The sequence below is a fragment of the Callorhinus ursinus genome, unplaced genomic scaffold, assembly GCF_003265705.2.
Source record: "Callorhinus ursinus isolate GAN/ISIS: 27379988/994484 unplaced genomic scaffold, GSC_fseal_2.0 scaffold75, whole genome shotgun sequence".
NCBI classification, from domain to species: Eukaryota; Metazoa; Chordata; class Mammalia; order Carnivora; family Otariidae; genus Callorhinus; species Callorhinus ursinus.
In genome coordinates this window covers 3204390-3274152 of record NW_027397137.1, presented here as the reverse complement: position 1 = coordinate 3274152, position 69763 = coordinate 3204390, and the positions used below count along the sequence as shown (strand labels likewise).

The following is a 69763-nucleotide window of genomic DNA, read 5'->3' as shown; positions in this document are numbered from 1 at the left end:
TGCAGGACAGCCGCCCCCGCCCGCATGGGAACCGGGTGGTTTCTGGGGTTACAAGTGGCCCACGTGTGTCCTCTTAGTGTGGGAGTGGGGCCCGCTGCATCCGCCCCTGGTGAGGTCACACACGAGGTCCCGGGAGTCGGCAGAAGCAGAGATGCACGTGGGCAGCCCGTCTGCTGCTTTTAACGGAAGCCTCCGATTCGCTCTCTTTGGTTTTGAGGCTCACGATTCTCTCACCGACGTGTGTCTCATACTTGGTTTTGGGCGCTAATCGTAACCGTAGACATTCTTGCATTTATTTGGCCATTGTTTCCTCTCCGTGGAGAAGGTGCTGCTTCTCCTGGATTTTCTCACTCCTGGTGCCGCGGATGTGGGGGTTGCTCTTTGTAGTTTGATCATTGGGGTTTTCGTTCGCCAGCGACAAGGTGCGGGAGAGGAGCGACCGGAAAACGCAGAGCGCACCTTCTTCTGTCTTTCTTATTGTTAACTTTCCTCTGTTTTTTTTCCTGGCCCGTGAGATATTTTGTTTTTCGGTTCAGCGAGTGGCTCTGTGGTCCCGTTTGTATCTTACTGCTCTTCTTCACTAGAATTATTTTTCTGGGACAAAAGTAACTTGGTTTAATCCTTCACCGAAAGACGTTTTCCTCTCTTCCTTCGGGCAAGGCAGGGGGCCAGGCGTGGGGTTCCTGCAGCGGAAGGCTCTGCGGTTGGCTGTTCTGCAGACTATTAATGGTCCTGCATTGTGTGTGACCCTTGCAGGTGGTAGTGACCCTGGGTGACCCAAATGTGACCACTCCATCGAGCTCAGTGGGCCTGACCAACATCACCGTGACCCCTATCACCACCGCCGCTGGGACTCAGTTTACCAATCTCCAGCCGGTGGCTGTTGGGCACCTAACCACCCCGGAGCGCCAGCTGCAGCTGGACAACTCCATCCTGACCGTGACCTTTGACACCGTCAGCGGCTCCGCCATGTTGCACAACCGCCAGAACGACATCCAGATCCACCCCCAGCCCGAAGCCTCAAACCCGCAGTCCGTGGCCCACTTCATCAATCTGACCACGCTGGTCAACTCTATCACGCCCCTGGGGAACCAGCTCGGCGACCAGCACCCGCTCACATGGCGTGCGGTGCCGCAGACAGATGTCCTGCCACCCCCCCCGCCGCAGGCGCCCCCCCCGCCGCAGGTGCCCCCGCCGCAGGTGCAGGCCGAGCCCCAGCAGCAGATGTACAGCTACTGAGTCGCGCGACACAGAACTCAGATGGAGACCGACGCACGGGTGTTCTTTTTTATTTTTGAGATTCGTTTGCTGGATACCAAACCGAGAAAAAAAAAATCATTATGGCAATGTGAGGTTGACTTAGCTTTGCAGAACTCTGTCCAGATCCCCTGCCTGGCATCACAGTCTGTCGGTGTGCCTCGAGTGACCCCCGGCAGGTGGCCGCATGTGCCAGCCACGCAGCCCGTGCCCAGCAGAACTCACTCTGGGGGACACGGGCTCTGGGGAAGTGGGGCAAGCGGACACGGGCGGGTGATATGTCATGTCAGGAGGAACACAGTGGCTCGCCTGCCTCCTTCAGGGTGCAGTTACCGCAAGGGGGGTGCAGTGAGGACCCCCACGGGGCAGTGCGCCGCGAGGAAACTCTGATTTCTCGCTTCTGGGTGTTTTTGGTGAATGAGCAGTTAGACGTTAAAGTGACGTTTATTTTCTTTGAAATTTGGGTTGAGTCAAATTTGTTATACAACTTTGGGCCGAAGATGTGTGAGTGTGGCTGCGGACGACCCTCTGGGCGCATTCGTTCCGGGCGAGGGGTCCCTGAGGTCGCTGACTCGGGCCTCAGAGGCGTCTTTGTAACATAACATGGATCGATTTTTTGTATCTTTTTTTTTTTTTTACTTTATTTCAAGCCTGTGTTATGTATTCAAGACTGTGGTGGCCATGTTGTCTTTGATTTTTAACATGCTGAAGTCGTTTGCACTGTAGGAATGTTGGTCCGCGTGCAGCTCTGCGCGGCTTCTCGAGCGCAAGGGACACAGCACCGTGTGTGACAAGTCCCTTCCGGCGGCTCCTGCAGAGCTGCTCGGGATCCTCTGCCAGCCAAATATATTTATTACGGCTGAGGCTCAGCCAAACCCACCGAAGAACAGGGAAGAAATTCATGTTTTCTTTCTGTCTCAACTGAATTCCAAAGGTTGACGTGTTTTAAGACCAGTGTTCTAGAAAAATGTTGAACGAGCTTGGCTCTTCACAGCAGGAAAATAGAGGTTTTTCTGAAGTACAGACGTACTGCTGTTTCCTGCCAGGCAGCAATGAAAGCAGAAAAGGTTAGTTCACGAGGAGAAGCGTGAACAGCCTTTGTGGACAAACGTGCCGAGTAACAGCCACGTCTCCGTCCCTGGGACACGCGCTTTCACGCACGTGGGCACCTGTCAGAGGCGCTGGGCCAGGCTCACGCCCTCCTGCTGCTCAGCCAGGGACACGGGCTCAGTGTTTACCCTCCTGATACCTTGTAACACTGTCCACAATGACATCATAACATTTGCCTTATTCTGGCCTTGCTCACTCTTTGTCGGGCATCCTATATTCCTTGGGAGAGCCACGTGGAAGAAACAACAACAAGGAGTCAAGAAGTGGATACATAGGCCGGAGGAATCTTGTGTTGCCGGTGAGGCTAAGGATGATTTGTTCTGCAAAATGCAAGTTTCCCAGCACTTCACTTTATTCCAAGTAGCAAGATTCTGAGGCTAGGGCTAGAATTTGTTTCGTGCAATGCATGCCTTCAGAACTACGGAGATGCTCAAACATGCGGTACGTAAGAGGGTCTCCAGACACAGCTCAGTCACACTTCTGTCTCCTACCTGGCGGTTGAATTCATAGTGGGAGATTATTTGACTTTTTAATTTATGATAATTATTTTTATGTTATTTATGTATATAATTAACTGCTTTATACACAATAGTTTCATCAAATGAACTTGGGCTAGGAGTGATATATTTTCTAAAATATTGTCTTCATTCTCCAAATATAAATGGTCTGGGTACCCACGGGATCATCAAGAGCACCAAGGTTCCTAACATATTTTTTTAAAAAAATCACTGACAGTTTTTTTTTTTTTTTTGCTCTTAAAGCATAGAAAGGGTGAATGACCAAGTAAAAATACAAACACGATTAACCCTCTGTTAGCCTTTATCTCTTACTCCTCGTCCCCATGTAATAAAGGCCTTTTAAATCACAGTTTTATTTTTTTAAAGACATTGTTTTCGTGCCTGGAGTAAGGATGCATCAGATGTTTTTAAAGCACCTCGTGTAGGCTGTGTGGCCCTGGTACCCTCCCACTGTTCCTTCACACACGCCAGTGGAACGATCCCTCGTGTAACCATCAGTTAGAACTCTGAATAAAAATTGGATTCACTCCTGAGTTTTCTGTAGACACACTTGGTCTTAATAGGGTCACTATGGGAGGCAAAATAGGTCCCTGTCATCTTAAAACCATTGCTATGAATTTGCATACAAGGGACAGGGGAGCAAAAAAAAAAAAAAAGTGCCACTCGGCCAAGAGAGTCCCCAACTGTAGATTGCTCTGCGCATACATCCCTGTTTACTGATGGGAAGTGTTTAAATTTTCGACCGATCCCAGATGGACAGCTATGTTCATAGGAACGGCCACCAAGCTCTGTGAGTCCATGTTGGTTATTCTAAGAAATCTCGGGAACTTACTCATGACCTGTGGATTTGTAAAGTTGTATAGTTCCGTGTCACTTTCACGGTGTGAATCTCGCGGAGCTGGATCCCAGGCCACAGTGGCAAGGATGGGACTGGGTCTCCGGAGCGGCGCTCGCGGGGGACACGTGACCTGTGCCGGGCGCCACCTCACCGTGCCCGACAGGAGCCCGCCTTGGAGAATTCCGGGTGAGGGGGGCAGAGTCACGGACCTTACGCATTCTTTCCGGCCACAGCGTCCAAAGGCGTAGAGCTCGGGGCTTCTCAGCCCAAGACCTCATCGTCGGTGACGTCCCGTGGGATTTTGAAAGGCATTGAGACTGTTTTGACAAGTTGAGTGTGTTTCGTGTCCCATCAGTTTGTATAATGACAAATAAAAGGTGCAGTGACCTGTGTTTTTCACTTGCTGGCCGTCTGCCCAAACTGCCCGTCCCGTGTCGTCAACACACTAGGCGTCATTTGAGGACGGTTGTGGCTCCCCCTGCCAGTTGTGTCGTGATTGCTGCCCAGCCTGGAACCCCTACAGTCTTCGGGGCATTTGAAATGTTCCCAGACATACTGAGGTCTCAGAAGTTTCCACAGGGGGTTAAAAAAAGGCAATGAAGAGGGTGCATGTGGGCATTTTTTGCAAAGCTTAGATCAGGGGAGAATGGACAGGGAAAGTTGGAGCAGCCAGAGAGGGGAGAACCAAAAAGCAGGGCGTTTCTTCAGCCAGCGGCCCTGGAATGATCCCTTACATTATCAGACAAACATTTAATTATATGTTCCGATTTGTTAGGAGCGGTCATTGTAAAGTTATGAAACGCCCGAGGTGCCATCCGCTGTTTAGGGATTTGAGCTACGAGAGCCTGTCTTAGATCCATTAATCGTATTTTCAGGAGCTTCGTGGGGGAGCAGCTCTCATCTGCCCTCCGGCCCAGGAGGAGCCCCTTGCTGTGTGTGCCAGACCCTGTGGCTGTCTGTGCAGCCTTTCAGAACACTTCAAAGGAAGGAGGGGGATTGCTACTCAGACACCTGGGACTTCTCTGAAGTATGGATACCGAGAAGCGATTTGCTCCGCTAACTGCCGCATGGTGGGACCAAAACTAACAACAGCAATCTGTGAAGTCTTTCCACGCACACGGAAAACAAACCTCCCGTACGACGGGGAGACCTGAGTGCACCAACATTCAGGGGCCCTGGTTCTGGAACGATGTGGGGAACGAGCTTGTGTGATGGTGTGGCAGGTGCAGCAGGCAGAATAATCCAGCAGTGGCCTTAGGTGGCCCAGACAAAGAGCCGGCACCATGGTCCCTGGGCACAGACCACACCCGCAAGCCTGGCGCTGCACATCCTGCTGTTTTGAGCCGAGCAGCCTCCTCTTTCCCCACCAACAGGTTTGCCTGCCCACATCCGCTCCATACAGATGGATCACCTCAGGGCGAAGGGCCCCTTCGGTGGGAGATAGACCCACGCCGTGTCCTCACAGAGAGCCCAGCCCCGCACACTTCCTTGGGACGATGGAGGCTGTGCCTGCTGAGTACTGTCTGTCGCGCACGGGGTGCTCATCTCCTGCATGCCGCCGCATCACCACCTGCGGGACGGGCTGGAACTCGGCCAGAGCGCTGCCCCTTCGTTCCCCTCCTGAGTGCACGCCACGAAACGGAGCAGCCATGTGATGAGGGAAGGGGTGGGGACTGTCTCTAGATTAGCATGGCCGCACTAGGAGCTTATCCCACCTGTGCTGTGGGGGGTGCAGAGGGGCGATGCTGGCTGCATCCTTCGCTGAAGCAAGGTGCACCAGCTCCTCTCCACCCGGACGTCTCAGCATCAAGCTTGGTGCGTCTAACCCATGGGATTTATGACCCCAAAGCTGGCCTTCTCCGTTGCGCCCATGTAAGCCAACAGCCCCGTCATCCATCTCATCACCCAGAGCCAACCCGGACGTGTCCCTGTGTCCCACATTCACGTCTGAGTACTTAGGGACCCGTCAGGTTTCACCACATCCTTGACTGTCCCCAACTTTCAGCCGACAGCCCCTCCACCCCACTCCCGTCCCCAGGAGTCTGTTCTCCAAGCCACCTCGATGGCCCTCTAAGGGTGCCCTTCTATTGTGTCATCCATGCACAAGTCCAGTGTCCTCCAGTGGATTCTGAGTGCTCTCTGGACACAACCAGGTCTTTTCTGTGGCTCGAGGCTCCCTCCAGCCACTCCCCTCCTGGGGTCTCTGCACCTGGTTAATGCCTGCTTGTCCTTCAGATCCTGGCTCAAATGTCCCTTCCTCAGAGAAGCCTTCCTGAATCCTCCAGAAGCTAGCCTTTCCCACTCTGTGAGCAAACTGTATGTTTTCGGCACAGCACTCACCAGTTGGGGATGACGTTGACTGTTCACCAAGGAGCGTATTTGTCCCAATCCATGCTTCCCTGCTATTCAGTCAGCTCCAGAAGGAAGGGATTCTGCTGTTTTCTTCATCTTGATGTCGTTTTCCCGAGTCCACCCAGCACAGTGAAGGCAGATGCAAGCCAAGGTTACTAACACTTGGAGTGAATGGCTGTCCCTTGCCAGTGTAGTCTCACATTTGGTTTGTGTGGTTTCGTAGGACTTACTGTGGACTGAGTACTGTGCCTCATTCTTCCTACGCTCTGTATCCGTCACATACGATGTTCTCTTCATATAGTCTGTCTCATGGAGTACTCAGAAAACCCTGTTTGGTCAGAATGGGCTATTTCATGATGCAGTAACAAACAACCCTAAAATCTCAGCAGCTTGAAACAGCAAATATCCTTATTGCTAAAGCTATCTGACCCCTGAGTAACTTCCTTAGTCACTCAGCAAACAGCCCCCCACCACCCTGGCCTATGTGCCACTGGTTGTCCTGCCAAAGGGGGAAAAAAAAAAACTCTGGAGTCTTGAACATGCAATTCTCTGATCAGAGCACTCCTGCTTCTGGCCAAGGGGGACTAGGGACTGGGTTTACCCTCCTTTATTGAAACTAAAAAGCCAAGCAAAACACATGACACCTGGGAACTTGAGCCCTTGGCATCAGGAGTGAAGGACAGGGCTCCCCTGAGAGATCAAAAACCAGCAAGGCAAGGCCTGTGACTGCCCAGCTTTTAGCTGGAAGAATTTGCAGGCTGCAGCGAAAGGGAGCCCAGGCAGAGGACAGCCAGTCTCTGAACCAATGGGATGGACCTGGAGGTCCAAGAAGGCCAAAGCAGCTAGAGTTTCCTAGGCGGAGGGCCTGTACAGAGAGAAAAATACTCCAGAGATCAGCAGAGCATCCCCCTCACATCTTCAGCTGAGCGCTGTCAGGGCACGCATGTGAAGAAGGTAACTATTCCCACTGTGCCGAGTGAGAAGCCTCTAACTTGGGGCACTTGGGGCAGAGTTCTCAGAAACATTTTGTGTGAACGTCATAGGAAATCGCACTAAGCTCTGCCCTGGTCCCACCTAACAAAGCTTAAAAGCAAAACGCAGCTTAAAAACAAAATCAAACTGTTTCCAAGATCCTTAACTGACTCCCAGAACACAGCTGAAGTACTTTTTTTAAGCTTTTATTTATTTGAGAGAAAGAGAGGGAGAGGGAGCATGAGCAGGGGGAGGGGCAAGCAGATTCCCCACTGAGTGTGGAGCCCAACATGGGGCTTGATCCCGGGACCCCAAGACCATGACCTAAGCCAGAGTCAGATGCTTCATGGACTGAGCCACCTAGGCTCTCCTGAAGCATATTTTTATAGGAACATAAAAATATTCATCCCCCAGCCATGTAATATTCATGAGGGCAGCCGATCAAAAATTACCAGACCATGAAGAATCAGGAAAATAGGACCCATGATGAGGAGCAAAATTAACTAGTAAAACCCAGCTCAGAAATGATAGAATTACTAGACAGGGACATTAAAAGAGTAAATTTAACTGTTTTCCATATGTTCAAAAAGCTAGAGGGAGAATTACTCATGTTAGAGGCATGGAGAATGTGTTTTTAAAAACAGATCTGATTGAACTCCTAGAGGCAAAACTTCAGTGGTGACATGAAAAGTATGCCAGATGGTGTTAACGGAAGGTCAGACTCGGCAGAAGAAAGGATCAGTGAACTGACAGCAATAAAATCTATCCAAAATGAAATATGCAGAAAAGCCGCTTGGGGGAAAACTGAGCAAGCATCACTGAGCTGTGGGACAACTTCAAGCAGCCCAGTATATGGGATATTCGAGTCCCTGAAGAGTCCTCGGAGCGGGGATGGGAGAGACTGGAAAAATATCTGAAGAAACCATGACCTTAATTTTCCCAAATTGGAGGAAAACTATAAACCCACAGAATCGAGAAGCTCAATGAATCCCAAGCACAAGATCATGAAGAAAACCACGTAAAGGCATATGATAACAAAATTGCTTGAGGCCAGTGATAAGGAAAAAACCTCAGAGCCTCCGAGGAAAAAGACACATGACTCCAGGGAACAAAGACAATGTTGACCGACGACTCAGCAACATAGTGCCAACCAGAAGTGAGGCGAGCAGCATCCTTGAAGTATTGAAGGAAATACTCAACATAAATTCTATTATTTTAAGATTGATTGATTGATTTTAGAGAGAGAGCTAGACCATGAGCAAGGGGGGGTGGAGGCAGAGGAGGGGGAGAAGCAGACTCCCGTCTGAGCACGGAGCCCAACATGGGCCTCGATCTCACGACCCTGAGATCAGGACCTGAGCCAGAAAAACCAAGAGTTGGCTGCTTAACCGACAGAGCCACCCAGGCGCCCCCAGTCAACATAAATTTTATACCCAGCAAAAATATCTTCCAAAAAAAAAAAAAAGGTAGCTAAAGAAAGACTTTTCCAAATGCAGAGAGGATGGAAGAGTGAGGAAGAGTGAGACGCAGCAGACCAGCACTCCAGCAATCCTAGAGGAAGCCCTTTGGGCAGCGGGAAGACTCCAGTGGACAAAAGAGCTCCGTTACGGTAAGTGATCACATAATGGAAATGCAAAAAAATAAAGATATTTATGTGACACAATCATATAAGTCTAATGCCTAAAGTTTCAGTACATTTTTGAAGACCCTGGGGTACATCTCAGTGTTCAAATATATAAGCTGGTGAAGGATTTGGTTTAAAAAAATTCCTATTCCCTGGACTGCCTCCACCCATCCTGATCACTGCCTTCCAGCTTTCTAGCACCCTCCCCGTCAAAGGCTATTGGAGACTCCTCATGGATGAAATGAAAGATAGTGGAAGTTTCCCATAAAGACCATAGTAAAAAAAAAAATACCCATGTCTCATGTTCTTAGTCTCTTGGGATCCCAAGTAAAAATCTGTCTCTGCAGCAGGTTATCTTTTTGGTAGCCCGCACATGGATTTTTCTACTTTAGAAATAGCTGAAACGTGTGTACTAGATTTTTAGTTTTTACGTACATCTTGTAAGCGTCAATAAAAATATGTAACTGAATTGTATTTCAATATCCAGCAGATCAGTTTGGGACAAGAGTAGGAGCCTGTTGTACTGACCCTTGCTTGGGCAGGGGCTCTGTGAACACAAGCTCACTTAACCCCCTTAACCTTCTGAGATGGCTGTCATCTCGTCATGGGGTGATGTGGGGTTTCTCAGCCACAAGGTTCACCTCCTTGCCAGTGAAATATCATTAGACATTTTTCTTAATGGATCTGTAATGCCGTATTTGTGGAATCAGGTTTCTTCCCCTGTATTTAGAACAGTGTCGGTACTTTTGGCGAAATTGTGGTATGAGAAGCTGCTAGCCCCCTACTTGGGCCAACTAATTCCTTTTAAGAAAAGAACACTGTTGGTGGAGATAACGCACACTAGGCGGACATTCCTTGGCTCCTGACTAAGAGCATCCCACCAGGATTTATCAGAATGCTCCCGAAATAACCAGCATCTGAATGTGATACCTAATAGTACAGAGACTTTTCTTTTTTAAACTAGGGCCCATTTTTTTTTTTTACTTTTTAATTTAAAAGGCTACAACAACAAAAATATTAAATGACTTCCCCGGCTCCTGTTGGTCATGGCTCCCATAAGCGAGCTTTCCCACTCTGGGTATAATTAACCCCCAACCCCACCCCTGCCTCCAAGTGGAGTCAAAGCCTAAATATTTCAACTGATTCCTCACCAGCCACAGGCAGACTTCTGACTCTCCAGGGCTCGCCGGCACCTCCCATGCACAATGCAAATGTGAGAACTTCTGTTTGGTGGACAGCTCATCCCTGGCTCCAGTGGCTCAGGGCTGAGCCGAGCGTCTTTCTCCTCAACTTGGGACCAGCTCAACGTTTATAGCCCTTAACTGCGATTTGGCACCACGATTTCCAACCAAGAACAGAAATCTGGCTAAACTACCCCGGACATGATTTATTTTTATCAATGAAGCAAGTGGAAGAGATTTCACAATGTCACACAACCATGTGAGTGTTCCTGTCCCCAAACACCTTCATGTTGGATAATGGAGGGTACGTCTTCTTCCGTCCTCACTAAAGGTCAAGAAAAGCGAGGAGAGTTAATGTCTCACAACCTCTTAGTCTGTAAACCCACCAACGAACTCCCTAACCAGTCTGTTCTTCTGCGTTTTCTCCAGACATGCTCTCCTCTCTGACTCAACTCTGAGCCTTCAGGGGTTCCCAATATTGACTATAAACTCTAAATTTTACTTATCGTAGTTAAGGGTCTTCCTGACGAGGGCTGTGTGCGTATTGTTGAAATCTGGCGACTTAAAAACTCTGAATCATTTCACTTAAGTTAAACGTGACAAGTGCATAGAGAGCTTCTAGAATATATTGACTAGCGTCCTGTCGCCGGCAGTAAAGATCACAGAACATCTCTGAGAGGATAATGTTTTTAAAATCCTCACTTTCCCAGGGGTGATAAAACCACGATGAGTCTGCACCACCTGCCTGTGGTAAGACGAAGGGAAACTAAGCATGTCTGAACCACCGTGGAGGCAGGAGTCTGCGTGTGGGCGCCGGCAGGAAGCACGACGGCCCCGAGACATCTGAACAAAGAACGTTGCTCAGATGTAGAGTCCTTACCCACACACCTTCATACCTGATGTGACTGCGAGGCTGGGGGGAAACTACCTGTTACTCACCGCAGGTTCTATCTTTAATCCTGTGCACCAATAATAAACTCATTTTTACGCAGGCTAAACGCCATCTCTTGTTCTTGCAAACAAACAGTTCATCATTGTGCGTTTCTGTGGCTTGCTTTTCTTTCTAGGCATGTTACTCCCTCCATACGTCTTTGAACTTGATTTCTTGACTGATCGGTTTCCCAGGGGAATTTAAATTTTTGACCAATCCGGCATCCAAAGCATTGTGTTTACCTCAAAGCTGAATGCGTTTTACAAACTTCAGATATTAAGTTTGTAAAGAGACTAAGTTCATTACTGTCCCATGACGCTGGGGGGGACGCGAAGCTTCCCGGGCTCTCTAGTTTGTGTGGTGCTGTGTCTTCCCTTCACCTTGCCGTGCACGTGTAAACACTGCTTACAGTACCAATCTCTCTTTCACTTTTAGAATGCCTTGCAAAGAGTAATGGTACCTCACTCACAGCCAGGAAATCATCACCCAGGTGAAGGAGCTCTTTTTATAATACACAGGACGTGCCTTTAGGGTGGGAAGCACGCCCTCAGGAGAACGTTCGGCTTGTCCCTCTTGTCCAGGAATGTTTTCCAAAATGGCTAAGTTTTTGATCTCGAGAAACAATAGATTCCAGAACACGGTAAAATCAATTGCTTTTTTTTTTTCTTGTTAACAGATGAAATACCCTTGCAAAATATTTTTTTCTGTGGTCTGGATTCAATTAGGACATTGGAAGTATGAAGTTTTGAAGGTTCCTGAATCATGGTGCTATGCTTCAAATCGGCACTCCCTTTTGAATCTGAAGGCAGGGCATGACTGGGTGTATAGCATTCACAGCTGTTCTGGACAGACTGGCAGGTAATTCCTAATTAATCATGGAGGTGCAGTAGGCCTTGAGTACTTCTGAACTGAATGGGCAAGGCTGTGACGTCAGCATCACGTCATTACTCTACAGGGAAGTGTCAGCCTGGGAAGGGCTGGGAAGGCAGAGGTGGCGGGGTGAGGGGAGGAGATGGGGTGGTGGTGGTAGGGGGAGTCCCGGTAGGCCACATTCACAGACTTGCCTTCCTCCCAGCTGCCCCTGGGAAAACACTCTGTGCCAGTCTGGTAGGAGTTCTTTTTCATGTTAATTACATTTTGATTTGAAGTTCTCTTAAGAAAGGTCTAGAAAATGCATTACTTGCTGTTAAGATTCCGGGGGCGGGGGGAATGGAAGCTCAGAAATTGGAAGTTTTAGAAGTGTTTAGAGTTTTTAAGAGAGAATGGCATATTTTATTGTAGTTACTTTTTTTATTTGTTTAAAGGAATTGGTCTTTTTTTTTTTTCTCGAGAAGTCAAGTGCATGTACTTTCTGATATCCATCCAACAAATAGCTTCGTCGGATGCAAGCTTAAAGAAAGCCATTTACCAGAAAGCTAAAGTACCTTTAAAGGTATTCGTCTTCCTAGTTTATAATTTGGGGTGACAGACTTTTTTGGACTTGACATATTTGGGGCACCCTCAGACTATGTGTGGAATCAGGGTGATCCTGCTGCCCGGGGACAGCAGCAAGGGGAGAGTTTCCCCTTCTTCTAATTTCTAGGAACCTCCCTAATTTTGTAGTGATGTGGGGAGCTGAAGGCCCCCGCCTCGTGCACTTACAAACCACTTAGGTCCCTAGCATCTGTGATGAATTAAAATGGTCAGAAGGTGCTTGATCCTTGACCACTCCACTTCCAAGTGGGAAGCATGCGTGTTGGCACATTCTAAGATCAGGCAGCACATGGCTGGGCTCGCATGACCCATGATAAAATCTGCTGTTGGCCTAATGATGCTTTCCAAATTCGAGGCCCTGTTCACAGCATCTTTTCTCATGGGAAATGTCAGCTGAAATAAAACATCTTCTTCCATGCAGTCTCTCTCACTCTCTCTCTCTCTCTCTCTCACACACACACACACACACACACACACATTCACAAATTCAACTCAAGTTCCAAGATTTTTGGCTAGCATTTTTTTTTCAAAACTTATTTTATTCATTTATGTATTTTAAGTAATCTCCATGCCCAATGTGGGGCTTGAACTCATGACCCCGAGATGAAGCGTCCCGTGCTCTCTGGACTGAGCCAGCCCCTCGATTAGTATTTTAAAATGGGTTTTTAAATATTCATTGAGTTTGTCTTTGCAAATGAGTGTTAAACATGAGTAAATTACAGGACAGGTAGAAACGCCTTTTGAAATATTTAGATCGGCTGATTTATTATTGCAAATCTATATTCAAATTTTTAATTGTAATTTTTAACTGTAATTTAAAACTGTAATTTTATTTTTTTGTTATTTTATTTTTTTAAAGCTAGTTTAAGTTTGTTGGTCTATTATTATTTTTTAAAGTTTATTCATTTATTTATTTTTGAAAACTGTACCCCCAGCACGGGGCTCCAACGCACGACCTTGAGATCTAGTCACAAGCTAGTGACGAAGCCCCTGCAGCGCTATTTTATCTGCATCTGCATCTGCATCTGAATCATTTCTATCTGTGCTAAACTTCCTGGTTCTATGTGACCCTCACTGATACTTCTGTGTCATGTCGATTTTCAGGGAAACCTGTGAACGCTAGCCTTTTAAAATCTTTTGTTAAGTTATACTTCCGTGATGAGTTCAGGCAGAATTTTAGAGCGTGTGTTTGTGGAGCAAACACTTTGCCAGTGAAGGACCCCGGGAGCCAGGAGAGAACACATGGTGTGGTGAGATAGGGTTCTTTGTACTTTTCCTAGAAGCACAGATCAACTTTGTGGGGATTTTCAGACTGACTACAACGAGACTAGAATAGTCCCCTCTGAAGATACTAAGAAGTCAGATTTTAAAATATGATTAATTAGAGTCTGCCCAAGCCATGGAAAGAATTACCGAGATGAATCCCCAGAGAAAGTGAACACTTAATTTTTTAAAACAACAACAGTGACTCTCTACCCTGAATTTCCCTGTAATGAGGGTTTTTATGGTGTTGTTCCTTGGCTCGTGGCCCATGATTGGATGCTGAGTAGTTTAGCGCAGAAACATGTATGGTTTGCACAGCAATTACTCTCTCTCTTTCTCTCTCAATTCCTACGTCTGCCCAATGGCTGTTTGCAATGTTTTGTGCCCATCTGCTGTGTGGGGCGCTCTGGTCTCCCTGTGCTGGGGACTTGCCCGGGAGAGCCCCTTCCGTTCTGCTTCCGGCCTTCCCTCGGTCCACAGAAGGAAGGAACTAGGAACCCTCCAGAGGGGCCACATCGCTCACCCCTGCATATTGTTGGATATTGTTGGAGAGTCAGTCCTGGAAGTACAGGCCCATCTGGGCTGGAGGCTAACATATTTAAAAGAACTGCTTTAAAATATGCCAGAAATACCTGGCAAGTAATTAGAGTTTGTTGGAATCAGGATACGTACATTTATTCAAGACAGTAGACATTACTTTAAAAATTGATGCTAAAGTAGGCTTTTTAATTTTTTTAAATTTTTTAAAAGGTGTTATTTATTCATTTGACGGAGAGAGAGCACAAGCAGAGGGAGCGGCAGTCAGAGGGAGAAGGAGAAGCAGGCTTCCCGCGGAGCGGGGAGGCCCACGTGGGACTCGATCCCAGGACCCCAGCGTCATGACCTGAGCTGAAGGCAGACGCTTAACCAACTGAGCCACCCAGGCGCCCCTAAAGTGGGCTTTTTAAAAAAATATTTTAGGGGCGCCTGGGTGGCTCAGTCATTAAGCGTCTGCCTTCGGCTCGGGTCATGATCCCGGTGTCCTGGGATCGAGCCCCGCATCGGGCTCCCTGCTCCGCGGGAAGCCTGCTTCTCCCTCCCCCGCTCCCCCTGCTTGTGTTCCCTCTCTCGCTGTGTCTCTCTCCGTCAAATACATAAATAGGAGAGAGAGCTTGGGTGGGGGGGGGAGGAGCAGAGGGAGAAGGTCAAGCAGACTCCATGCTGAGCACGGAGCCCAAGGCGGGGCTCGACCCCACGACACTGAGATCATGACCTGAGCCAAAACCAAGAGTCAGACACTTAACCCCCTGAGCTCCCCACGCGCCCTTAAAGTAGGCTTTTTAATAACTAATACAAATGTCATAGTGGTTGCTTGCAGAGCTTTTGTTTTGCAAATCAAAGTTAGAAAAACTGTACTGTTTTAATGCTTCCCTTGATTTCTTTTTCATTCGTGGTTGGAGCCTGGTGCCCAGCGTGCAGCACGGTTTGTGCGTCTCGTCTCTGAGATGAGCGGCCCTTCAGCTGTGGTTTCTGTGATAACCGGGGAGCGTCAAGGGCAGGTCAGAAGACAGGGTACCTGCCAGGCTGCGGTTCAGGAGACTCTGGTGGCCAGGCTGCAGAGTGCCCGTGTGGGACGAGTCTTCTCACTATCGTGCAGGAAAGTAAATAGGTGAATTTTTACGTAACAGAGCCCAGAGAATCTGCAAGCAAGGCCTGAGGACAGGGCCCGTGTCCTGGGTCTCTACCTTGGGCCCGTGTCCCAGCTCCCGGGCTTGCGTTCGCCTGGCCTCCCAGCTCCCCCGGGCGCCGGCCCCCGCAGTGTGGACCAAGCCTCCCTCTCCTAGGTGCGCCTCTCCCATTTCCTGCACTTGCCCGAGGACACTTGCTGGTTGCAGGAAAATTCTCTCCTCACAAAGTGAAAGTATTTCAACATTGATCTACAAGTGTGGAAAAATGAGAGCCTTTTAAAAAGTCAATCCCGTATTTAAAATGTTTAGTTAAGGGGCGCCTGGGTGGCTCAGTCGGTTGAGCGTCTGCCCTCGGCTCAGGTCGTGATCCCGGGGTCCTGGGATCGAGCCCCGCATCGGGCTCCCTGCTCCGCGGGAAGTCTGCTTCTCCCTCTCCCTCCGCCGCTCTCTCTCTGTCAAATAAATAAAACCCTTAAAAATAAATAAAATGTTTAGCTAAACTTCATTAAAAATTATTAGTTAATGATCATTTATCAATATTGCTTCATAAATGGTAATAAAGTACTACATTAACACCAGATGCCAGTAATGAAGGAAGCTGGGGGGGCTGGTAGGGAGGCAGGGAAGGGGGTACATGGGAATTCTGTGCTTTCTGTGTAATTTTTCTGAAACAGCAAAACAAAAACCTAAAATTGCTCTGAAAATGAAGTGTGTTAATTTTGTTAAAAGGCAATTATTTTATATATATATGCACACACACATGCACGCATGTACGTCTGTGCGTGCGCATGTGGGTGGGTGTGCGCCGGCGTGCACATGTATGCGTGCGTGTGTATAAGCGTGTGCGTAGATCTATGTCAAGCATCCCTGGGAGATCAGAAAGCCTGGGCTCGCGTGACTGTGTCTGGGTGACCTGCACAGCCCCCCTGCAGTTTAGTGCCGTGGCTCGGTGTCTGCCTGAGGGAGATGCAAGCACATCATGGGTGTGCCCGGAAGCGGGCACCCCCAGGGTGTGCGGGAGGCGAGGGCGTGGGAAGACGGGGTGCTGTGCTGCCTCGTCTTCCTCACTTCCTCTCTGATCCTCACTCTAGAGACGGACACACACACCGTGGGTCCTGAGGGGCTCGGGGCCCTGTCGGTCAGGAACCGCCGGGCGCTCTTCCCTTGACAGTTCCCCGTGTCGGTCTCCCCTGCTCTCCAAATCTCTGGCAGTCCTGAAGGTTCTTTGGGGACAGGAAAGCTAGAGGCCCCATGTGCTCCGGCAGTCTCTTCCCCAGAGGGCCCCAGATGCCGGATGTGGACCGTGAGGGGCTTCTATGTGTGGGGTTCTCCTGGCTGCATTCTGGGCTGGGGGTCTGGTGTGGCTGAGTGGGGAGACTCTGGCTCAGGCTTGCACACACACACACACACGCACATGCTCACACACGTACACACTTACACACGCACGTGCTCACACGCACACGTGCACACGCGCGCACACACAGGATAAAGTCCATCCGACCTTAAGAGGGAGGCTGTCCACAGATAAAGTTTTACGAAAGTTAGTTTTCTTCATTCATTCTACAGTCGTTCCTTTGATCTCCTCCTGCTTCCAACAAGATAGGTTTCACATTTGAGCCATTTTCCTGAAAAATCAATCTTGACTTTTCTCTCAACAAATTCAAAAATGAGCATTTAATTTATGCACCATTTGTTTATGCTTTAAAGTACCCGTGAAATCAGTCACCATAAAGCAGGGTTGTGTTTGAAAATAATTTAAAGATTCCATAATTCAAGGCGCTTTCCCCTCAGCTCCGTCCAGCCGCAGAACCTCGCGTGCTTCCGTCAGAGAGCACGTCCGGACGTTGCACGGCCCGTCTCCTGGGACAGGGGGGGTGTGCTTGTGCTGCCCACACCTTCCAGACCCTTCCGGTCCGGAGTCAGAACGGGAACCGGTTCCAGAGAGCAGGCAAACCCTGATTTCCGCAGAGCCCACTCCACATAGTTACGCAAGTAACTCGGACCCACTGTTGCCTCGTAACTTTTAAATGACAGATTATTATAGAAACGTGAATATGTTTTCTCTGAGCTCTAAAATTAATAGGGAAAAATAAAATACAACAATCCCCCCATTGCTTCTGGATGGAAGTAGCTGAGCAGATGGGGAGAGATGGTAAGGGAACCCTGAATAGCCTCTTTCACTTTCTGTTCTTAGAAGGGCCTGAAGGTTCACTCCACGAAACACAACGCAGCAGCTCGTTTTGGTAGAAATGGGAGTTTCGTGCAGGAGGTGCAGAGGAGGAAGAGAGAACGGTTCTGTTGGGGAACCACGCCCCCCAGAAACATACTCCCATTACGATGGATAATTGGCCCAATTCAAAGCCATGTTGGCATGATCTTTTTTTTATTAATTTTTCTTATTATTCTGTGCCATTTCCCTTGCAAACTCAGGGCTCCTTCACATCTCCGTTCCCCCGTGACACAGGTGATGGTAGAGTTTAGGCAGCACGTTTGCTTTCTCTCTCGACATCCCAGCCCCGAATAATAACACCCACAGCATAACTACTGGGGAAGGTCCGAGGTGGTTCTTTCTTTTCGCACTTCTTTTGTCTTTGTCACGCTTCTTCCTCGAAGAACTTCCTCACCCCCACACCTCGCCCGACTCAGAGCAGCTCCCTCCAGCTGGTCAGGCCACCCACCGCATGGCTACACACTCGGTTCCTCTTATTTTAGTTTTGATATATCTTGATATGCCTTTGACATATCTGGTATATTTTTGCTTTCTAAACGTTAATTTTGTTTTGTAAGCATGGGAGCTATTTATTGGGCTCCAAGTCCAATCTGTAAGACGAGGTGTGTACAAAGAAGTTGTGTCTCCATCCCACGCCCTCCAAAAATGGACATCCTCCGAAAATGCTTATGGATTATTCTCCCTGTTTATTTTTAAAATAGAAGCAGATTAAGGGGTGATAGATGCATAGACAGAAGATAGAAGAGAGAGAGTAGATAGTTGATAGGTAGTTAGACAGGTAGAGAGAGAGAAAGATGATGGATGGCCGGCTGTCGTTCTGTTTCGCGCCAGTCTTGGATCAACGCACATCTCCCGCTTCCCTCCGCTTGCTCTGTTCACAGAGATCTCTGCCATCACTCCAGAGCCGGGTACCGAGACTGCCCTTCCCCCTCTCGGTGACTGTGCACTACTTCCCTGTGTGGATGAGGGAAGATCACTCACTGATGTGGCTTCTGATCTTTTGCTTTTACAAAGTATATGATATTTTAACAGAAATGGGTCTCATTATGGAAATGGCTGCAGTTTGCTCTTTCCTTGACTATAATTTGATATTATTCTATGTGCCCACGTTTATGGGATGAGTGGAAGATGGGACGGTTGCAGGGCATCCCTGAAAGCCCATCCAGGAGGGAAGACGGTCAGAGGCCACAGGCGTGCAGGGCACAGGACATGCACTATTCTGGGGACACATTCATTTATTTTTATTTTTTTTTAATTTTTGTAAGAGTTTTTTATTTATTTGACAGAGAGAGAGAGAGCGAGAGCAGGAACACAAGCAGGGGGAGTGGGAGAGGGAGAAGCAGGCTTCCCGCGGAGCAGGGAGCCCGATGTGGGACTCGATCCTAGGACCCTGGGATCATGACCTGAGCCGAAGGCAGACGCTTAACGACTGAGCCCCCCAGGCGCCCAGACACATTCATTTATTAATCCCCCCAGTTCTGTGAGGGAGGGACCCTGGTGTCATCTTCTCATTCTACAGAGGGAGAAACTAAGGCAGGAGAGCCCGGGGCGCCACTGGGAGGTGGCGGGGCAGGGCTGGAAGGCCATGGTTAGCTCACATTGCTGCCTCCTTCAGGCTGGATGCCTGGGATTTCACTGAGACCTGGACCGAGAGACCCAGGAGGGCAGAGCCAGCCCACGGCCCCCCATCCCGACAGCAGCGCCTGGCCCACAGCAGGTGCACCACAAATATTTGTTGAGTGAATGAAAAAGCGTGTGCCTGGAAGCCGGGCTGGCTCCCCGGTGGGGCCCTCCTGATTCCCCCGCCCCACGGCTGCAGTTCCCACGCTCGGTCCACAGATGGCAGATGGCCACCTTGTGGAAACGCTCCCTTGAGAATTTGGCAAAGCCACCAGGGTGTGTGTGAGAAACAGTACCCGAGGAGCATTCCTTTCCAAATAGATGTCTTGGGGAGAAGAGTCTTGGCTGGGGATGTCTGATCAGGCGCCGCGATAGGAGAGACCCCGTTGGCAGAGGCACTCACGTGCAGGGCTCGCCGCCCCGGGGTGGGCGTGACTCACGGTGGATGAGGAGAGGGGGCAGCCCCATCCTGGGCCCGGGCGGTGGGAAAGCTCAGCCCTCCCCAGTGGCAAGCAGAGCCAGGAGGCCGGCCGACCTTCAGACGCCTGTTTTAGGATACTTTCAATACAGCCAGCTCAGCTGCAGAAAGAGAGCACCTGACTTCTCTACCTCTTTTTGTCGGAGGACCTGTCTGGACAAGCGAAGTCTCCTGCCCTGACTGCTCATTTCACTGACCTTGAACAGTAGCATCAAGCTTCCCTGCAGTGGCTTAGAAATGGCTTTTTAAAAAAAAACAAAATAGGGAGCGCCTGGGTGGCTCAGTCAATTAAGCGTCTGAATCTTGCTTTTGACTCAGGTCCGTGATCTCAGAGTCATGAGATTGAGCCCCACATCGGGCTCCACACTCGGCCAGGAGTCCGCTTGGGGTCCTCCCTCTCCCTCTGCCCCTCCCCCTGCTCTCTCTCTCAAATAAATGAATCTGTAAAAAAAAAAAAATAGAAAATACAAAACAGTCTGCAAAAACGTGAGTCTACCGTTTGTGCCAAGAAGACGGGCCTGGCTTTAGCAAACAGGATTGTTAAACAAGAACCTTTAAGGTCCTGCCTGAGGAGCAGAAACCATGGGTCCTGTCTTACACATACAGAGATTCATCTTTAGGAACAGGCTGACACGATTTGGGAGGTTTACAAGCCCCGAGATCTGCAGGTGATTAGGCAAGGTCGAGCCCCTGGGAGAGCTGATGTTTCAGTTCAAAGACCATCAGGCAGGAGGAAGGCTCTTACTTCCATTCAGGCCTTCAACTGATTGGACGAGGCTCACCCACATGACTGGGGACGGTAGTCTGCTCTCCTCCATCCACTGATTCCAATGTTAGTCTTATTTAAAACACAGACACACCCAGAACGTCTGACCAAATATCTGGGCACCCTGTGGGCCAGTCAAGTTGACATGTAACATTAACCATCACAGACCACCCCCCCAGATGACTTACTGACCAGCTACAGTCAGCCCAGAGTGCACACAGAGAAATTTAGTCCAATCTCCCATTTTTGGACAAAATAAGGATCCTAAGGGGCACCTGGGTGGCTCAGTCAGTTAAGTGTCTGCCTTTGGCTCACGTCATGATCCCGGGGTCCTGGGACTGAGCCCCATGTTGGGCTCCCTGCTCGGCGGGGAGTCCACTTCTCCCTCTGCCCCTCCCACCCCCCTCTCCCGCTCCCATGCCTTCTCTCTCTCAAATAAATAAACAAAATCTTAAAAAAAAAAAAAAAACCATAATGTCACCTCCATAGGTACTGGGGTTTAGAAATACAACATGTCTTCAGCGGGGGGACACAGTTCAGCCCAAAAGAGCGGGTCTCACCAGGTCCTGTGGGCACCCAGCCCTCAAGTTCTGCCCCTGCCACTCCCGGGGGCTGTGGGAGAGTCTCGGGGTTGGGGCCATGCACCTGACAAGGCATCTTCCTTACCTCTGTGGTCAGGTCCCTCCAGACTTGTCTGCTTGCTTGGGCTGCCAAGATCCTTGGTACAGCTCTGAAGACCCCACGGGCAACTCACAGCTTTAAGAGGTTATGACACGATGTGGAGTGCTCCCCTCAAGGAGTGAGTGAAACGTTCTGGTCATTGTTGCCGTCCCATTTTTTTCAGCTGTCTGTCCCCTGGGTCCAGGAATCGGTCTGGGGGCCACGCATCGCCCAGTCTCTGTGCTCGATTCCCCACAGGCTCCCACCACCTAGGGCCTTGGGCCCCACGGTAGGCCCTGCCCAGCTGCACCCTTCCCTCCAGGTCTGCCTGGTTTATCATCTGTCACCACCTCACCCCCAGGGCTGTGAGTTCAGCAAGGGAGGCCCACCAGCTCTTCCCGGCCAGTGCCTTCATTGGGCAGGTCTCCCCTACACGTTGGCTGCAGGTCACTTTCTGATCGCACTCCGTTGCTGGGGTCTGCTGACCTGCTTTTTGAAGTCAGCTCTGCCTTTGGGAAACTGCTCGAATAAGGATTCAGCTGCTGGAAAGGACCATTTGGCTGGGTTTCAGGACCCCCCTGGGCCTCTCGCCAGCCGTTGATAAGATGGGTCTCGTCCCCGCTTTGCCACTAAGATCACCATTACTGACAGATCTGGCCCTGATCTTTATAGCCCAGAGCAGAGAGCTTTATCTCCAGCTATCAGCTCCAGGCCTGTGCTCACCTGCGAAATAAAAGGCTTTGCGGGACACACCCATGAGCTTGAGGATGACAGCCCCCTCCCTCCCACTGTGTGTGTGTACAACATGCTCTCACCCATTTGTCCACCGAGGGACGCTTGCGCTGTTTCAGCCTTTTGCTCTTGTGAATAATGCTGCTAGGAGCTTGTCCACATTTTTGTTTGAATTCCTGTTTGCACTTCTGGGTAGACACCTAAGTGAAATTGCTGGGTCATGTGGCCATTTTATGCTTCCCTTTTTAAGAAAGTCACACACTGTTTTCCCATAAATACTTTTCAGGTTGCTTGATCCTAATGAGCTAATAAACGGAAGTGCCGGGCATTTCTTTGTCCCCGGGGCCACTGTAGAAAGATTTCGGAGGGACAAAGTGTTCTACCTGCAGAGGAAGCTTGAGAGCCTCGGGCTCAGGGAGCACATCCTGTGGGGCCCAGGCCCTGGGGGCGCTCTCTGGGCGAGCATGCAGGACTCACCCCGGAGTCACTGAGCCACCAGGCATTTCAGGAGGAGTGTTAACAGAGAGATCCTAGGGCGCCTGGGTGGCTCAGTTGGTTAAGCGACTGCCTTCGGCTCAGATCATGATCCTGGAGTCCTGGGATCGAGTCCCACATCGGACTACCCGCTCAGCGGGGAGTCTGCTTCTCCCTCTAACTCTCTCTCTCTCTCTCTCTCTCTCTCTCTCTCTCTCTCTCAAATAAAAAAATTTTAAAAAAAAAAAAAAACAGATCCTAACTGCCCCCAGCCTCCTGAGCGGCTCCCAAGGGGTGGCATCAAGCTGGGCTGGATGGGTGCTGTTTTAGATGGGTCGCCTGGGAAGGCCTGGGGAGGCAGTGACATTGACATTGAAGGCAGGTGAGGCCCACTGGGGGTGAACACCAGCACATCCCAGGAGAGGAGCCGCACCTGCCGAGGCTCAAGGAAGGCGTTCAAGTTGTGGAAGAACAGAAAGGCCAGTGTGGCCAGGACAGAGAAGCGTGGTGGTGAGTGACGAACCTGGACAGGGGCGAAGGGGGGGCGGGGGGGCCTGCCAGAGGAGCGGCCCAGAGTGGAGGAGTCAGGTACTCATCAGCAGGCCCTAATAAACAGGCTGATACGCCCAGCTGTGTGCCCCATGAGCTGGTCACAGAGGAATCTGAGTCTGGAACTCAGTGAAAGACAGAGAGGTGGGCCCCAAGCGTGTTTAAAGCAGGCATCAGCTAAGCTTTCCTGACCGATGGGATAGCTGGTGCAAAGGCCCTGTGGAGCCTCAGTCAGAGGACGTGGGGTGGGGGTGCAGCGGGAGGACCAAGAGAAGCAGAGACTGGAGGGTGAAGCTGGAGGGGCGTGCCCATTTCCATCCTAAGGCAATGAAGTCGGATTTGCATTTTCACAACATCCCTGAAGAACTGCTGGGGGGGGGGGGGGGGGGCTCTCTAGGATCCAGACAGGTAGTGACCCTGACCCTGACGACAGGCCCAGGGGCTGGGGTGGGGGCCAGAGTTCCATCAAGATCAAGACATGCTTTGTAGGGAAGAGCTGGTGTTTTGGTGATCAGACCGTGATGGCCATTTTTGTCGGCGGGAGGGTATACATTGAGGCCAACACACCATGTGTCTACACGGTGGAAAACTCTAAATCAAGCAGGCAAAATGTTAAATAAAATGTGTTCTGCCTTCCTGCTTTGACAAATACACTCTCACAACAACTTGGAAGGCCAGACTTGAACTGGCAAACTCAAGACTCCTGGCCCTCTTCCCCTCCACCCCCAGCTTTGTAGCAAACGGAGAGAGGCCTCGGGCCCCCCCCCCCCCCCCCGCCCCGGGTGGATATGCCAACCCCGTGCAGCAGCCCCAGCCACGCCCCCTGCACATAGCTTCCTCTGGCTGTGCCTTGGGCAGGGGGTTGCTCACGCCAGCAGTGGGCTCATCCTATGGAGGATGGACTTGGGGGGTGGTCTTGGGGACTTTTAGGCTGGGGGCACAGCTATCTAGAGTTTGATCTAGGTGGGTGGGCATCTCCTGGCCCTGAGTAGATGGGCAGGTCCAATGAGGGCCGGACCAGGGCCCTGTGCAGCTTGGGCCGGGGCAGGCGTCTTGTCCAAGTCTCGGGTGGAGCTGTTGATGGTGATTGGAATCTCGTGGGACGGAGGAGGCATGAGGTTCTGCAGACACTTCTTGGTTCCTGGCCTTCAGAAGAGAAGGCAGTTTATTCATGGAAATGGGGCACTCTGGAAAAGAACCAGTTTGGGGGTGAAAATCACAGGCTCTTCTCAGACATGTGGAGGTACCTTAGAGATATCTTAAGTAAGGGTGCCATGCTGAATTTTGGGATCTAGTGCTCAGAGGATAGGTCGGGCCTGGAGATATACATGTAGGAGTCTTGGCTGAATCGATGCAACTGAGCTGGTGGGTCTGGATGAGATCAGCTTGGGATGAAGAGGAGAGCGTCCAGTCAGGGAGGAGAGGGCCTGGATTGGGCTTTAAGAAGCCCCAACACTTAAAGACCAGGGAGTGAGTAGGAGGGTGCACAGGAGATGTAGAGAGATATTATAGGTGATTCAACAAGCTTCTTCGTAATGCTTTTCTTGTGCAGGAGTCTGTGAGCCTGAGATGGTGTGTCTGTGGGGCACGGATCTTATACATGGGGATCACTGAAGTCAGAGAAGACGATTCTGCAAAGGGAGGTTTGTGTATAAGAAAATATTTGCTAAATATTAAAATTAATAAAATAGTAAAATTTGTACGGAACCACAAAACCCCCCAAATAACCAAAGCAATCTTGAGAAAGAAACAAAGTTGGAGGTAACACAATCCCAGATCTTAAGCTCTACTACAAAGCTGTCATCATCAAACAGCACGGTACTGGCACAAAAACAGACACATAGATCGATGGAATGGAATAGAGAGCCCAGAAATGGACCCTCAACTCTAGGGTCAACTCATCTTCCACATCATAAAAGAATGTCCAGTGGAAAAAAGACAGTCTCTTCAACAAATGGTGTTGGGAACACTGGTCAGCCACATGCAGAAGAATGACACTGGACCACTTTCTTACATCACACACAAAAATAAACTCAAGGGGTGCCCGGGCGGCTCAGTTGGTTAAGGGTCTGACTCTTGATTTCAGCTCGGGTCATGATTTCAGGGTCAGGAGATCCAGCCCCACAAACAGGCTCCATGCCAAACAGGCTCTCTCCCTCTGCCCCCCCTTCCCTCCCCCCCCACCGTACTCACTTACGTACTCTCTGTCTCTAAAACAAAAACAAAAAACCCCAAAAGAAACACAACCAAACCTCAAAATGGATTAAAGACCTAAATGTGAGACCTAAAAAAATCCTAGAAAAGAGCACAGGTAGTAATGTCTCTGACATCGGCCAGCAACATTTTTCTAGATATGTCTCCTGAGGCAAGGGAAACAGGCAAAAAGGAACTATTGGGACTTCATCAAGATAAAAAGCTTCTGCACAATCAACAAAACAAAAAGGCAACCTATGGAATGGGAGAAGATATTTGCAAATGACACATCCAATAAAGGGTTAGTATCCAAAATATATAAAGAACTGATACAACTCAACACCAAAAAACCCAAATAATCCAATTAAAAAATGGGCAGAAACATAAACAGACATTTCTCCAAAGAAGACATCCCGATGGCCAACAGACACATGAAAAGATGCTCAACATCACTCATCATCAAGGAAATGCAAACCCAAACCATGATGAGATACCACCTCACACCTGTCAGAATGGCTAAAATCAACAACACAAGCAATAATAAGTGTTGGCGAGGATGTGGAGAAAAAGGAACCTTCATGCACTGTTGGTGGGAATGCAAACTGGTGCAGCCACTGTGGAAAACAATAGGGAGGTTCCTCAAAAAGTTAAAAATAGAATTATCATATGATCCAGTAATTCCACTACTGGGTATTTACTCCCCAAATACGAAAACACCAATTTGAAGGGATATATGTGCCCCTATGTTTACTGTAGCATTATTAACAATAGGCAAGGTATGGAAGCAGCCCAAGTGTCCATCAGTAGATGAATGGATAAAGAAGCGGTATATATGCACTATGAAATATTACTCAGCCGTAAAAAAGAATGAGATCCTGCCATTTGTGGCAACATGACAGACCTAGAGAGTCTGAAGGCAGACACAGAAAGACAAGTATCATATGATTTCACTTATACGTGGGATCTAAAAAACAACAACAAATGAACAAACAAGCAAACAGAAAGCAGAAAAAGACCCCTAAACACAGAGAACAAAGTGGTGGTTGGGGGGGGCAGGGGGGGATGGACACAAACGGGGTGGAGGGAGTGGGCGGCAGGCTTCCAGGTAGGGAGTGAGTGAGTCAGGGCGTGAAAGGCACCACAGGGAACGGAGCTAATGGGACTGAAAATGGTGGGGTAAGGTGACAGATGCTGAATCACTGTGTTGTACACCTGAAACCAATATAACGTGCGTGTCACTATACTTCAATGAAAAGAAAGGAAAATACTTGCTTGATAGGAGCTAGGAGTTCGAAGTCAGTCCCGCTCCCCTTCTCTCCCCCCAAATCCCGGGGTGGCTGTGGAAATCCGGGCAGCAGAATCTTGCTCCGGGTGCCCTTCAGAACTTAGGAAGGCAGAATCGCAGCGGTGAACAAGTAATGCTCTTCAGCAAATAACATTCAAATCATGCAGGGAAATTCTCAGAAACAGCCGAGCAAGTTGCAGCAGGAGGAGAGCAAAGCCACCTTCCTGGGGCGGAGCCTGCACGGTGGGAGGGGGCTGGACCTGGGGGAGCTTCCCCGAGGGCGTGGGAGGGGAGGGGAGGGGAGGGGGCGGGCGAGGGCTGGGGGAGGGGAAAGGGGAGGACCCGGCGCAGCGCGGAGGAGGTGCCCAGGGCTCCGCTGCCCTTCCCCTGTGGGCGGTCCCGCAGGGGACCCTGGTGGCGCTGGGTCAACCTGGGCCCTGGGCTCGGGGGCCCCAGGCTCGTTTCAGGACTAAGGGAGCCGGTGGCCCAGGAGGGCCGTGTCACGGCGGCGCGCCGCTCCGGGGACCTCGAGGTGGACCAGCTCACCGGGCAGACGCACACAGCCGAAGTGACACACACCCGGCACTGTTTATCCAGCACCTGGCCCACGCCGAGCCCACTGGCCCCCTGGAGCCCCGCGGCCATCCTGAGGCAGGGACCCCTCTCCCCGGGTTCCAGGACCGGCCAAGTCACCCTGCCGCAGGAGGGCCCCGCGCCTGCCGGCTCCCGGGCCGTCGGCTCGGTCGGTTCCCCGCGGCGGGACGCAGGGGCGGCGCGCGGAGAAAGGGACATCCCCGCCGAGCCGGGCACACCGGGGCCCCTGGGCTGGGGAGGCTGGGGAGGCAGGGGGGCGTCGGTCGAGCTGCGCCGGCCAGGCGCCCGAGGAGGAGGACGCGGACTTGGCACTTCTTCCGAGAAGGGCAGCAGAGTCCCCGGGGGCTTGCCCTTCCCTCCGCGGTGCCCTGCGCTCCTCACCCGAGCTCCCGGACAGGTCGACTGTCACTTCGCCGAGCGTCTTGCCCTCGGGGCTCACCTCTCCCAATTGCGTCAGCCTCGAGCCCGGGGGGGGGGGGGGGCACCGGCTACGCTGAGTTCCTCGCGCGCGGGGGCCACCCCGGGGCAGTGCACAGACGTGGCCGCTAATCCTCACGATGGCCACTTCCGAGGCTGGCATGCAAAACTTGCGCTAGTATTTTTAAGTCAGTCCACTTTTATTTTTACCTAGAATATATTAAACGTGAAACTTCATGCTTTGATGAAAGGTTTTCTTTGACATAAATTACTGACACTGTAGTGGGTTCAACATTTCAGAGAATATGAGTTGCTTATGAAATTATGGATGAGGTTTCTCTGTTTATTGAGAAAATTGCTGCAGCTCATTAAGATGGAAAATTCAATACATTTTGCCTTATTTAATATTCTGATAACTTACTGTATTTCAAAGCTAACATTAAACGCTTTACATTTCAATTTGTATATGCTTAATCTCATACATAAAATGACATGCAGTATTAATTTTTTTAAAGCCTACAAGTGATAAAACATCTACAGGTAAAAAATGACGATCTTTCTGTTTTGTGTCCTTTCAGTGATTTAAAGCATTTCAACTAATTGATTTGCTGTGTTCATCTTAAATCTTTTCGCCTGTCACTAAGTACTTGCTATGTATTTATGTTAAATATTTGCACAACAAAAAAAACCCTGTAAATATTTTATACATACCTCAATATAATATCAAGTTTTTTTTTCTGTCAAAAAGGGTAAGATATCTTCTACATCTCAACTATCTTTGGGGTTTCTTGGATGGCCCCAGAGTGGCCACAAAGGCTTATCACTTCACATTATAAAATAAACAACAGGAAAAAAAAAATCACTAAATTATTGAAACTGTGAGTTACTTTTATACTTAGAAATGCCATCCTTACCTACCTAAGGCCAGTGACCATTAACATCAACAACAGTTACTCTCCTATAATCCCATAGGGTCTAGAGCCTGGGCTCTGTTCACAATTCCTGCAAGGGACTTTGTTTTCCTTTTACTGATTAAAAAACTGAACTTCAGAGTGGGTTGAGTGGCCTGCGTGAGGAACACAGCCAAGTCCAAGGAAGAGCCGTGCCAGTCTCTCCAACTCTGGCCTTGATCTTTGCCCCCATGTGCTTGCTGTTGGGGACTATCGAGGTGGCTGTGGGCTCTGGTTGTGGGTTCGGGAACCCAGTGCTGAGCCTGCAGCAGACACTCCATAAATATTTGTTGAGTGAAGCACCAGATGATTAAATAAATGAAATTGCTGTATTTTATTACTAGACCAGTGTGAGCTGTTAGTCACTTATGCTGCTGGGCCTCATACAGTAGGATTCTGCAGCATAGGAAGTCTGGAGAAAGGTGTCTCTAGCTGAGTCCCGGAAACAGCGCCCGCAAGTGACTCATTTTCTAGTCGATTCATTGTTTTTCACCAGCAAAACAACCACTGTGTTTACTTTCAAGTTATCTTTGTATCTTTAAAATCCCACTTATTTTTAAAATGCTCATGTAAATGTTAGTTACATTTGCTACGATCAATAACCATTTGTCACTCCAGTCTCCAGGAGATCAATTCTGAGTTCAGGATTATGTGGAGAAGAACAAGTCCGCCTGGTCTTCCTAAGAGGCCCACCCGGAGGGGTGCTTGGGGGGTGGGGGCTGGAAATGAGCACTGGCCAAAGAGAAGCCCTGTGGGGGAGGGGACAGTAGGCCGTTTCCAAAGCAGCACTAGGGCTCCATTACTGGGAATAATATAAAATTATCATATGCCCAGTGGAAGGTAAAGCCTATAGAAGCTAAGTCTGAGGCTTCCACCTGCCAGCTAGGATCAGCATCTCCTTCCTTGGGTAACACAAAAATACAGTTAGAGTCGTTAAAATGCTCCCTCCTTGATCCTCTCCCCCCAACCTACAGCCATTATTCATCTCATTAGACCCAGAAGACACCTTCCCTCACTGTACAGTCCCACAGGAGTGAGTGGTTTTTAGGCGTGGAAGTTTGCAATCACACTTCTCAACCTCTGACTCAGATATCTTTCCAAGATCCAAGCTCATTCAAGGCCGGGAATTTTTTTCCCCCAAAGGTGGAAAACCATCTTTTCTCCCCAATTTGTTCTACGTGTACAAAAATACTGTTCTTTAGAAAGGATGGAGGTACCCTGCTGTCTTTAAACTGCACTTTAGATTTGCTGTTGGGGTGATTTAAAAAAAAAAAGAAAGTTACTTCCAAAGTGGAACCTTCAGTGTAAAAACGCGAGACACTAATTTCCAGAGAATTATGCTTGGTGAAAAAAAAAAAGCCAATTCCAAAAGATCCCACACGATGTCATTCCTGTGTGCAAACATAACATATTTTGAAATAACACAATTTTAGAAATAGAGGTAAGACTCGTGATGGCCAGGGTTTGGGGGTTCAGTTCTAAAAAGGGGCGCAGGAGGGGTCCTTTCCTGATGGTTTGCTCTAGATCTTGACAAGCAGCGGTAGATACACGAACTTACACAGGTGGATAACATTGTACAGAACTTAAGGCACGCTAACGAGGACAAGTAAAATCGGGGAAATCTGAATAAGATCCGTGGTTTGTATGAAAGAATCTCCTGGTTGCTGGATACTTTTTTTCCCCGTTTTTGGCAAAGTTCTGCCAAGTGATAGCACCGGGAAAACTTTGCAGAGGCGCTTATTTCCTACAATCTCGCAGAAAATCAGATCGACTCTGCTCTAACACACGCACCCACCCACTCAGGCCAGCCGCCGCGCGCGCCCGGCTCTTCTCCCGCTTGGCGCGCCCGGCGGAGAACGCAGTGACCCTACACGTCCCTCGGTGGGTCTGCGGGGCCCCGGCGCCCGGGGGGAGGCGGGGCCGGCGGGCGGCGGAAGTGACGTCAGCGGGCGGGGCGCACACCTGGGCACCTGGGCGGCCGCGGCGGCGCGGGGTGGCGGCGAGACGCGCGCGATGGAGGGCGAGAGCGGGAGCCCGTGGGCCCTGGGTCTGCTGCGCACCTTCGACGCGGGCGAGTTCGCGGGCTGGGAGAAGGTCGGCTCGGGCGGCTTCGGGCAGGTGTACAAGGTGCGCCATGTCCACTGGAAGACGTGGCTCGCCATCAAGTGCTCGCCCAGCCTGCACGTCGACGACAGGTCAGCCGCCCGGGCGGGGGCGCTGGGGCGGGCGACGCGGCCGGGACCCAGGTGCCTGGATTCCGGGGGTTCTCCTCTCCACCTGCGTCGCCTCCGGAGCACTCGGAGGGAAAACCAAGCGCCCGGAGAGGCTGTGAGCTCCCGGCGGTGTCCGCGCCGCTTGCCGGGCCCGAGGGACGCGGAGGCCAGGGTGGCGAGCTACCACCGGTCTCATTGCGCACGCCGGGTCCCCGGCTGCGGCTCCTCCAGGGGACTTCGAGGGGCCGCGTTTGGTGGAAACGTTGTGAGGCGCCCAGTGGTGTTACCTGGCTTCGCGTGAAGCCTCGGATTTTCTGGGCTTTGGGCCCGCGCCCCTCGGAGGCGCGTCCGGCCCGCCGGGGACCCGCCTGGGCGCTGCGGTCTGCGCCCGGCTTAGAAAAATTGCCGTGTGGGGATCTGGGCTTTGTGAGTTAGTTAGACTCCGTTCGACTTACTTAGTAATTTACGTTGGAGCACAAATTGGTCTAAGACGGTAATTATTTCGGTCGGAAGTATTGGTTTAGCTTGGCCAGGCTTCGGCTTCCTCGGCGCCACGGGGCTCGGGCTTGGCCCTGGGGTCCGGCGGGCGGCCCAGGGGGTCGTGTTCCGCCCAGCGCCTCCTCGCCACACACTCTAGTTTTAGCTGACTTTATTTCGACACACAGCCTCTGGGGAGGGGTCTTTACATTGACCTGCTTTGTGGTCAAGCCAGAGCGCCCTCCCTCCTGCACCGCCACCCCCCCCCCCCCCCCCCACTCAGCTCCAGTCCAAAAGCCAACACAGAACCTGCCTGTCCCGGCCTAACAGGGGTGCTCAAGTTAATGACGATTGGAAAGGACGCAAAGCCACCCCAGTTAAACTCAGTCGCTGGATTGTGATCTGCGCATCATTTTGGGGGTGGAGGTGGGAGAGGGGGGCGTCGAGAAGCAGCTCTTTTTTTTTTTTTTTTTTGATTCCACCTTTTACATTTGCGTTTGAGGAGTTTATAGGTAAGCTTCGGTTGAGCACATTTAAATGGTCATTTGGTGAAAGTTTGCATTCTACATGGAAGTTGTGTTGTATTCTGTGTGGAGATCTCCCTTACAGAGTCAGTCCCGGACACACAGACTAAAGAAAGCATCTCCTTTTAAACCCCACATAGCCTCTGCTGTCTCAAACACCTGGTTTTTAATCCTTGGCTTACGGAGTGTTGGTGCCTCCAAACCGGTGGGATGGTGGCGATGCCCTTCTCAGGGGTGTCTGAGTCCCCAGGCCTAGGATGGAAGGGTTGCTGTGCTTCTGCTGCGGCATGCAGTAGCAAATCGGCCCCGTGTGCTTGCCGCCTCGTATTTTCATCCCGGACTGAGAGATGACACAGTACAGCTCTTGGAGGCTCCTTGCCGTAAGCCTCAAACCCAGCGTTTCGTGGAAAGCTCAGTAGAGTGGGGACAAGTGTCATAAAAATAGCACCAACAAAGGTGAGGTGCTGTGCAAGCCCCCCCCCCCAAGCTGCTGCAGATCCTGGGAACTTCTCTGGCCGGAAGGGGCGCTGTGGTTATTTTGATAAAATCCAAACCGCTTTGAATACCAGCTAGTGGTTAGATCCCGAAAGGCAAGACCCTGGCCCTAGCGGCCTCTTTGGGCTCTTGGGGACGTGTGTGGGATGGAGTCTTCTGGTCAAAGTGAGCTTTATTCATCAGCAACGTTTTTCACACCACTTTCTTGTGTTGGAAGAGCAAACAAAGTAGGCAAGCTCGTCCCTGGGCTGTCGCATCAGCCTGCATCCGCAGACTCTGTGATTTCCAGCCACCAGGCCCTTGTTTCTTGGGTGGCCCAGATAGAGGTAGGGTTTCTCCACTCGGAGGCGGATCACTGAGGATATTGCATAGCCTGGGTGAAAAGTGTTTTGTCCTTTAACTGGAAGCCTTTCCTGCCCTGCCCAAACCAGGCAGGTGGTGGCATGTCCTGGGCGGCCAGGCCGAGGTCAGCATCGCCCAACAGGAAGAGATTCACCTCTTGCACTTTGCGGGCCCGGTAGGGCAGGCTGGAGTTCTGCATTTGCAGCAGTGGCTGATTGCTCTGCTCTTGGTGATGCCGGCTCCCCTCGGTTAATGACTGATGTATTCAGCTCGAGGTTCTGGTAGGAATGTGTTGGCACCTCTGGTTGCACTGCAGGCCTGCAGAGTTCCGTCTAGACCTCGAAATGGTGGTTTTGCTACCTGTCCTGCCAAATTTTGGCAGGTCGACCTCGGTGCTCTTTTGACGAGCTGCCTCCCGTCCCCACCCCGCTATTTGCAAGATGTTCCCTGAAGTGGGGAATAGGATTTTCGTGGGGTTCTGGGAGCAGCCCCCACCCCTGCCGCGGCCCTGGCCCCAGCCTTTGTGCCCCCTCTTTGGCCAGATCCCCAGGACCCGCCCCAGGCCCCTCGGAGCGGCAGGCCGCCTCAGGCCTGTGAGCATGTGCAGGGGAGGTCAGGGACTGCACCCTCGAGGGTCCCCGGGGGCAGGGGCCAGGGAAGCACCTTTGCCAAAGGAGCTTCCAAGGGGATCTTCAGGGATTTCACACGTGGTACCCTATTGATCTGTGTTTCCCACTCCCTATGGGCATGTCTGGTGGCTTTGGGGAGACGTGTGACCTCCCTGGCGAGCCCTGATGAGAGGGTCATGAGGGCCAGGGTGGAGTCTAGGGATGGGCATGTTACCATTTCAGCAAGCACAGTGACCCCAAAGGCCCCATTCCTCCAGCCCCCGCCCCTCCCTTGGGCTAAGACAAAGCCCTGAATAACAGAGCGCCTGGCCCCGTCAGCTACGCCATCGGCATGGCTAGTCCGGACGAGCCCGAGCAAACCCCAGGTTTGCAGCTACAGAGCTGACAATCTGACAAGCCCGTTTCTTGTCAGTTTTAAAAATAGCAGTGTGGGAACCCTCAGAGGCTCCCTGGGAGCATTCTTGGGTGGGTGCGAGGTGAGAAGGCCTAGCCCAGAGGCACCAGCTAACCCATGATTAAACCACCCATTTTCCCAGCTGCCTTTCCCAAAGCTGGTTCCCGGGTCCCCCCTCTCAGGAGCTCTTTGTTCCTGGCCCCCTTTCACCACACCCGACCCTTTCTCTCCTCCTGCAGTGTACTGCTCCCCACCACCACCACTTCATCTTATTCTTTCCGCTTTTCCACGGCAAATGCCTCCTGAGAGGGAAGCCTTGGTGTCCCTCACCATCGGCCTGTCTTTGGAATTTCTGACTGAGCGCGAGGCGAGCCCGTGGCTTCTTAGAAAGTATCTTTAAGAGATGGTCTGTCTAATGATATTTCTGCTATTTTCCGCTGCCACGATGCTCCCCCTGGGAGGGAGAGAATACCCTTTGGCCAGCCCTAAGTGAGCAACAAATTGAATTAACGTAAGTGCTATTGAAAAAGAATATTGGACAAATTGAACCCCACCTTGGTCCTGTTAATGCTCAGAGATTTTCCATCTGGGACCAAGAGAGGAGGTCCTGGGGTGGGAGGGGAGGTGCTCTGTCCATTCCTCCTGGGAAACAGAATTTAAAAAGCCTTCCCCAAATGCTGAAGAAAAGGAGCCCCTTTTGAAACAACCCCAGGAGAGAAATGTGACGCCCGTCCTGCCGAACTGTGCCTGATTTTAGATACTCTGTCCACGCATCACAGTTTTTAGGGTGCTTTAACTAAGACGGATGTCAGTGGATTCGGGTGGCCTCAAGCCTGACTCCTAACAGCGAAGAAAGGGATTTGATGGTGCAGACCGTGACCCGTGAGCCATGGCTTACGTAGGTGGAGGCTGGAGTTCCCTGCACTGGGGGCCTCCAGGAGCTCTGGATCTGTAGTTTCTTCTCTGTTGTCTACCTAAACCAGAAACACAGCTTGGAGGGAAAGTATATTTACACTAAATAATTGCTGTTGACAACAAAACAATTGGTCGTTTCTTTCTGTGCGAGGAGCACTCTCAAGTCCTGTCTGGTGGCTCCCTGAGAGGGCTCATTCCAAGCTCATTGAATTGCAGATGCCGCCCAGGTTGTCCGCCTGGGCTGGGGGGTAGCTCCCCTAAGCCCATGGCTCCTGCTGGGGCGTAGGTGGGGGGTGGGGTCCCTGGAGCAATTAAAGAAAAGCTGAGAGGTTGGGGTCATTTGGATTTGGGCTGGGTGCTTACTAGATAATGAACAGGTCGCAAAATTTTCGTGCCAGCCCTTCTGAACCAAACCAATGCTAGCGCTTAGGGGGCCCTGGTCAACCCCACTCCCCAGACCTGTGTGAGGCGTCTCCTCTCTGTGGTTTGAACCACAGAGGTTTGAACCTCCCTGAGGAGGTTTGTCCTGCAACCCCCTTCCTTCTTCCCAGGGAGGTGTGGTGATGGGTAGGGTCCTCTCTGCTTGAAGGCATTCTGGTGGAGTCGTCCGAAGACCATTTTCCAGGCTAGCTGGTTTTCCTGGATGAAATGTCCTTACATGTGTGGTCAGTTGCGCAAAGCCTGCCTGGCATTCTTCCGGAGAGGGCATGGGGCTCTTAGAACACTCAAGCTGTGATCGGCATTTGGGAGCAGACCAGCACTGGGGGCCCTTTCTGAGTTTTTGAACTAAGGTACATGGGGTGGGGTCTCTGTTGGGTGGAAAGGGCCTGGGGATGGCGGGGGGAGCCGCGCACCTGCTGAACTCAGCTGGTGGGGAAGCAGGGGTGAGTGATGTGCTGCCAGCTGGCTGTTAAGTCACTAATGAGCTCAACAATCAGAAGTCACCCTGGTTTTTTAGGTATTACGCCCTTTGGGCAAATGGAAGAAAACACTTTATTTGCAGAGCAGCTCAGAGCTTCCAGTTAATGAGAAATTCCACCTTGATGTAATTGACTTTGTTCTCAGAATCCCTACTGGTTATCATTCAGGCTTGGGTGGAGGGCTCATCTCTGGTGTCTCACTCGGGAAGATGACCCTCCCTCGTCACTGTCCAGCCGGTAACACCCGAGCCATCAGCTCCCCCAACCTGTGGGCCAGGAGGGGAGCCTCGCGCCACTTTCCTGCTGCAGGTGGGTCTCTGTACATCCCCGGGGCGGGGGGGTGGTGGTGGTGGTGGTGGAGGGCAGGACACAGGCCCATGCTACAGGGTTGCGGTGCCCCATAGACACACACCAGGAGGGGAGGGCGGCAAGCCAGCCACTCTAAAAGAAAATAAAAGGAATAGGAACAGACAAGTTCTAACACTGATTCTTAACCAGCTAGGAAACAGAAGTGGCTGCTGGTTATTACATCCACTTGGCAGCTTGGGGTGGGTGCTGTTAGAAGTGGTAGTTAGTGCAAGTAGTGAGTGTTAGAAGGGGTAGTTGTCCTGGTTTAGTGTAGATAACTAGGCCCAGGGGTATCATTTCTCTCTCTTTCAGTGACCAGCGATTTCACGGTGCTTGATGCTGGCACCCAGCCGCTCCCTCACTTAGATGCCTGCAGAGCCAGGGCACGGGGCTAGGGTCCGCCTCTGTGTGGGCGGGGCTGGCTGACTTGCTGCCCCCCCCCCCACCCACCATGCGCCAGAACCTGTGACTTCAGAGTTTCCACTGGAGGGAGGGAGCGGCTCTGCAGCCCCGCGCGGGGACCCCCCCACAGGCAGCATTGCACTTTTGTGGGCATTTGGCTTTCCACTAATTGGCCATTTAACCAGAGCGCTAAGAAAGCAAGCCATGCTAAACTCAGTTTTGTTTTATAGTAATGGCATCTTCATTCCTGATACGTGTTTCGCTGGTTCCTAAGGCCACTGGGATTCTTTGCTCCTTGAGTGTGTTCAAAACCAAATTCTCCACCTTCTCTAGGGTGCTCCCCCTAGCATCGATGAGGAGCCACCCACTGACTTCCAGGAGAGATCCAGGGCATCCTTGCTAACTCTCTTCTCCATACCCATCAATCATCCAGTCTCATTGGTTCTCCTTCAAAACAGGCCCCGTGTCTGCCCCGTTCTCTCTCTCTCAGGCAGAGCTTGGGTGCTACTGTCTTTGACGAACAGGGTAACCCAGGGTTCCTCCTTGCCAGCCGGCACTCCTCCCTGGGCAATGTTTTCTAGGTGTATGGGATGCCTGGCAGCACGTAGTGTCAGAGAGGAGGTCAGTCAGAAATGGGCTCATTTGGTTGGTATAGTGTTGGACTCTCCCTCAGGCTAGCACATGAGAGCAGGTGCAGCTGTGGGGAGGGTGGGCAGGAGCAGGTGCATCCAGGCTCTGGAAGAGCCCCTGCGGCGGGTTCTGGGCTGCTTGTGCCAGAGCCTGCATTTTGGGGGAGTCTCTGAGGCCACCCCAGCCTGCTGCATGCATGGCAATGTGCAGATGCTGGACCTGCTCGGTCCCCAACTGCAGTAGGGTGCGTCTGGCGTGTGGTTCTGGACCTTTCCTTTAGGGGTTTATTAGAAAGCTTGTTCCCCAGCACACACCTGGGACCCACTCTCCAGGAAAAACAGATTAACTTTTTTTTTATTGGATAAATGTGACATTGTGTAAATTTAAGGTGATTCCTGTGTAACGTTGATACCTTTCTATAATGCAATATGGCTGCCCTTGGAACAACATTTGTCATATTACATACTTACTGTGTGGAATAAACTATGTTTATTCAACTGTATGTGGCTATTTTCACACTCGTGACAAGTTTGTACCCTTAAACGCCGTCAGTCTTATGCCCCCACCCTCTTTCCCCTGGTCACCCCCATTTTATTCTTTTTTAGATTCCACCTCTAAGTGATGATACAGTACTTTCTCCATCTGGCTTACTTCGCTGAACGTAAGGTGCTCGAGGTCCATCTCTGTTGTTGCAAATGCCAGGATATCCTTCTTTCTCATGGCTGAGTAATTGTCCATTGTGCGTGAACCACACCTTTTTTTGATGGGCATTTGGGTTGTTTCCATATCTTGGCTCCTGTGAATAATGCTGTGATAAACGTGGGCGTGCAGATCTCTGTGGAAGTCTTGTTTTCATCGCCCTTGGGCATCTTCCCAGACGCAGAAGCACTGCACCGTGTGACAGTTCTACCTGAACTGTTTTGAGGCACATTCATTTTGTTTTCCACAGGGGTTGAATCCATTTACATTCCCACCAAGAGTGTTTAAGGACTTCTCCACATCCTCACCAGCACCTGTTTCACTTGTGTTCTTGATGCTAGTGGTTCTGGCTGGGGGGAGGTGATAGCTCATTGTGGTTTTAAGTTGCATTTCCCTGATGGTTAGCGATATTCAGTATCTTTTCATGGGCCTGTTGGTCATTATGATGTCCTCTTTGGGCAAACGTCTGTTTAGTTCCTCTGCCCATTTTTAAATCAGATTTTTGTCTTTAATTAAGTTGTGTTTATTTGTTGCCTATTTCAGATATTAATCTCTTATCCATATATGTGGTTTGCAAAATTTTTCTCCCATTGTGTTTGTGTTTTGGTATCATGTCCAAAAGATCATTGCCAGGACGGATATTAATGAGCTTCTTCCAATGTTTTCTCCTAATTGTATTGTGGCAGATCTTATTTTTAGGATTTTGATCCATGTTGAGTTAATTTTTGTGAGTGGTGTGAAATAGGGGTACAACATCATTATTCTGCATGTGTTTTTCCAGTTTTCTGAGCACCCTGTGTCAAGATTATCTTGTCCTTATTGGGTGTTCGTGGCTCCCTTATTAAGTATTAGTTGACCATAGAAACAGAGTAAAGTTAAAATAAGTGCTGGGAGTACTTACGTGGGCAATTCCAGACTATAGTGGTTTATTTTAAATCTGGCCGAGATGGACTTAGCTTGGTCTATCCTGGGGGTTCCCAGACTTGGCACTGTTCTCATTAGGGCTGGATAATTCTTTGCCTTGGGAGCTCTCTTATGCATTGTGGGATATCGAGCAGCATCTCTGGCCTCTACCCACTGGATACCAGCGGCAGCCCTGAGCGGTGACGCCCACAGCGGCCCAGACCTTGCTCAGTCCCTGGGGGCAAAGCTGCCCGTACGTGAGCGTCGCTGATCGACACTCAGGGATCCTCTCCCCAAGGCACCCGTGTACAGCTTCTTGGCAGATGCTCACATGAGACCCCCGACCGCAGCGGTTGGATGTGTGGGCCGAGGGCCTGAGATCCTCCTGCAGCACCCGGTGCCCATGTGGGAGCAGGGCCTGGGCGTCTTCGTCTCAGCCAGCTTTCTGGGTGCGTCCGACCTTGTCCCGTTCTGACAACCACTGATCTAGATGGCACATGATCAAGCCCCGTCCTCCTGTGATTCAGCCCTTTTTCCTGCATGCACTCTGGGACTTTTGCCCCATAACACTAACACAGACCAGGATACAGGGACTCCAGCCTGTGAGTCCCCGGCCGCACCAGACTGGGGGTCCCCCGACCTTAGACTGGGGGCTGGCACACTCTGTGGAGGGCTCGGGAGCAAACGTTTGGAGTTTTGCAGCCCATCGACTCCGTGCCACATCCGCTGGTCTCCGCCTCGAGCGGGAAAACAGGCACAGCCATGTGGTGTGAACGGGTGGGACTGTCTTCCCATCAGAACCGAGGGCAGGCTGTGCACAGTGCTTGGGGGTCTCTGAAAAGGTTGGACATAGAACTGCCCCATGAGCCAGCCATCCTGTCCAAAGGGTTGAAAACAGGGACGCGAACAGGTATTTGTACACCAGCGTGTCCAGACGTACAGCTTCATTCGTCTGATGACTGGGTACATAAAGCGTGACGTGGTCCTACAACGGAATATTATTCAGCCGCGAGAAGGAATGAGGTTTGGACACACGCTACAACACGGCTGAACCGTGAACACATCATGCTGAGATGCTGAGTGAAAGAAGGCGAGACACCGTGTACTGCGCTTCTGTGAGATGCGTAGACAAGTTCGTACAGGCAGGAGGTAGCCCGGGGTGAGCGGGGCCGGGAGGCCGGGCCTCCTGCTGAATGGACCCAGAGCTCTTGTTGGGCCGATGAACAAGGTGTGGGCGTAGAGCGTGGGATGGTTGCACAGCCCTGTGAGTGTACGTGATGCCTTCGAATTGTACACTTACGCATGGTTAAAATAAAAACCCTGTTACGTATATTTTACTGCAACTAAAACAACGGTTTTAGAAAAAGGTGGCTTCCCGGGCTGACATGCCACTGACATAAGTGTGGGGCTGGATTCAGGGACACCTGGGCCAGATGGAGTGTTGGCTTCACAAAGGAGGTGACTAGGGGTCTTCGGACGGTGCTTTGTCTCACGGGAACTTCCCTTCCTTCGTCCCAGGAGAAGGGATTGCCAGCATCAGCCGCCTCACTCGGTGACCCCAGCGTGCAGTGGCTCAGTGCTCTCCTGGGTTTTCAGATGAAATTAGCATTTCCTCTTCTTCATGCACAATCACCCACAGAGCACAGAAGCGTCTGGATAGCCATAGGACTGTTGACCTGGGGAGGCCCCGAATGGGATCATGCGACGTGTGTGTGGGTCATTTTCTCCACCTGTGGAGCTGGTGGCCTCTGCGCCGTGGTGCTATGTGTCAGTGCCTGGGCGAGGACCACACACATCTCACGTCTTCCAAAACTTTTTCAGGGAGCGAGGGGAGCTTCTGGAAGAAGCCAAGAAGATGGAGCTGGCCAAGTTCCGCTACATCCTGCCTGTGTACGGCATATGCCAGGAGCCCGCGGGCCTGGTCATGGAGTACATGGAGACGGGCTCGCTGGAGAAGCTGCTGGCCTCCGAGCCACTGCCGTGGGATCTGCGCTTCCGCGTCATCCACGAGACGGCCGTGGGCATGAACTTCCTGCACTGCATGGCCCCGCCTCTCCTCCACTTGGACCTCAAGCCCGCTAACATCTTGCTGGACGCCCACTACCACGTCAAGGTAGGACTCGCCCGGCACCGTGTGCGGGGCCCAGGCAGCCGGGGTGGTACGGGGTGGAGACGGCATGGTGCTTGGGGGAAGGCACTCGAAGCAAAGGCCTCCGTCAGTGTAAGGACTCCAGCAACTCCCAGTCTTGTCGTGGTCACCGTAAGCCCCACAGAGTGCGTGGCTGGGAAATGGACCCTTACGCACCCACTAGATCCTGGAGCAGGAGTCTAAATTCTGTGCACTCTGGAAAAAAGAGCTTACGGGGTTGCAGATTCGAGTCTTACCGGATGTCTCTTGAAATCCGGTTAGGAGTCAGACCGTGGGTGGACTGTCTCCGTGGGACCGCGGGCTCTGTGGTGACGGCTGCAGCCCCTTCGGTGGTCTCAGGGATGGTGGTGGTGGGAGATGCGAGTGCTCCAAAATGGAGCCTCCACGGAAAGAGGCTCCGTAGGGGGCTCATTCTGTCCACATCGTGTGAGGTCTCTGAGGTCTGGTTTTGTTCTTGTTTTTGGATAGGGTTTATAAACCACAGAAAAGCATGAGGGATAATAGAGCTAAAAACCGGGTACCAGCCACCTGGAATCACAGTTAATAACGTTGTCGGGTTCATATTTCTTTGAATATGCCTCTCCTTTGGAGTGCCTTTGTGTCCCGGGTCCTGTGGTAGACACCAGGGCGGGACACATGTCATGGGTTTTCTCCCTGTGGTGACACACGCCTGCTTGGGAGGCCCGGGGCCGTGTGCTGGCCTATGGGATGCACTTGCCGCCGCGCTTTCCCTGCACCTGGTCCGAAAGTGAATGAGAAGGATCCCAGAGCAGTGGCCTGAATCCCTTCCTCTTCCCTGTGGGAACCGTTCAGGGAAGGGACTCACCTGTTCAGACGCTCAGCTCTTCCTGGCTGGTCACACGGCACTTGGAGGGTCCCCTCCTTTGCTGGCCCGAGGGCCAGGAGGGACCGGAGTTCAGTCTGGCCCTGCCCCTGGGCTCTGTCTGGAAGGAGGGGTGGGACCGGGTGGCATGCACCTGCCGGCAGCTCCCCGGGCCCCAACTTTGGCGCAGGCCTGGCCAACCTGAGGCCGACGGGGAGACCACTTTCCACTGCGAACTTTCCCTTGAGTGGATGTCGCCCAGAAATCAGATTGTAGCGGGCAGATGAAAATGCTCTCCTGCTAACAAACGGTCTGGTGTGAACGGGTGCCACGGGGGTTCCCAGGCTTTGCTGGAGCCCTGTTTCCCTCTGGCTGGCGTGCTGGCTTCCCGTGTGGACCTTCTGCCCCCACTGACATTACAGGGTTATTTCAAGGAGTGTGCGGTCCTCTGGGCACCCAGCGAGGCATGCAGCTTTTGAGCTCGGGCTTGAATACACACAAGACTAAGGAGCGGTGGCAGACCATGTGGTGTGCCAGAGGTCCCGCCCCCGACAGGGTACCCTGGGTGGTGGCCTGCTTCCTGCTAAGCTGCGGCTCAGGGGGTTACACCAGAGGCCAGGGTTGCCCAGCTATCGGTCATCCATCTGCGGTGACAGGGTTCTATGCCGTGTGGGCGATGCGCACAGACCCAGCGTGCGGCACAGGGGTGTCACATGAGGGTGGAACAGGTATGGGGCCGCAGGTGCCCCACAGGCCACCTGCGGGGTGGGGGGAGGAGTTATTCACAGAACTCCAGCTGGGGGTCCAGGTGCCATGGGGCGGGGGTGCTGGGTCTTCAGAGAGGATCAGGCTTTGCTGCTGGCAGGAGGTGGGGGCACAGGCAGAAAGGTCATGGAAAATTCTAGGCTCCTTAGTGGGAGGGAAAGCAGGAGGCTAAGTTAGATTAGGGGAGGGGGTGCTGACAGCTCAGTGCCTGGCCCGCAGATGTGCTTACTGAGGGCGGTGCTGTTGGTGCCACTGGTGTTGGTGGCCAGATGGTCATTTTTTGCTCCCCGGGGATGCTGACCTTCGTCCAGGGAGCGTCTCCAGTGCCGGGTCCACAGTAGGCACCTGATACTTGCTGTTCCCTGCGTGACGCGCTGGGGGCTTGCTTTCCTGGTAGGTCATCCTGCTTTGGCTCTGAGCTTCCTCCATTTGAACACTTTTTTCTCCCTCTCCTCGTGTGCACGCTGGCTTGGCAGCCTGGCGCTGATGGCTGTTTTAGTAAACGGGTGAAGTTTCTGGAAGAACCCAGTGCCAGTGGGTCCCAAGGAGCCTGGGGCGACAAGTGGGGCAGAAGCCAGGCGGGAGCAGGTGGAAGCCAGGGCCCCATCTCCTCTGGTGGGAAGCGCAGTGACCCTGGAGCTTCCCCAGCACCCTGAAAGGCCTCCAGGGAGGAGGGCCTGCTCTTCTGTGACCACCGCTCAGCCCCCAACACACAGATGACATGTTTCCATCACACATTTCCTGACTCTGAGAAATACGGCGCGGAGGGCAGTGTTTGAGCTGCCACGTTGCCTGGAAGCTCCGTATTGATCAATCGGCCCCCGGATTTCGGGGCAGTTTGCAGTCTGCGATTATCTGGAGCGATAAGACTTGAATCCGGAATCTTGAAATGAGATCATAAGTTGTCAGCCTCCGCCATCCCCTTTGGGCCCCTCAAGACTGCCTTTCTGAACCCAGTAAGGATGATTGGAGCTCAAGCAACCACCTGCTTTGCAAAGGGCATTAAAGAGACTTAATATTAAATTAATACTTGATGTTAGTATTAACTAAATGAAATACCAAGGGAGCAAGCCCATTTCAAGTTGAAAACGAAATAGCTTAGTTTATTGTTGTATTTTTTTTTTTTTTAAATAGGCTCCACACCCAACGTAGGGCTTGAACTCATGACCGAGATCAAGAGTCACGTGCTGCACCCACTCAGCCAGCCAGGCGCCCCCTGAAATGGTTTAGTTTAAAATAAAATCTCAGGCTCCTTCAGGTCCAGTTTACCCAGACCAGACCACATCCAGAGGGACCCTGAGGGTCCTGTTCTCCTGTGGTCCGACAGGCCTTTCTCTCTAAGCCAGCACAGCCCCGACCAGGCCCTTCCTTGGTCTCGTCCAGCTGGGCCCGGAAGGTGAAGGGCCCATGTCCTGGGGGCACCCGTGAGCACTGAGCAGTACTGAGGCGGACGCTGAATGTGAGTGTGTTAGCGAATTATGGGGCATTTGCTGTATGCACGATAGACGCTGGGATGGCCTGGGCCCCAGTGTGAGGATCAGGGCGGACAGGCAGGCCCTGGGCAGAACAGGCGGGAAAGGGCCAGAGGAGAAACCCGGTGGGGAGGGGATGGGGCACTGAGGGTCAGCGGCCACCAGAGAATTCGGATTTCTGATTTGCATTTTGATGCCATAGCTTTTACATGGAATTTATGCTTATTTTCTTACACCAAGGGCGTTTTGAGATGGCTGGCTGTACCTGCAAACAATTTGAAAAGGCCTTGAGCCGGGTGGGGGGCACGGGGTGAGGCCCCTGTACCCCAGTCGGTCTCCACTTATGAACTTAAAACGTTGAAGCGGCTGAGAGTTTGAACTGAAACATTGGCACTTGTCCACTTGGAGAGGCGCCATGCCTGGCTCTGTCGGCCCTGAGCCGCTTTGTGGATCTGCCGGGCAAGGCGGTGGGCGGGGAGTTTCTTGACGGCCCACACGGCAGGCAGCGAGCAGCCAGGGGCCCAGGAGCGGCCAGGCTAGCCCTCCTGGCGTGGTCCCAGGCCAGCCTGACCGGCCTGGCTGCACATGGAGAGCCGGGCCCCGTCCTGCCCCCGTTCTGTCCCATCCACTCCCCACAGGTGTGGTCAGGGAGCCCTCGCGGGACCGGGTGACCGGGCGTGAATTCTCCCTGTGTTCAGCGGTGCTGACGCCAGGCTGTGGGCTCCCCTCGAGGGCACGGCGAGCCCAGAAGTCAGGCCCGACTCAGCCCCATTCCCCATCCCCCCATCCGTGTGTTTCAGGAGGGGCCTTGGAGTTCATTAGAAGGCTTCACAATAATTCATAAGCCTTGGAAGAGACTCTGAAGGGGCAGTTTTCCATGTGGGGCCCGAGTCCCTTTGTGCCAGTGAGTGTGACCTAAGCCCACACACAGCGCTTCGGCTGGCGTCCAAGGGTCCTGATTTACACAAGAGGGGGGAGATGGTGACGCCCCCCTCACTGTGGGGTCCCCCGAGCTTCCTGAGCTTTCCAGACACCTTGGTCCAAAGGAGAGGAGGAGACGGAGGTGTGGGGGGGCCTGCATAGCTGGGGTCTGGGGCTCCTTCAGGTGGGTGGGCCCCACACAAGGAGGAGAAAGTGCGCCACACCTTTTATGTGGATGCCTTGTGTTTGGGTGAAGGAGCCGGCAGGTGTCCGTTGATGACACGCCGTTCCAGGTGGAGGCATGCCCCCTCGAGGTTGCGTGGTGTGTGTTTTGTTTGCTTTAAGGGGCATCTGAAGGCATATTTCCCTTTAAAGAGCGTGCTGCCACCTGCCCGCCTCCCCAGCGGGGGCCGCGGCATAACCGGTGGCCTTAGCAGTGAGCCTCACTTGTCACGTGTCATCTGAAAACCTGAAAACTCGAAGGATGGCTTTTCTCCTTTAGGCCGATTCGGGCTGTCCCCAGTGGCAGGCGTTAAGATTGTAATCTTCTTGAGTTCTGTCTCCCAGTGAATTCCTTCCTTAAAGCATAATCTTTCCCCTGCCCGTCAAGCTCCCCCCCCCGGCCAGCACTCGGTTCTTCCGAAGCCGGCTCTGCCTTCCTGTCTTCCCCGGAGGAGCGCAAGGCTGGCCCTCCAGTGCGGGTTCCTGAACGCACCTGCCCGGCAGCGCTGGGACGGAGCCATGCCACGCTGCAGAGGGGCGGGGTTGATAAAGCCCCCAGACGGCAGCCTTCAGTGCCTCCCCCGGTCCAGCCCCAGCGGAGCTTGCTGAGCCCTGTCTCATTGCTGTGTTGCAGATTTCCGATTTTGGGCTGGCCAAGTGCAACGGGCTGTCCCACTCCCATGACCTCAGCATGGACGGCCTGTTCGGCACCATCGCCTACCTCCCTCCAGAGCGCATCCGGGAGAAGAGCCGGCTCTTCGACACCAAGCATGATGTGTACAGGTGTGTGACAGGTGTGCGTGTGGGCCCAGCCGGGGCTCTGCACCTTGATTCTTTGTGCCCCGAGTGCCGGCTTTCCTAGGGGCGGCTCGGTGTGGTGAGATACGAGGTTCAGTCCAAATGAAAGGGTTCGGGGTTTTTAGCTGGTAGGTCCAGGCTGTGCCAGGTGTGCGAGACCACCGTCCGCTGCGAAGTGCTGCCGGCCGGGTTTGGGGAACACTCATGGTTGGTGCCAGTTAGAGACAGTTATGTAACCAGACCGGTGGCTCCTGCACTGTGAAAGCTCCGGGGTTTTCATAAAGTGGGGTTTTTATGGCTTGTCTGCTGCTCTCAGTGCTCTGCGTGTCTCCATGTGTGTGGATTTGGACGCCTAAGCCGGGCCCCTCTGGCCCAGCAGCTTATGCTCCTAATGTCACTTAACCTTTGACAGAGGAGCGCAGACTCGCCGGGGCTGTCCACAAACTAGCGTCCGTGGGATTTAGGTACTCGAGAATAATCCCCACGTCATTGGAGGCGTCCTTTTCCCAATTGCAAAGGTCTTACTCACCCAGACCTGTTGAAGGAGAAGAGAGGGAGGAAGGGAGGGTGCACCTAAGCCCCTCATTGTGGCGCTTGGCTTACGCGTGGTGACTATGACCCTGAGCCCCAGAGCATGAAGCTTCGCCTTTGTGACATCGCCCGCGCCCGGAGTGCTGGCAGACCGGTTTGACAGTCACCCTTGTGTGTGCGCTGTGCTGGGCTCTGAGCTGTCCGTCCGCTGTCCCGTGGCACCGGCGGGGCGGCGGGGGGGGGGGGGGGGGGTGCTAGTCCCAGCTTGTGGAGTTTGGGGAGAATAAGATTCTGTGTTTGTTTTGGAGTTGAGAGTTTCAACTTTTGAACTTGCAGCCTTCAGTTACTTTTCCATGGAGAATTTTTGGCATCTCTCTCAATAGCCACTCTCAGCTCAGTGCAGGGTGCTGGTGCAGTGTCTGGGCTCCTGGCTTTGTTTTGTTTTTTAAAAATGTGTTAGACTGTGCTTTTTTGGGGGGGTACATTCAGAGTAATTTTATACACTATATGTATGGAGAGAGAGAGAGAGAGAGAGAGAAAGTGTATATATAATTTCTACCAACCAAGAAAGGGCCCCCGGAAGGTCAGCCGGCCCGGCTCTCGCGCTCTCTGCCCAGCCTTGTGTGACATCTCAGTGAGCAAGCTCCTCGCACCGCCCAGAGCTGGCGTCAGCGTCTTGCGCCCTGTGCCTGCCGGAAGATGGGGGGAATGAAGCAGACACAGGCCCTTCTCCCCATGAGCCGACGGTCCAGCTGCAGAGCGGCATTCCTTTCCTTTTTGCCCCCCCCGCCCCTGTGCTGTTTGAGCCGGCACGAGGCCACGTGGCAGGGTTGTGTCTGTGGGGTGGTATCTGAGCTACCACCCTGCTCCGTGGGAAGAGCGCCTGTTTACCAAGCCCATGAAAAACATCTTGGTGTCCTCTCTCTCTCTCTCCCACTCTCTCGCTTTTGAAGACTCTGGAGTGGTTTCCTTCCAGCTTGTTGCTGTGTGGGTGAGCTTCTGGCTCACAGATACTGACCTGGCCGATTTTCCTTCCAGCTTTGCCATTGTGATCTGGGGTGTGCTCACACAGAAGAAACCGTTTGCAGGTGAGTGGCCTTGTCTTCGGGGGCAGTGCATCCGTCTGTCCTGGGGCAGTGGAGGGTGTGCCGTGTGTGGTCCTGTCTCTGTTTAAGCTGTGCTTGCAGCCCGCCTTCCTGCAGGGATAGGGGGCTTGCTCTGGGCCGTGAAGCCGGCGGGACCATCCTGGGGGGAGGGGGGGCGTGGGGTTGCTGCTCCGTCCCGCCCAGCACGTCTTCACAGAGCCCCACGGCCCACACGGCAGGCCTCTCTGTACGGAGACAAGCAGTCTTGCAATATAATTCACGGACAAGAAAAGGCTGCTGTCTGAAGGGGGTCTGTTCAGTGCATTTCTTTTTTTAAATGCCAGGTGATTCTTTTGTGTGTCTGTGTGATGTAATATACGTGACATAAAACTTAATCTTTTATCCATTCGAAGTGTCTAATTCGGGGCATCAAGTGCATTTAGCCGCCCCCACTGCCTAGTCCCAGAACATTCCCACCCCCCCCGAAAGGAAACCCCCGGCCCATGCAGCAGGCCCTTCCCGTCCGCCCGCCACCGCCCCCCAGCCCCTGACGACTGCCTAGCTGCTTTCTGTCTCTCTGGATTTGCCAGCTGTGGATATTTCCAGCTGAGTCTTTTTTTTTTAATTTAAATATGGTAAAATACATATAAAATGTACCATCTTATCCGCCTTTAAGTGTGTGGTTTAGTGGTATGAGGCACATTCACCCTGCTGGGCAACCAGTCTCCAGGATGGCTGGGTGGATTTGGCACCGATGTGTCCCCAGCGGCCCCCTTCGAGGGCTGCGACGTCTCGTCCCCCTTCAGGCCACCGCTGTCCCGATGCCTGTCCTCAAAGTGCTAATACCTTGACGTGTTATAAAAACCGGGGACTTTGTACCCTCATCGTTTTCCTCTGTGGGCATACGTGGGTCACTCACGCTGTTTTACAGTTTGACCAGAAAGATCTGAAAATTCAGAGCAGAGTCCGTGTGTGTGTGCTTATTGTCTGCCTCCCTGACTCCTCCTCCTCTGTGGAGGCCGTGGTCTGAGATTGACCCACCAACACGACACCCAAGGCCAGGCGCATGACACGAACGTCAAGAGCCAAGGCCTGAGTGTTTTATTGCTTGGGACATAGGGGAGTTCAAGGTACGGGAGCAAAAGGTGTTTCTTGAAACTTTTCCATCTGTTTGGCAACAGAAAGTCTTCCAGGTGTTTACTTTACTTTCATTTTACTCAGAGGGCCTGCTAGGCTTTGGAAGTGTGTGTTATGGAAATAATGTGTAGCTGCCTAAGACAGCTATTGCACAAGATTTAACGGGAAGGCGGCATGGAGCGGCAGAGTAGGATCCTGGCAGGTGGCCGCAGGGCCTTGGGGCCGGTTGTCCACACCTGCTGACATGGGTCTGCTGCCACGGCAGAGCTCCCATGCTGTGGGCGTACTGGGAACTGCAGGGTGGGTGGGGGGCACTGGGAACAGGAAGCTTGGGGTCCAACCTGATGGACATTGTGCAGAGAAAAAATTCTGGCTCACTGAAGGTCACCTTGGGCCCCTTGGTCTGTGACCAAGGTTATGATGATAGTAATGAGTCCATCATGCTCATGAAGGTCGCAGAGGGGGACAGGTGGGGCCCCACATTATGAACTGCAGGGGAAAAGGCCCCCGTTTACGCACCCCAGACCTGAGCACGCTTTGAGGAGGCCAGGCGTCCCGGCCAGCGTCGCTGTGGCCAGCTCCTTGCACAGCGCCACCCCCCCGCCCGCCCCCTGCCACCACCCCCCCCGGGGCCTGCGCCTTGGTGTAGAAATCAGAGTTTGGGAAGGGTTCTGTATCATCACAGGGAGATTTGGGTTCACTTGGAGGCTGGACCACCTGACTTCATGATTTATAAGTGTGGCCTCCCTTTGGCACACACGGGCCACTTTGGAACATGTCTCATTAGTTTTCTTCTTTGAACCCTGCTTTCCTTGGAGTTGGATGCCCAGAAAGATCTGCCCTGTGATACAGCACCCTGGTTCCATTTGGTACATCATAGGGAGTTTCTAAAACCTGAAAAAGGGAACACAGATGTGCCCTGGAAGATCAAGGATTAGAGAGTGCTCTGTGCTTTGCCAAGGAAATGGAGTGGTCTCCCAGGTGACATTGTGGGGATGGTGCCGGTGACACACTCCCCTCCTCCTGGTGAAACGGCCTCCGGCCTCGCGGAGCTGCTCTGACTTGCGTGCTTCTCCCTTGCAGATGAGAAGAACATCCTGCACATCATGGTGAAAGTGGTCAAGGGCCACCGCCCAGAGCTGCCGCCCGTGTGCAGAGCCCGGCCGCGAGCCTGCGGGACCCTCCTGCGCCTCATGCAGCGGTGCTGGCATGGGGACCCACGCGAAAGGCCCACCTTCCAGGGTGAGTGCCCGAGGGCTCCCTGGAAGCTGCCGCTTGGCTGCTGTGCTGGTGACGCGGGAGAGAGTAGATGGGCCGGAGTGGGAGGGAGAGCAGGCCCAGGTGCACGGCCAGGCTGCCCACTGGCCCCGGGGCCCTCCAGCGCCTGGGGCTGGGGCGGGGCGGCTGACACGCGGGGGACAGTCGCAGCTTGCTGCCCAGAGCGGCCCGTGCTCGGCGCTGCGAGTTCAGATACGGCGGTGCATCTTTAGGGGACTGACGCGACCACTCCCCTGAGGCTTTCTTTGCATTTCTCTTGGGGCCTTGTGCCCCTGCAATGGGTGTGTCCTCGCGGTAGGAAAGCGATTCTGATGAAGTTAGGATTGGTCGTTACATTGAAACCACACTGGGGAGACTACAGGGGCCTCACCTGCCAGGAGCCGGCCACCCCACCGTTGTGGGCATATGTGCTGGCGGCTCCCCAGGGAGGGCTTCTTTGGGAAACTGGAACGCCCTGGGCCCTCCTTGGAGTCTGGCAGACCCTGCTAGTGGTGGCTAACAGGAGGCCCCGGAGTGGCTCGTGAGGTCCGCTGGGCCAGCGGCCTGGGAAGCCACGGTGCTGGCCAGCCCCCTGCGGTGCGGCGCCCCAGCTGCTGCCTCTTGGGTCCCTGCCGAGGTCGCATGTTTACGTAGCGAATGTGGAGGTCATCGTCCGAGTGACGTGCCCTGTTTTGTTGTCTCCCCAAAAGAAATTACTTGTGAAACCGAGGACCTGTGTGAGAAGCCCGGTGGTGATGTGAAGGAGGCGGCGCAGGATCTGGACACAAAGCAGCCCCTGGAGCCCAAGAGCCCGGTAATGGCCACCTTCTTGGCCGTCATTTCTCAGGGGCCACTCTCCTTTCTGCATGCTCCCCTGCTAGCCCAGACCGGCTGCTCGGGGCATCTGGCACGTGGAGCCCTGTCCCAGGCCAGGTGGCCTCGTGCTCGGGAGCCAGCCCCGGGGTCCCAAATGCAGGAGCAGGAGGGCAGGTCGCATGGCCGGCCTGGCGACCCTGGGTGCCCTTCCCGCCCAACTGCATCCTGTCCCCACCCCCGGTCTGTGGTTCAGAATGGACAGTGTGGGCCCACACTTGACTTTGGAGGGCCAGTGGTCGGATGCTCTTTGAGCCAGGGGAGCCGATGGCCCTCGTGGGCCCCGTCGGGGGACGGGGTCTGGGCTCTGCTGGTCTGGCTATCTCTGCTCCCCTGACTTGGAAATCTGGCCACTTTGTAACTGCCACTCAGAAATGGTTTGCTCTAGGAGAGCCACATAGTTCCATGAGGTACGATGACTAACCCCAAAGGCTAGGGCTCAGTAGGCCCCGGGGGTGGCGAGGCCGCGGCAGACTCGTAACGGGAAGCCTGACTTGTTATCTGGTATTGGGTGATGTCTCCCCGGCCGTCTGTGCAAGGCCGGAAAGTAAGTAAGCGTTCAAGGCGTGCCCACTGTCTGAACATAAAGGGGCATGTGTGTGAGGTTGGGGAGCAAAGGTGCCTGGGGGAGGCGACCTGGCCACTGATAAGGAAGAGAAAGGCACCCAGCTCGAGGGTGTGACTCTGCACTGAGCCACCAGGTCAGAGCAGACCTGCAGTTCCCAAGGAGACGGAGGACTGGGGACAAGTGGGCTTGAATCGGGGCGAGTCGGCAGCCACCCGCGGGCTTAATCCCTCACCAGAAATCTGCCTTTCTGGAAGCCCGGGAGGGACACCCTCGAAAAGGCCCTGTTGGCGCATGTGGATTGGATTGGCCCTGTTGCTGTAGCTGGGCCCGCCCCTTGCACCCGCCCCCATGCCCAGCCCCTGCCCAGCCCCTGCCCCGTGTCCTTCCTTAACCAGTGCTGGCCTGCCAGGGTGGACACGGCCCAGTGCTCAGGCTTCACAAGCTCCCAGCGCCGTCATGTCCCGCCCAGCTTGACGGGCTTCCCGTGTCTGTCCAATCCATCTTTGCTCACAGTGTGTCTGCGCCTGGTGGACTTTGGGCTCCCCGCTGCCGTGCATGTCGCGATGGGCAGAGCACCCCGTGTGGCTGCCCGGGGATCCAGTGCCCCCTCGCCCTCCGCCTGCACGGCCTGTGTCCTGGGTGGGGCTCATCCACACCACCCCCCCTCTTGGTTTGCAGAAGCCCGTGTGCACGCCTCTCAAGCGAGCATCCGCGCCGACCTTCGACAGTGACTACAGCCTCTCTGAGCTCCTGTCCCAGCTGGACTCCGGCACCTCTCAGACCCTCGACGGCCCGGAGGAGCTCAGCCGCAGCTGCTCTGAATCCAGGCTGCCGTCGACCAGCAGCGGCAAGAGGCTCTCGGGGGTGTCTTCTGTCGACTCTGCCTTCTCCTCCAGAGGATCACTGTCCTTGTCATTTGAGCGGGAGCCTTCAACGGGTGGTAAGCGAGGACCCCATATCCTGGGAAGTGACAACGCTTACTGATGGGGCTGGGGGCAGGCAGTGTGTGCAGGAGTCCGTGTGCAGCTAACAGGACCGGGCACCCGGCTTCTGGATCCAGTCCTTCATTTCTGTATCCGGGAACTAATTGGTCTGGCGTGTCAGCGCGTAGCTAGCTCACTGAGCACACGTCCAGAGAGACGTGCTGGCTGAGTGGCTCTGTGGGGTGTCACTTCAGAGTAAGGGGAACGGGCCATGCCCCCGTGGCTGTGCAGGAGGTCTTAACCTGTGCCGACTCCAGGTGTAGGGTCTGACCTCAGGTTTGCAAAACCTGGGTTCTGTCAAGTGATTCCAGCAGGTTGAATCGAACCGCACGCTCTCGAGACCTCTCTCTTGTAGAGGCCAGCCCTGTACCCCCTTTTTCTGAAACCCCTTTACTTTCTTATTTGTGAGCTCCCCATTTATTTTAGCCATGTTTTATAATGGGTGAGTTGTCCCTAGGGGTTTTAACATATTGGTCCCGTCATCTACCATCTGTTGGGATGGGGTCCTTCTCAGGTGATCTTATATTTTTATGTTAATTTTGATGGGTTTTCCTTCAGAAGGGGGTTTTCCCTGCCCCTGGCCCAAATGCTGGTCCCTGGGCACAGGGGCTGGTGCTTACTGCAGCTCCCTTCCAGCCCTCCCTCCTTCCCGCCGCCCCCACCCTGGGAGGGTAAGATGTGGTCCTGTCCTGCCCTAAGGGTGCTGCGGCCCCACAGGGCAAATAGGGATGTTCACGCTCAGGGCAGCGGTGGTATAGGGGTGGCCGAGTGCCCGAGGGCCGTGGGAAGAGGGCGGACCCCAGCAGGAGGGGAAGTTTGTTTTTCCCGGTGGATCAGGGAATTCGTCCTGGAAGGGAGGGCTTTTCCTGCATGCTGTGAGCCTCCTGGGATTTTTAGAGTGGAATATTTGGGGCAAAAGAGGGCATTCTGGGTTGAGGAAATGTCTTACAAAGACAGCTCGCTGGGCAGGGCCCAGCTGGACAGCTTGACTGGGTGATGAGACTGAACAGGAAAGAGATCCCCCATCTCTGGGGGAGAAGTACGTCGTAGAACTCTCTCTGGGTCTGACACTCTCAGAGGATCAGTTCCTGGCTCCGCTCCAAAGCCCGTGTGAACACACTAATCCAGACTGGGCGGGCTGGGTGGGCTGTATTTTCTTGAATTCCATCCTCTACCCCCCACCCCCAAGCCAGTCCCCTGGAGGGAGTTTCACGGAGGGAGGGGTTCTTTCTCCACACGAATGGGAACCCAGACACTGTAGTAGGACTAACCTTTCCATCCTGAATTAACGGTCCTTCTGAAACGGGAGAATTCAGTCCTTTGAGGATTGTTTTAGGAAACCTTCATGATGTCTCCAGGATAAGAGGACGCATTTGGAGTGTGGGGCGGGCAGCGGCCGGTGGCCTGGGAAGGGTGCCCCTGGCCTGGGGCCTGGGGGCGCCTGCCTGGCCTGTGCGTCTCTTTCCCGTTTCTCTTCTTGATGAAGGACCGTCAACAGTCACTGCCGTTTCTGAGCACACACGGCTGAGGTTTTCATCCTGATCTGATGACGACCCTACAGGACAGTAGGATGACTTTCCCTTTGCGTGAGGTCTCCCCGCTACATCTGAAACCTAATAACACGGCACAGATGGCTCTTGAGTGATTTCAGGCACATGGCGACCCGGAGGCCGCAGGGGAGGCGTGGGCCACATCGGGGCTCCAGCCAGGCCCTGGGAGCGGCCAGGGGTCTGAGCCTCACATCCCTCTCCCCACAGATCTCGGCACGACAGACATCCAGAAGAAGAAGCTCATGGATGCCATCATGAACGGCGACACCAGCAGACTGATGAAGATCCTGCAGCCCCAGGACGTCGACCTGGTGCTGGACGGGGGCGCCAGCCTGCTGCACCTGGCCGTCGAGGCCGGGCAGGAGGAGTGTGTCAAGTGGCTTCTCCTCAACAACGCCAACCCCAACCTGACCAACAGGAAGGGCTCCACGCCCCTCCACGTGGCCGTGGAGAAGAGGGTACGGGGTGTCGTGGAGCTCTTGCTGGCTCGGAAGATCAGCGTCAACGCCACGGACGAGGACCAGTGGACGGCCCTGCACTTCGCGGCCCAGAACGGGGACGAGTGCAGCACTCGGCTGCTGTTGGAGAAGAACGCCTCCATCCACGAGGTGGACTGCGAGGGCCGCACGCCCATGCACGTGGCCTGCCAGCACGGCCAGGAGAGCATCGTGCGCATCCTGCTGCGCCGAGGCGTCGACGTGAGTCTGCAGGGGAAGGATGCCTGGGTGCCGCTGCACTACGCCGCCTGGCAGGGGCATCTGCCCATCGTCAAGCTGCTGGCCAAGCAGCCCGGGGTGAGCGTGAACGCGCAGACGCTGGACGGGAGGACGCCGCTGCACCTGGCCGCCCAGCGAGGGCACTACCGCGTGGCCCGCATCCTCATCGACCTGCGCTCCGACGTCAACGTCTGCAACCTGCTGTCGCAGACGCCCCTGCACGTCGCTGCAGAGACGGGCCACACGAGCACCGCCAGGTTGCTCCTGCATCGGGGCGCCAGCAAGGAGGCGGTCACGGCGGAGGGCTGCACCGCCCTGCACCTGGCCTCCCGGAACGGGCACCTGGCCACCGTCAAGCTGCTTGTGGAGGAGAAGGCGGACGTGCTGGCCCGGGGGCCCCGCAGCCAGACGGCGCTGCACCTGGCCGCCGCTGGCGGGCACTCGGAGGTCGTGGAGGAGTTGGTCAGTGCCGATGTGCTCAACCTGTCTGACGAGCAGGGGCTCAGCGCGCTGCACCTGGCCGCCCAGGGCAGGCATGCCAAGACGGTGGAGACGCTGCTGAAACACGGGGCACTGGTCAACCTGCAGAGCCTCAAGTTCCAGGGTGGCCACGGCCCCGCTGCCACACTCCTCCGGCGAAGCAAGACCTAGCCTGCGGGGCCCCCGTGGGCTTCCTGTCCCATTGCTGTGTTCCACTGTGGGGACAGAACGATGCCATGCCGGTCGGCGCCGCTCGTCTTGTCTGTGGCCTGGCGGGACATTGACCGAGCGGGCCGGCGACAGGCAAGTGGCTGCTGACTCCGGGTTCACGTGGGGCGTCTGCTCGGGCGTGTCACCCTCTGAAGGCAGTTGGTTAGAACGCGCTCGTTCGACCCATTCACCGATCGGCACGCCCGCCGTCAGACGGACGATGGGTCGGAATCATTTCGTTGGGCTCCTTGCTCCTCGCGTGGGCCCCCGGGTGCCCGAGCCGTGACTAGGAGTGAGTGCATGCTGTCCTGAGCCGAGCCGTCTGTGATGGCCTGCAGCGCAGCAGTCTGGGGAAGCAGGTGCAGGAGGAGCTGTGTCTTTTATCTTCCCACCCAGCGGCAGGCAAAAGAGCCTGTTTCAGAAAGTTTTAGTGAAATTCTTGTTTTGTAGAATATCTTTAATAGACGAACATGCTATTAACTGTTGCTTTAAACTTGTTGAAAACGTTCACGTCCTTGGGTTGTCTGGTCCGTGAAGAATTGAGTGTAAAGTAATAAGGTCGGTTTTTAAAAGCAAGCCAACAGTCATCCGACCTGCTCTTTTACGTCCAAATTTGGCAGTCCTCGTGGGTGGCCGCCCACGTACCCTGAAGGTGCAATTTGCTCTTGTGCATTGCTGGTCGCCTGAAGTGTTCTTTGAGCTCTAGAGCGCCATTTTGGTTTCGGACTGCCATCAGTGTTATCAGCCTGATGGGCCACCTTGCTTGGTGGTTTTCTTCCAGCTCTGAAGTTGGTGAGGTGGTGGTTTGGGCGGAGTGCTACCGTCTTGGGGCCTCGCGGGTTGTCCGAGCCGCAGACGAACGCCTACACCGCGTGGGAGCCTTGGCTTTTAGGGCGTAACTCCCAGGGGCGGCTCCAGGACACAGCGGCGCACTCTTGGATGTGAAAGACTGGTTTCTAGCCCCGTTCCTTCCTTGGCTCCTGTGTCCCGCCTGGCAGCCCCCGAATGCTGTTCTTTGAGTAGGTTCGCTGCGGGACGCGGCCGTGTGCTCAGACGTGCCCCGTGGCCTGGTGTACAATACAGAGATTGATGTTAATGTACCGTGTATGTTAATATGAATCTGTGCACAGGATACTTCTTTTCTATGACAGGAAATATCCACTCTGCCTAGAACTGGCTATGTTTTAATACGCCTCGCTCTTTCACAACGTTGCGCTACGGTTGTATATAGGATGTGTGGAAGACAAATCGTTCTGTCTGATGTCAATAAAATGCACTCTTCTACTTTTTTGGTGTCGTCGAGACTACTTCTTCTTCTGAAAGAGCGTGAATAATCTGATTTCTGAAAACCAGAGATTTGAGGCAGTCATGTGGTTGGAGATGCCCTTCTAGAAGGTACTACGCTGTGTGCACTGAATTAACCTGTGATGGGAAGGGACAAAAAGGAAGGGGGAGGGTGGCCCCAGGCTTCCTGCCTCCTTAGCTAGGCCCTTCCCCATGTGTGAACCAGCAAAGATATGCTCTAACCTTAGTAGAGGAAGCTCCTCACACCAGTGTTTTGATGTCTTTTTAAGTGTTTACAGTTCTTATTTTTATTTGTTAAACTTATATTTTGAAATAGTTTCAAGTTACAGGAAAGTTATAACACATAGAACTCTGGTGTATCTGTTACCTAGAGTCCGCTGTTCATTTACATTTACCTCATTAGCCTGATCAGTCTCTTTTCTTTCTCATCCACCTGTTCACCTTCCCATGCACCTATTTCTCCATCTACCCACCCACCCACGCACCCACCGATGCATCCACCCACCCATCCATTCACCTGCCCATTCACCCATCCATCCATCCATCCACCCACCCACCAGTGCATCCCCCATCCATCCATCCATCCATCCGTCGACTTGCCCCTCCATCCATCTGTTCACCTGTCCATTTACCCATCCATCCATCCATTGACTTGCCCCTCCATCCATCCACCCATCCATCCATCCATCCATCCACCCACCAGTGCATCCCCCATCCACCCATCCATCCATCCATCCATCCATCCATCCACCCACCAGTGCATCCCCTGTCCATCCATCCATCCGTCCATCGACTTGCCCCTCCATCCATCTGTTCACCTGTCCATTTACCCATCCATCCATCCATTGACTTGACCCTCCATCCATCCATCCATCCATCCACCCATCCAATCATCCTATACATGTCCTTCCATCCACCTGAGTAGGTTGCAGAGAGTGTGCCCCGTCATCCCTAAATACTTCAATGTGTATTTTCTAAAAATAAGGACTTTCTACTACATATCCACAGTGTACCCATCAAAATCAGGAAATTAACATTGATACAATACTATCATCTAATCCACAAATCCCTTTCAAGTTTGGTTGACTGTCTCAAAAATATTCTTTATAGAAAAAACAACCAATGGGAGCAACCAGCGAGTCTTTCTTCCCCCTTTCTGGTTCAGGACCCCCCCATACTTTGTTGTCCCGACTCCTGAGTCTTTAGTCCTCTGTTCCTCAGTCTTTCTTTTACAACTTCGCCTTTTGGGGAGCAGTACAGTCAATTATTTTGTAGAATGTCCTCAATATAGGTTTGTCTTAATTCTCATGATTGCTTTTCTTATGTATTTTTGGCACAAATAACCACCGATGTGATACAGGGTATAAAGCATAGCTTTCCCTTCTCCCTTTTTAATATATCAGTATGCAGTCACGGGTTCCCATTTAATCAGTGGGCTCTACCCCATTATTGTCATTTATTTTCACGTTCCAATTATCCCCAGTTTGGCCAATTCCAGTGCCTTCATGCTGGCTCTCATGTCCCTTTGATCCGTCCCTGTCATTTCTTGAGCACTTCTTGCTTTCAGACTGATCTTGTCCTTCCTCCACCCCAGCCTCAGATACCATCAGTTCTCCAAGGAAAGTGGTTTCTTTTAGTGAAGAATGGTATTTAGACACCAAGAGCTGGGGCTTAGATGTGCTCACTGTTCCGGGGGTGTCATTCCCTCTAGGCTTCAGCAGACCTGGAAAAGATTGATGTAACTGACATATATATATATATGCATACAGATCTCTATCATATTAGGAAGCATAGTTTCACATCAGTGCCTTCATTTACAATCCAACACCCTGAGGTTTCATCCCACGTGTCCATATTTGTGTCCACTTTCTCTGATGGTGAGGAGGTTAGTCCCCATCGTCCTGAACGTAAGTGTACCTTTGCTCAGCCCCTGCGTGTGTGACAAACCTCCCTGCCACGTTCGTTGGTTGCTGCCTCAGCCTATGTCCCTTCACAGGGGCTGAGCAAGCCAGGGTTCGCTCAGCCTCGTGCTCCGTAGTGCACCAGCCAAGTTCCCCAGCCCTGCAGAATGAAGATTCCTTTAAAAAGCATTATATACCCAGGGGGCACCTGGGTGGCTCAGTCGATTAAGCATCTGCCTTCGGCTCAGGTCATGATCCCAGGGTCCTGGGATCGAGCCCTGCATCGGGCTCCCTGCTCAGCATCAAGACTTATGAATCTTTTTTTTTCTCTCTCTTTACATTTTTTTTATTATGTTCATCACCATACATTACATCATTAGTTTGTGACGTAGTGTTCCATGGTTCATCGTTTGCACGTAACACGCAGTGCTCCACACAGCGCGTGCCCTCCTTAATACCCATCACCAGGCTAACCCATCCCCCCGCCCCCTCCCCTCTAGAACCCTCAGCTTGTTTCTCAGAGTCCATCGTCTCTCATGGTTCGTCTCCCCCTCCGATGTCCCCCCCTTCCTTCTTTATGAATCTTTCCTTACTAAGACTCTGCCACTCGGCTTAATTTTCCTTTTTTTTTTGCACTAGGTACCCACATCATCTCAGTTCCTGTCTCGAGGCAACGGTAGTGTAACATTAACGTTTTTTCCCTCTTCATGTCTCAGAAGATGGGCGTTTTCCCCTCCGATCCCTGTCCCATGCTTTTTTACTTAGGAGCATCTTTTAGTTTGAGGATTGCATGGACTTTTCTCTTAGACCCTCTGCTCTTTGAGCCTTTGTTCCTGGGAGGAAACTAAAGTGAGTCCTATATTTCATGTGTTCTGCTGTTGCTCTAGGGCTGAGGGTCCCCTAGGACACCCCTAGCTAGTCCCTCCTGGCCCATACCCCTGAGCAGCATCAGAGAGGCATACCAGCCTTTCTTCAGCAGCTCTGGGATGCGGAGACGGTAGGTTCTAGAAAAGAAGTGGTTCATCCCTGGCCGGAGCAGGTACAGAGCAGCACCCTCATACACTGACATTTAGGCTCACAGACTCCCACACACAGCAGCCTGGGATGATGTCAGAATCCGGGGGGACACGGCACCAAACATTTTGTCGTTACTGGCCAGGATATCCAGGTTGGGGACCACCTGGCAAGTAGTGGTAGCAAAGGTCTCAACCCCAGCCTCTGGTTCAGATCTGCCATGGCTCACACTCCACAGAGCCGGGCATGGAGGACCCAAGTCCGAGTACCACTTTCTTCCTATGCCCATCCCTGCACACCTCCAGCCCAACGAGAGATGCGGGACTCTGGGCTCAGGTGCACTGTGACTTTACTGGCAGCACATCTCCTTTCCAGATGTATACCCAGAGAGAGGTTGGATACCTGGCTTCCTTAGCAAACAACTGGTTCACCACTTGACTGCCCCGCTCCCAGCTCTGATTAGCCAAGAGTCACCATCTTTATCCAGGTCACTGAACCTCAATCCAGTTCTCCAGGGACTCTGTTTGCTGGAGGCATTTCACGGTGCTCAGCTCTAGCTGCTTATTTCAAAAGCGTGGGTGTGGTGGGCAGTGTTATTAAGGCCTCCTGATGACACTGCAGCAGGAGGGAGCAGGTGTTTGTAAAAGTTGACATTCAGAGGAGAGAATCCCTGCCCCTAAGCTCACACTTTGGTGGCCGTGTTCCTGGAACCAGAGACTCTTAACCCTGGATGAGTTTTCCTTCCCTCCCCCTCCTTCCTTCCTTCCCTCCCTACCCCCCTTCATTATTAATTATCGTGTGAAGTCAGGAGTTCAGAATGCTGCCACACGGGCCCTGCGCTGGACACTCTCGGGGAGAGCACCAGTCCTTCTGCTGTGTCTGTGTCCTAACATCTGAGACCAGGCGGACGCTGGCATCGATAGCGATTATTCCATGAGGAGAGGCAGCGGATGGGCCATCTCTTCCATGAAATGGTGCTGGTCACTGATTTAGGCGCACTGGCAAAGATAACGTACTACCTCATGGAATGCCAGTGTCAGGAATGGCTGGATCCAGATGTTCACCAGTGTCACCTTTCCTTGATGTTGGCTTTGCTAATGAGCAGAAAATGGCCTGACATCTCCAAGCTTGAACAAACTTGGCCCAAGGATTCCAATAGAAGAGCTTTTTCTCCCAGTGGTTTTCCTTTCCCAAGCCCCAAGTTAAACATAATTCACAGATTCTTAGACACCCTTCCCCCACCACCCTCACGTTTTAACAGCTGTGAGAGAGTTGACGGCATCTTACAATTGAAATTGGCAGCATATTTTCTCCTTTGGAGGTGCTGAAGATAATGGTGCATATTACAATTCATGGCAGCTCAGAAGTTTTGCAGTATGGTGGTCTGTCTGCCTGGCTGTCCCGTCCCTAAAGCCCACCGTGGCAGCCAGGGGAAGAGAGGGTTCTGGTCAACCAAGCTGGGTCAGGCTGATCGATCTCACCCATGAATGTGGGGTCGGTAGTTTCCTAAAGGAAAATCAGGATGTTCTTACTGGAAAAGGGGGACTAGGAGCTGGGTAGTGACAGCCACATGTGTCCTCCCATGGGGGACCCTCTGTGGAGAGCCCACAGAACACCTGGAGCCACCTGTGAGTGGCTTGGAGTTGTGTGGAGGGTGTTTCTTTGCATTTTCTCAGGAAAACAGATAGTAGGCTCCCCGATCCAGAGCGCCCTTTCTCCGGACCCCGGGAGAAGGGCAGCGCATGTTCTAGAAAGATGTCGCTAGAAGCCCAACGGCAGAGATGCTGCCCAATGGCTTTGAAGGCGCAGCAGGTGGGGCAGAGAGACAATCTGGGGACCACCTGCTAGATGCATCAGAGGTGGGGGAGGAGACCCAGGTGCCAGTGCTCACGGGAGCCCCCACATGACGTCTGGAATGAGGAAGAGAGTTACCTTCAGCCACTGAGCTCTGCCGGGAAGTGGAGGCACGGAGCCAGCATCCCTGCTGAGGGCATGAGTTGGGGGCAGCGTTCCTAAGCCCAGCGGCACCTGAAAGACCGCCCACCTAACTGAAGGGACGAAGCCATGGAAAAAGAGGGAGAGGCTTGTAGGAACAGTCCCCTTGCTCAGGGTAGCCACTCTGCTGAGCGCAGGAGGGAGAGAACATTCTGGAGCCTCCCAGGTAGGTAGCTGCTGTGGGCCATGATGATGAGGAGACTAACAAAGAGTAAGTTGTCTCCCTGGCCAATGGAAAGTGCTAACATCTATATTAAAAATGTTTGCGCTAAAAGAAGGAAGCTCCGATTTTAAGAGTGCGTTTAGATGCTGGGCGAGGAAGAGAGAAGAATGCCCTGGGGACGGGAGGAAGCAGAGGCTGCGGGACAGGGGGTGCCCCCTGCTCGTCGCTGCCCCACACAAGGGTAGGCACGGTTAAAACAATACGTGTGGAGTTGTGTGTCGTTCTTCTCCAAGTGTGAGCGGTGCTGCCCCAGAGACTGGGAACCCAGGTGCTGGCCCCCCCCCCCGTTTTTATATGACAGCTTCGGGAGCAGACCCTGGCACTTGGAACGGGGCCTAGAGGTTGCAACAAGCCTCGGTCCCTCTGTGGCAACCAAGAAGAATGAGGTCTCCCTGCAGGCGACTTTCTTCCTCCTCCCCGCCTGGACCAGCTGTGCTACTGGAAAAACGAGACCAGGGCAGGCGGCACCCGGAGGGGACTGAGTGGGGTCAGCAGGGAGGTGGCCCTTGGGCAGAGAGTGGATCACAGGGGTGGCTGTGGCCACGGGACCTCATTTTTCGGTCTTTCCTGGGAGGCTGTGGGGTAAGAGGCTGACGCGGTGAAAGCCCAGCCAGCTCCCCGGGGGCGGTTTCCCCCGCCTCTGCCCCTCTTGTGCCTCCCAGGAACAAAGCCAGGCAAGGAGGAGGGCCGTGCTTTGTGAGGGCTGCCCTGCTTGGTCCTCGGGAGGGCGCAGAGCAGCGGGGAGACCCCCCCTTCCCCCGCCCCCCTCCTGCAGGGTAGTGGCAATTTAGTGGGGGCGGGGGAGAGGTGAGGGACGTGGGCTGATGCAGAGCCCGTGGAGGGCAGCGTGGCCCCCACACTCCAGCTCTGTGAGCGCAGAGCGGGGAGCTGGTCTTTCCAGGGTGGACGGGAAGGGGGCAGACTGAAGAGCAGAACCATTGCTTCTGAAGGAAGGATCTGGGGGAGGGATCTGGGGGTGCATCGATGGATTGCATCTCGAGAAAGGAGCTTGCAAACACCACGTGTGTTTTCAAGCCCAAACAGACACATGTGTGTCTCGAGGAGCCCACCTGGTCCACCTGGGGAAGCGTATCCCGGCCTGTGTCTGGACCGCCACGGGCCCGGGGACACCGCGTGGAGATGGCCTGAGGCAGGCTGCCGGCTGCGTCGTCCGGGAACTCTTCCCGCCCAGTCCACAACGAGAGAAGCCCAGAGCCTGAGAACGAGCATTTCGAAAATGTAGAGCCATCTGCCAGAGTCATGTCATGACCGCTGAATCTGGCAAGAATACTGTCAGTCTTCAGGGCTGAAGGCAGTAGCCTCTGGAGGGCGAGGAGAAGCACAGGGCCGAGGTGGGGGCCGCCCACCGTTCTTTCCCAGAGCAGTGAGACCAGGCCTCTCCCCACCCTGCCCTGCACCGCCGCCGGCTCTCTCCCCGCCCCGCTTCAAAGACGGGACCAGCTTGAACGGGATGTGCCTGGGCCCGATGACTCTGGCACAGGAGGGGTGGGTCTGGGGAAGGGGCTCCGTGGAGGAGCTCAGGTCGAGTCCATGTCCTTGAAGGTGAGGACCGGGCCAACCTGCTCTCCAGCCCTCACCCCTGTCTCAGCACCCAGCACCTGAGCGGGGAGGAGATCCGCAGCTTGACAGGCAGAGGCCCCCTCCCCCCATCATCCTGCGGAGACCCTCCCCCACTGATCAGCTCCCCCGGGCACACAGGGTCTCCAAACATCAGTTACTAGCTCGTGTCTTGAAAGGAAGCAGGGAGCCCACAAGACGCAGAGAAGGCCCCTCACAGGAGGACAGAGACACCACCAACAAGCAGGGACAAAGGATCAGGAGAAAAGTTCTTAAACTCTACAATTCTCTCAGAGAGAAAACAGGACGTTTGAAAGAAATGGCAAGCAGAACGGGAGTGTGTGTGTGTGTGTGTGTGTGTGTGTGCGCGTGCGCGCGTGCGAGTGTGTGCAAACATTTAGAGAACAGAAAATTGAAAAATTTGTAGATGTGATGAGAAGAATAAAACTCTTAAAAGAAGGAGGGTCAGAGACAATCCAGGTGCCCAGCACCCCCATGATGGGAGCCCCAGCAACAGAGGGAGAAAGAAGCATCCCCGAGCTGAAGGACAGGGGCCCGCGGCACCGTGGAACAGCAGGATGGGGCTCAGAGGCCGTCCTGAGAGCTGCCGGGGCTGGGGGAGCAATCCACAGCGTCAGACTCGTAGACAGCAAAGGAGAAGCCAGAGGACAGACTACAGCACTGTGGACATTCTGAGAAAAGGGCTCTAATTTTCTCCTTAAATCTCAGCGTCCGGCCCACATTCCCATCTCCCTGGGCTACCCTCCGCACCTGCTGAGCGGAGCTGACTTGGCCACGAAGAGCCTGCCTCTCATCTGTAGTTAGCCGGTCCACGCGCATGTTTCTCTCAGTCGCTGTGTGTTTCATTTCTGAAAGTTCTACTTCATTCTTTCCAAATCTGCCTTGCGTTTCTCAGCAGGGCCTTGTGTTCAGCTCCGTGTTTCACATCTATAATAACTGTACACGTGTTTGCTTAAAGCCGTCATCTGAGCATCTTACTGCCTGAGATCTCGTCTCTCTCTTTGTCGGATCTGCTGGTAGATTGTGTTCCTTGTGCGTCGTCATTTCGGACTGTGAGCTCATGTTCAGCGGGGCCGTGCCCGTGGGAAGCTGCTGTGCCCGGGCTGAAGATTTGTGGTGGTCCGACTCGGGGTTGTCCTGCCAGTCTGTGACCAACCCGATGCTGATTTCAGGGCTGGCAAGGGACCAGGCCCAACACTACCAATTCTCAAGGGGGATTTTTTTTCCCCCACCCATGGCTCAGGCTGAGACCCATATGCTTTTGGGTGTTCTCCCTTTGCTGGTATGGTAGGTGGGCATGTTCCCTTGGGTGCCCTTCGAGGGTATCACGCAAGCCCCCTGGTGCAGACATGCTGCTGGTCTTTATGTCTCTCTTCTCTTTTGGCCTCTGGAGATTTCACTCCCTTATGTTTAGCTGATCATTTAAGAGAGTCCCACATTTTATCCAACCTTCTTAGCTGTGTGGTAGGAAAGTTCTCATTTGAGCCCATACAGGCAAGGGGCGGGTCTCATCATATTGACCATCACAGTGATGTAGAAACAGTGAATTTTGATTTCATTGTAAGCAGTGGCATGACTCACTAAGTGGCTGTGGGCGTGGGCGGGGTTGTGGTAAACAAGCTAAATCTTCATCTTCCATAGTCGGAAATTAATACCTAAAATATCAGACAAAAGAAGCAAACCAATGGCAGGGTAAGCGTGTGACGGGCAAGCGCTAGAAGAGAGGGTGGCAAGATTTGGCTGTGGCCGCCTGCATGGGAGAGCTGGCCCAGGGTGGGCCAGCCGTGAGCAGGGGACACCTTCTCCCTGTGGGGTCCTGCTGTACTGGAGTCAAGGGGATCTGCTTTCACTTTTTAGGGCAGCTGCCATGACTTTCACCATCCACGCAACAAACTTCCTTCCACATCTCCCAGTGCCAGTGACGGGGGCAGGTGTGGAGCATTTCAGGGCTCTCGTGCCGTAGAAGGGAGGGTGCAGAGCAGTGATGTCCCCATTGATGTGCATCCCAATTGACCCCAAGATCTGCCCCCATTGATTTAGACCTGGTCGCCTGGCTTTGTGGCTTTTCCTCTCCATGCAGATAAACCTCAAAGGCTCGCGGTGGCTTCTTGGGAAGGCAGCATGACCAGGGAACTTTCCTTCTCGTCCCTTTAGCCCCGAGTGGGAATCACAGATGTTTACTTGGCTCTGAGTAACTGGGTGGGGCTTCCCTCATGAGCTCGTTCCTCCTGCTCTCCTCCCTCCACCCAGACTCCGGATTAGCCTCCCAAGGAAGCAAAGACCTTTGCCTCAGACGGACCGTGGCATCCTGCTCTCAGGCCCCAACCAGGGCTCCTCCACTTGCCCTGGTGTGTGGGCAAACCCGGCTACTTCACGTGGCCTTGGTGGGCAGTGGAAGGCCATGGGGCCCCACCTTTGACAACAGTGCCTGTGGCCCGCCTGGTGGGTGTTAGCCCGACCTACTAAGGCGAGTAAAACACACCTTCATTGCCTTGCACGGGGACGCTTATCATGATGGCGGCCGCCACAGAGAGAGAGAGCCCGGCACTGCGTCAGGACACTTCAGTCCCTGTCCTGGCCCTACCTGACCTAGGGCCCTTGGTCAAGTTGTGATGCCTGAAAACAGAGCAGATCGAAAGTTTTATGAACGGTGAAACACCACTGGTGGTACGTACCTCAAAAGCGTTGCAAATAGGGACTCAAATAAGTTCACGTACACCGTGCTCATGGCACCAAAGGGGGAAACAACGAAATGCCCATTGGTGGAGGAATGGATAGACAAACGTGCTCTATCCAGACGCCGGTGTATTAGCAGCTATAAAAAGAGCGGAGTCCTGATGAAAGGTCACATATTATACGATTCGATGTACATGAAATGTCCAGAACGGGCAGATCCGTGAGGCAGACGGATGGTTGGCAGGCCCCAGAGGAGGGGGAAGGAGGAAAAACGGCTGGATGGGTCGAGGGGGTCACGTTGGAGGGTGGAGATGCGGCAGCTAGACAGAGCCGCGGTTGCACAACGTTGTGAATGTGCGGCCACCGATTTTCACTTGGAAAAGGCTACTTGTATGTCGTGTGCATTTCACCTCAATAAATTAAACCAGTGTATGTCGGCTCCTCAAGGGAAGTAAGTCCGAGGACGCCAGAACCCGAAGGAGCACAAGCCGACGGCCGTGGTTCACGTCCCTCTTGCGAACAAGGTGGATGGTGAAGCGGCTCACCGGGAACGGAGCCCGGGTGCTCCCATTTCTTGCATCGACTTTCTTCTTGTTTTATGATTTGCCCAGTTGCTTTTATAGGTGCATCAAAGTCATGGAACCCAGCGATGCAGGATGAAGAAGCCAGACTAAAGCGTTCACTCATTCATCCATTTCCTCTGTCCTTGGATAGATGTTTATCGCACAGGACCGTGCTCCTGCCAAGCACCGTGGGTCATTTCCTCTCCTCTGGTTTATAAAGAGCCCACTGCCTTCCCCGTCCCTCTGTTCACCTTCGGAAAGACAGTGGGTGATAGAAAGAGCCAGCCTCGGGGAGAGAGAAGGGAGGAAGCCCAGAGATCCCCAGCCTGGGGAGTGAGCCTTCTCGTGGCTCCTGGGTGATGGTGGTGGAGACCGGCGTGCTGGGGTGTGTCAGGGCTGGGCCGCTGGGACTCACCTGGATGCTGGTGGGAAATGGGCATCGTGGAGACACAGGGAGCAGCCTGGGGTCACCCCCGGAGTGAATTCTGGACCGTTTTTGGAGCGAGATGGGCAGTGGCTTAGGACACCATCCCCTCCTGTGGCCCCAGCCCGTGAGTGAGGTGCTAATGAGGCGTGAGCCTCCTGGCCCTTTCTGGACTCTCCCCAGCAGGTCGATAAGCTCTTGGGGCCCAGATTCTCTGGGTTCCCACCAAGGTGGTTGTTCAGCTCTCCCCATCCCATCCTGTGCTCTTGCTGTCTCCTCCCCGCCTGCAAGCGTTCCTCCCCAGGCAAACTCCCTCCATGATGGGACTTTTGTCTTTGTGGGAAAGGGGCAGCTCAGGCATGGGCTCCAAACCACATCTTTTGTGGGAGTGCTTCTAGAACAACAAAACAAAAGTACTCCCAAGAAGGCAGAGGAGATAGACGCAAAGCCCCCGGGGGTGTGAAGCGCTGTGTGGCCCCAAGGGGCTTGGTGGTTATTAGCAGTGACAGTCATGGTCCTGTCACCACACTCTGGCCGTGGAGAAGCTGAGGATGGAGAGGTGGGGCCGGCATATTCCGGGGGTGGGGGTGGGGGGTCTTCCAGGTCATTTGGCCCAAATCGGACCCTTTCAAAAGGCTGAAAGGTCATCCCTGGCCAAGCCTGGGGAGCCGGGTGTCTGATGCTTGTCACCAACACTGCCAAGGGCTTGGCCTTCTTCCTGGTCGTGGAGGAAGGAGCAGCTCAGCTGGCATCAGGGCTTTCCAGAGAGACACAAGAAGAGGAGGTGGGTGTATAAATATTAAGAAGTTTAGTTTAAGGCATCGGCTCACACAGTTATGGTGGCTGGCCTGTCCCCAAGCTGCAGGGTGAGCCAGCAGGCTGGAGACCCAAACAAGAGCCAATGTTGCAGTTCAGGTCTGAGGGTCATCTGCCGGCAGCATGCCCTCCGCTTCAGGGGAAGTCAGTTTTTTGTTCAATTAAGTCCTTCAACTGATTGGATGAGGCCCACCCACAATATGGAGGGCGATCTGCTTGACTCAAAGTCCATCAGTTTAAACTCATCCTAAAGCACCCTCACAGTAACATCCAGCATAATGTTTGACCAAATGTTTGGGCACTCTGGCCCAGCCAAGCTGACACACAAAATTAACGGTCACATTCCCCTGACCCTTATGAGCAGCCCTGGATGCTAAGGGTGGCCCGGGATTGCTAAATATTCAACCCAGGCTCCTACTGGCCCCCCCTGCCACTGGATGAGTGTCACAGTCCTCGCTTGGCATCCAGGTGAGCTCAGGGGCCCGAGGGGACCGGTTTCCCCAGGGACACGGGGTGGCCTGGTGGCCCCACTTGGTGCTGGGCCACATTTCCCATGTGCAGAGGAACATCAGGAGGGAGGGGTTGACCGATAACCGCACAGCTGCTGGGGATGCAAGTCACCAGAACTGCTTCTACTTATCTGGGCACATTTTTCCCTCATTTATCAAAGCTGGCGGTGGCCTGTTGGGACCTGCCACAGGAAGCTGGTGCTCGACCTGCCCCAGCAAGGCCTTCCTGGGGCGGGCCGGCCTCAACCTCCTGGTGGCCTCCCCACTGTCCTCACGGCCATTCTCTCTGCACTGTCCACCCAGGGGAAGGGCTCCCTCGGGGCCCACCGCCCCTTGGAGGGATGCTTCCAAGGGCCTGCCGGAGCCCGGGCATCACAGCAGGGGCCAGCTTGCCCTGACCTTGTTCGTTAAAACTGAAGCTGATGCCTGGGGAACTGGGTGTCTGAGGCTTGTCACCAACACTGGGGGACGAGGAGGGGGTGGGCCTCCTGTCTGTCCCCACCGAGGAGCCTGAGTGTGCTTCAGGGACCGGGTGCAGCGGTGGGAGCCTCGGCCTTGGCTGCTCACACACGGAGAGAACTGTGGTCAAGGGCATGAGGTCCGGGTGTCTGGCAAACCTGGGGCTGACTCCCAGGCACCTGCAGCGCCCGGCACACAGGACCCCTCGAGGGCTGTCAGCTGTGAGCATTAGGCTCCCCCGCCTCCCTTTCCCCGACACCTGTCTTTTTTTCCCCTGCCTCTAACGGCGGCCGCCAGTGTCCTCCAGCCACCAGGCTAGGACCGCTGCAGTCTCCCTCCTACCTCTCTGGCGCTTAACTTCTCCTAGAACTAGCCCTCTGCTTTCCGCCAGGCCTCAGCCTGCAGTCTGGAGCAGTTCCTGGGACGCCACCAGGGAGTGTCACGTCCTCCAGGGGACGAGGGAGACCTCAGCAGGCTCAGTGCCCCGTGCTCCAGCCCAGCTGGCCTCCAGCCTCCAGCCCCCGGGGAGGGGGCACGCCTGCTCCCGAGGGGGTACCTTCCTCCCTGCCTCCCCCCTTTGCTCTTGAAATTCCCTCTTGGGGCGCCCTTCACTGCCTCTCTGCCACAAACAAAGCAAGGCTGCCTGCCCCTCAGGCCCCCTCCCATGTCCTCCAAGAAACGGCCCCAGCCCCTGTGTCAGGCAGAAGGTGCCCCCCTCTCTTAGATTAGCAGCATTCTGCCAGCACTCCTCTATGACGTGGAATTTCCTTCCCCTTCGTTCTTGCTGTGGTTCCTTTCAGAAGGAAAGAGAGGAGAAAAAGAGAAAGGAAGAAAAGAAGCAAAGAAGGGATGGAGGCGGGGAGGGAGGGAAAGGGGGGAAGTAAGGGGCTCAGACCCCACCTGCACGGCCATTTCATTCCACACGTGTTAGGGCCTTGATATCATTCCATCAACACAGCGGGTCTGCCTGGCTCCCAGCTCTGCTCCCAGGCGGGTGCCCTTCAGCGTCTGGGGAAGGGGGCGATCTCTCTGGGGAGGCCCAGGCCGGAGCCTGCAGAGCAGCCTGCTTCTGGGTGGCATGGAGACGGGGAGGTGGAGAGGGAGGCCCACAGAGGTCTGAGCCCCGGACCAGGGCCGGCCTAGAGGCCCCTGGCTGTGAGACCCTCCTCCCGCCGCACCCCGTCCTCCACGATGCCTCTGACTTGGCCAGTTCAATGAGGGCTTTTAGGGAAACTGAGAAGAGCAATTCTGAGCTCCAGAACCCACGCATCATAAAGAAGGGTGCTTGGCTGGAAAACAGATTCAGACTGGCTGTGAGCCACAGCCGGGAGGCTAGACCTGCGTTCACAGGAGGACGTGCCCCAAAGGGATAGACCGCTGGTGTCTCCGCAGCATCAAGGCTGGGCTGCGACCCTCTGGGGGGCACGGCTTCACCTCAGGCCCTTCTCCCAGTGGAATAGAGCCTGACTGATCTGCACGTGAGGAATGTGGATGGGCGTGTGGGGAGCTAGCCTGGGAGGGACCTGGTGCCCCCACTTTAGAGGTGATAAGACTAAGGCCAGAGAGGGTTAGTTGGGGCCGAAGCCCAAGATTCCAGAGCTGTTCTGGGGCAGAGCCGGGGGCAGAGCTCGGGCCACCTGCCCGCTGGCAGCCCTCACTCTCAGACGGCGTCGTCCAGCGTGTGGACTCGGGTTTGTCTCGCGCAGCCCATGGG

General features: G+C 53.6%; 2 protein-coding genes and 1 long non-coding RNA gene across 7 annotated transcripts in view; all 3 read left to right on the top strand.

Moving 5' to 3' along the window:
- The window catches only part of PRDM15 (PR/SET domain 15), a 62470-nt gene extending 59236 nt beyond the window's left edge, over nucleotides 1-3234 (top strand). For all 4 annotated transcript variants that reach the window (XM_025863475.2, XM_025863474.2, XM_073887056.1 and 1 more), the window contains one exon: nucleotides 757-3234. In XM_025863475.2, the coding sequence (XP_025719260.2) occupies nucleotides 757-1239 (483 nt within the window). In that variant the 3' untranslated portion in view covers nucleotides 1240-3234. The remainder of the gene's footprint in view (nucleotides 1-756) is intronic.
- Nucleotides 3235-8328: 5094 nt separating this feature from the next.
- LOC141371528 (uncharacterized) lies at nucleotides 8329-10850 on the top strand. 2 transcript variants are annotated; one of them, XR_012376544.1, is made up of 3 exons: nucleotides 8329-8656; nucleotides 9826-10111; nucleotides 10563-10850. It is a non-coding gene; the product is annotated as an uncharacterized lncRNA (long non-coding RNA). The 2 variants fall into 2 exon arrangements; XR_012376543.1 differs by having other exon boundaries at nucleotides 9826-10850.
- A 19269-nt stretch (nucleotides 10851-30119) lies between these two features.
- Nucleotides 30120-55854, top strand: RIPK4 (receptor interacting serine/threonine kinase 4). The gene is made up of 8 exons (XM_025863483.2): nucleotides 30120-30329; nucleotides 39847-40138; nucleotides 45012-45160; nucleotides 46745-46794; nucleotides 49012-49170; nucleotides 49896-49999; nucleotides 51305-51566; nucleotides 53367-55854. The coding sequence occupies exons 1-8, from the start codon at nucleotides 30148-30150 to the stop codon at nucleotides 54524-54526; spliced, it is 2358 nt and encodes a 785-aa protein (XP_025719268.1). The 5' UTR covers nucleotides 30120-30147; the 3' UTR covers nucleotides 54527-55854.
- The last annotated feature ends 13909 nt before the right edge of the window (nucleotides 55855-69763 follow it).

Excerpts from the sequence above, each read along its gene's own strand:
- RIPK4 (XM_025863483.2), top strand. The coding sequence starts at position 30,148 with ATGGAGGGCGAGAGCGGGAGCCCGTGGGCCCTGGGTCTGCTGCGCACC. Across the intron at positions 50,000-51,304 it reads CCCTGGAGCCCAAGAGCCCG|AAGCCCGTGTGCACGCCTCT; the intron begins GTAATGGCCACC and ends CTTGGTTTGCAG. Across the intron at positions 51,567-53,366 it reads GCGGGAGCCTTCAACGGGTG|ATCTCGGCACGACAGACATC; the intron begins GTAAGCGAGGAC and ends CTCTCCCCACAG.